The sequence below is a fragment of the Antechinus flavipes genome, chromosome 3 (genome assembly GCF_016432865.1).
Source record: "Antechinus flavipes isolate AdamAnt ecotype Samford, QLD, Australia chromosome 3, AdamAnt_v2, whole genome shotgun sequence".
Taxonomy (NCBI): domain Eukaryota; kingdom Metazoa; phylum Chordata; class Mammalia; order Dasyuromorphia; family Dasyuridae; genus Antechinus; species Antechinus flavipes.
Window position 1 is genome coordinate 594,812,378 of NC_067400.1, and position 72,089 is coordinate 594,884,466.

Genomic DNA, 72,089 nt, shown 5'->3' on the forward strand with positions numbered 1-72,089 from the left:
GAGAGAAGGAAGGTTGTGGAGATTCTGCTTCCATCCAATTCAATCTACCTCTAAAGACCAAGGAATTTTGCTTATCCTGACTCCGGCTGATTCTAAGGTATCCAGGGTACTAACACGGTCATCATAATCTTGGGCAAACTACTTCCTTGGGCCTCATCTCAAAAAAGTAAGGCAGTTGAACTAGATGGATACTGAGGTCCTTTACAACTCTCAACCTACAATTATTATTCTGAAATGCCGATCCAGAAGATCCAAATTCAAATCTCACCACAGACACATGTATGAGCCTTGTTTTTCCCCATCTGCCAAATTTAACTTTAGGTTGTGTGAAATTGATAATCTTCTGCACAAATAAAATTAATGCAACTAATATAAGGAAGCAGGCAAATAAAGATTAGGTTGTGTGTGTATTTACATACATACTTATATTTATATACTTTATCTCTACACACACACATACACATTTTTACTGGCTGTTTCCCTCTGCCTAGAATACTCTTTTCATTTCTTGCCTCCTGGCACATTTAGCTTCCTTCAAGTTCCACCAAAAACCTCACTTTTTGAAAAGAAGCCTTTTTTGGTTCCTAACAACAACAACAACAACAACAATTACTTCTACTACTACTACTACTACAACCACCACTACTACTGCTACTACTACTATTACTACTGTGACTACAACTATGTCTACAACTACTATTACTATAATAACAATGATAAAAATTTTCCAAAAATCTTACACATATAATATTTTTTGGTTTACAAAGTACAAATATTATCTCATTTGATTCTCATAACAACCCTGGTAAATATGTGAATTATTTTTTTTTTTATGAAAGTAAAATTAGAGGGGCAGATAAGTGGTGCAATGGATAGAAAACTAGCCCTGAAGTCAGGAGGACCTGAGTTCAAATCTGGCCTCAGACACTTAACACTTCCTAGCTGTGTGACCCGGGGCAAGTCACTTAACCCCAATTGCCTCAGCAAAAAAAAAAAAAAAAAAAAAAAAAAAGTAAGATTGAATGCATTCAGACTTTATCAGTTCTTTCTCTGGAGGTTAAGAATATTTTTTGTCATAAGTCTTTCAGAATTGTCTTAGTTCAGTGTATTGCTGAGAATAGCTAAATCATTCACAGCCAATTATTGTATAGTATTGTTACTGCCTACAATGATCTCCTGGTTCTGCTCATTTCATTTGTATCAGTTCATTTAAGTGTTTCCAGGTTCTTTTCAAACCATCCTACTCATTATTTCTTATAGCACAATAGTATTCTGTTCTAATCATATACAACAACTTATTCAGACATTTCCCAGTTGATGAGCATCCCTTCAGTTTCCAATTCTTTGCACCAGTAAAAGAGCTGCTATGAATATTTTTGTACAAATATGTCCTTCCCCCCACTTTTAAAAAAATCTCTTTGGAATACAGATCTAGTGATGAGGTACAGCTCGTAGGGGGAAACAGAGCAGTGATGGGGTCCCCTGAACATAGAATGTTTATGCTCTAACAATGTATCAAATTCTAAAGTCTTCTGGCCTCAGGATTGTCCCACAAACCAAATTCCTTAGACAATAGTAAATAGACCACTCCTTAATGCCACCACTAGAGCATTAGCATATCAGTGATATAAAGCACCTGATCTCTCTGAGACTTTTTCCTATAAAATTAATTATCTTCTTGCTCCTGGTTCTTTCCTTTTTTTTTTCTTTTTTGTATCTCCTATTTCTTTCTTTTTCTTTTTTTAAATAGCTTTTTATTTACAAGTTATATGCATGGGTAATTTTACACATTGACAATTGCCAAACCTTTTGTTCCAATTTTTCCCCTCCTTCCCCCCCATCCCCTCCTCTAGATGGCAGGATGACCAATACATATTAAATATATTGAAGTATAAATTAAATACAAAATAAGTATACATGACCAAACCGTTGTTTTGCTGTACAAAAAAAAAAAAATCGGACTCTGAAATATTGTACAATTAGCCTGTGAAGGAAATCAAAAATGCAGGCAGGCAAAAATATAGGGATTGGGAATTCAATGTAATGGTTCTTAGTCATCTCCCAGAGTTCTTTCAATGGACGTAGCTGGTTCAGTTCATTACTGCTCCATTGGAACGGATTTGGTTCATCTCATCGCTGAAGATGGCCAGGTCCATCAGAATTGATCATCATATAGTATTGTTGTTGAAGTATATAGTGATCTCCTGGCCCTGCTCATTTCATTGAGCATCAGTTCATGTAAGTCTCTCCAGGCCTTTCTGAAATCATCCTGTTGGTCATTTCTTATAGAGCAATAATATTCCATAATATTCATGTACCACAATTTACTCAGCCATTCTCCAAATGCTGGGCATCCACTCAGTTTCCAGTTCCTTCCCACTACAAAAAGCGCTGCCACAAACATTCTTGCACATACAGGTCCCTTTCCCTTCTTTAGTATCTCTTTGGGGTATAAGCCCAGTAGAAACACTGCTGGATCAAAGGGTATGCACAGTTTGATAACTTTTTGAGCATAGTTCCAAATCGCTCTCCAGAATGGCTGGATGTGTTCACAATTCCACCAACAATGTATCAGTGTTCCAATTTTCCCACATCCCCTCCAACATTCCGCATTATCTTTCCCTGTCATTCTAGCCAATCAGACAAGTGTGTAGTGGTATCTCAGAGTTGTCTGAATTTGTATTTCTCTGATTAATAATGACTTGGAGCATCTTTTCATATGGCTAGAAATAGTTTCAATTTCTTCATCTGATATTTGTCTGTTCATATCCTTTGACCACTTATTAATTGGAGAATGGTTTGATTTCTTATAAATTAGGCCTGGTTCTTTCCTAATCTCTTTTGGAATTGGATAAATTCCAATGGCTATCCTCATCATAATCTTTGCCTCTTAACTTGGAGACAAATTGAGTCTGTGAATTCTTTTGACACTGACTTGGGAACCCCTAAACATTGTTGGGGTGCTTTATCCCTCACCACTAGTAATGGTATACCTGAGTCCATAAGGTATACACAAATTTTGTAGCCTTCTAGGCAAAGTTCCAAAATGTTTTCCAGAATGGTTGGATCAGTTCACAACTCCATCAACAATGTATTAGTGTCCCACTTTTCCCACATTGATCCCAACATTTGTCATTTTCTTTTTTTCTCATAACCCAATCTGATAGTTATTTTTATTTGCATTTTCCTAATCAATTGTGACTTAGAGCATTTTTTCATATAAATATAGACAGCCTTGGTTTCTTCTGAAAGCTACTAGTTCATATCCTTTAATCATTTATCAATTGGAGAATAATTTATAAATTTGACTCGATTCTCTATAAGTTTGAGAAATGAGACCTTTATCAGAGAACCTTTCTGTAAAAATGCACAAAAAATAGATCCAATGACCCAACAGTATAAATGGAAAGAACATATGGATGTTGCAAGATTTCAAAGAACAAGCCTGGTCCCAAAGAAGAGAGATGAGAAGACATCTTCTTCTGTATCTTTGCAGAGGTAAAAAGATTTATGAGGATGGACCATTGTATATATGATCAGATTTTTTCAATGTACTTATTGATATTGCTTTTTTTTCCCTTAAAAATGTTTTTAAAGGGGCAGCTGGGTGGTACAGTGGATAGATAACTGGTCCTGAAGTCAGAATCTGAGTTTAAATATGGCCTCAGATACTTAACACTTCCTAGCTTTGTGACCCTGGGCAAGTCACTTAATCCCAATTGCCTCAGCAAAAATAAAAAAAATTAAAAATTTTTAAAATAATTTTTTTTTAAATATTAGAATGATTCTCTGAGAGTGAGTAGGAAGAGAAATACAGGGGAAATATAGGCAATGTGAAAACAAAAGATGATTAAATAATAAGTAATAGTTTAAACCTCACAGGGTTTTGTTGGGGAAAGGGACTGGACCTATGATTTTGTGGGTAGAGGGAACTATCTGAAGTATTCTATCTGAATAGTACAACACTTTCTCTGCCACTCAGTCTCAGAGTTAGTTGCCTAGAGCACTGAGAGATTAAGTTAGTCTTGCCTAGGGTCACCCCACCAGGATTGGTCAGAAGTAAGAGTTCAACCTGGATTTTTGTGGTTTGGAAGTCTACTGTCTTTCTCCCCTAGTGACCCTTCCTCTTGTAGGGTTGCTCTGAAGAGCCAATGAAATAATATAAGTGAATTGTATTACAAAATTTAAAGCCAAAATAAGTAAAAGATAAATTTGAAAACCAAGGAAAATAACATTAGTAATGTACTTATACAGTACTTAATATAGTAGGTGTTGATAAATGCTAGTTCCCTTCCTCCCTGAAATGCCAGCTACCTGGCACAAAAGGCTTAATGTCTGGGCTGCAGTTCTTGCATTAGTAAAATCAGGGTTGGGGGAGGATTAGTTTAATATCAAGGGTTCATAACCTGATTTTTTATGAAAAATATGGAAATTTTAAAACTATGTATAACTATTTCAATGTGATTGATTTTCTGTGTAATCCCATGTGTTTTACAAAGCATTTAAAACATGACCAGACATAATTAAAAGGTCTAGGACACAAAAAAGGTTAAGAACCCCTACTCCAGATGGCCTCTAAGGTTCTTTCCAGCTCTAAATTCAACATTGCTTTTCATCTACTATCTTCCCCCGCCTTGGAAATAAGAGTTAAGGTGACGTACTATAAATTTCCAAAATTTAAGAAATAATATGGAAGAGAAAGGCGTGGGAGTAAGGTGGGGGAGTGGGTTGTTTTTTGTTTCTGCCTTTGTTGGTGATGTGCCAGAGGGTCTGTCTGATGTAGCTCATGGAGAGTCAAGAATAAACACTTCTCTGTCTTTGATTCTTCTCCAAAAGAGTCAGATTCCTGCCAGGAAGTGAAGAAGCAGGTTGGCCATTCCGTTCTTCTCAGAGAAAGGAAATACCAGGCTAGAATTATATCTAATTACTCCTTTACATATCATTAGTCTAGAGAATGTAATTTTTAAGTTCAAGCTACATCTCCTGCTTGCTATTTTTTTTTTAATTGTTGTTCATTTTTCCCCTCAGGCAATTGGGGTTAAGTGACTTGCCCAGGGTCACACAGCTAGGAAGTGTTAGGTGTCTGAGGTCAGATTTGAACTCAGGTCCTCCTGACTTCAGGTCTGGGGCTCTATCACTGTGCCACCTAGCTGCCCCTTGCTAATTTTTTAATGGAAAAAGAATGCCCTGAGTTCTTATCTAAAACTTGATCCACCCACATTCCCACTAGATTTCGGTTCCAAAAGGATGATAGAGCAGAGCAAGTATACTAGGAGAATATATACACCCGACAATACATTGGGAAAACAACTCAACTGAGAGAGAGAGTTCCAGTTCTAACCCAAGGGGAAAATTCTTCCAAAATCTCTAGTGCAGCAAGCTGGTAATAAGGACACGATCCAAGTTTTACATGTTGGTTTCTTTGCAGAGTCTTTCTCTCCCTTTAGCAATTGAAGAGAGGTTAGAATGGAGTAGTTTCTCTCAGAAGAACATGAATCTCATTTCTCCAGTTCTCACAAAATCCACCAGTATGAGTCATTGAATAATCAATCTCCATCAATGAGAGTATACAAATGGCCCTTTGAGCCAAGGGTTACAAATAATAATAGCTAGTAATTAAATAATGCTTTACAATTTGCAAATTGTTTTGCAATTATCTCACTTTGATCTTCACAGCAAGCTTGGGAGGTAGGTTTTTTTTTTTTAACTTATCCCCAATTTGACATAAAAGGAAACTGAGGCAGAGGTTAAAAGATCACACAGTCAGTAAGTATCTGACCCTGTGTTTGAATTTAGGTCTTCTTAACTCCAGCTTCAGAACTCTATCCATTTCATCATCACCACGTGTCTGATGTAGAAGAGAGAATGCTGGATTTAGTTAATGAGATCTGGGCTCCTATTGCTTAATTATAACGAGCAATGTTGGACCTGGAGGAAAGATAGCAAAGAGAACCTCCCTCCCTTCTTCACAGAGGTGGGGAACAATGAGTGAGGGATGCTATATATGCTATTAGATATTGGCTGGTTTTGCAGAACTGCCTTTCTCATCTCTTCCCCTCACACTTTTTTATTCAATTACTAGGCATTTCTCTCTGGGAGGAACATGGGAAAGTGATTTATTCTGACATAAAGAAGGGGTGTAAAAATAAAATGTCATTAAAATTATGTATGTGTCAAAAAAGGAGATAGGTCTGAGTTCACAGCACACCCCTGACACATCAGCTATGTCACTTTGGGCAAGTGACTAAATTGTGGCTCACCTGTAAAATAAGGACAATCATATCTGTAGTATCTGTCACACAGAGTCACTGTGAGGAGACCCACATCGGATCCCGTGGGCAGAATGGTATGGAAGCTCTAAAGCATAATAGATGTATTCACTTGGGATGAAGACTATTAATTTAATTCTATAACTAACCCTCCCAGAGAGTAGGTAGCATTTAAACCCAGGTCTTCTGATTCCACATTCAAAGCTTCTTCCCTCCTCCATCCAGGGTCACTGATCGAGAGTACCCTTAGGGAACCTCATCTTCTGCTCCATCTCTCTCTCCCACTTGGAGCCTCTTTGGTCCAGGTCAGCAAAGAAGCATTTATTAAGCACCTACTGTATGCCAGGCTCTGCACTAAGCATTAGAGATACAAAGATAGACTAAAGACAGTCAATGCCCTCAAGGATGGGGGAGAAAACACAGGATGTATATGATGTGGATGGAAGGTAGTCTAAGAAGAGGAGGCACTAGCAGCTGGGGAAGACCAGAAAAGACCTCCTATGGGAGATGGGATTTGAAATAAGTCTTTTGAAAGGAGGCTAACAAAGCCAGAAGTCATCAAGGAGGAAGACTATTCCATGGATGCTGTCCTTCGTTCTTGGAGAGGATCAAAAATGACATCACTATGTTAGAGTGAGTTTCAGTGTGTCCAACCGTGGCCAATCAGACCAATACGAGCTCAGACTGCTCTGCCACAGGTTGGACACAAAGAGTCCCTATGAACATTTGAGGGGCTTCTCCAACTTTGCGCATCTTGCGCTTCTTCTGAGCTGATTCATTCTGCCTTTCTCATAGAGCTCAGCCCCTTCTCTGAAGAGGGCACGCCCGGCTGGGATGTCCCGTGCCTGTGTCTCCCGTGTCATACAATCGATTCTAAAGTTCTTAAGAGAGACCTTGGCAGTGTCCTTGTATCGCTTCTTCTGGACCATCATGAGAGTCCTGCCCTGTGTGAGTTCTCCCTAAAACAGAATGGCAGACTATTCCAGGCAGGAGGAGGAGTGAGGGAACAATGCAGTCGGGAGATGGATGTGAGCATCCTCGAGTACTTGGAAGGGAGTACAGTGTGAGACTAGAAGGGAGGAGAGGACAGGCTATAAAGAGGATGTTATATTTGGCTCTGAGCATGACAGGGAGTCCCTGGAGTTTATTGGGTAAGGGGAGTGGCGCGCTCAGTCATGATGTACAGGGAGATGCTTTGGCAGTTGAGTAAGTGACAGACGGGATAGAGACCAAGCAGAAAGTATTGCAGTGTCCAGGTGAGAGGGGGCGAGGATCTGCGTCGGAGGGAGACTGTTGGACGGACAGAAGGGGATACAGACATGGCAGGGATTAGCAACCGATATGGGGGTGAGAGAAGGGAGAGGGAGGAATTAAGGGTGACAGGGCAGAAACCTGGTCTTTTGCAGAGAGGAATAGTGGGTTCAGTTTGGGACACGATGAGTTGGAGATGTTAGGGGAAGTGTCCATGAGGCAACTGGTGTTAAAGGGAGAATAAAGATAGATTATAGACCTGGGAATCATCTACATAGAAGGATAATGAACCCAGGGAACTGAGGAAGTCACCGAGTGAGATAATATGGAGGGATCCAAGCCAGAGCCTTCGAAGACACTCTGGTCAGTGGCTATGACCTGGAGGAGACTGGCCAGGGAGGTGGGAACCTTTGGCGTCAGCAGGGACTCAGCAGTGCGGGGGCTGGGGTCGGTCTCCCTCTGCTCACGGGGCCTTTGGACAGTTTGCTTCTTCTCTGAAGGCCTCCACCCCACCCCGCTCCGTTGCTTTGTGCCACACTGGAGGGAAGAGGATCCTTTCATCCCTGGCTCCCTCCCTGCCTGAGTACTCAGGAGGTGGGAAGCGAAGTGGGCAGCTGTTTGGGACCCAGGAATGGACAAGGAGAAATTCGGTAACTCCTGTTCGGGCTGGATTCCCAGAAACCCTGGGTCAGGGAAGGGGTGGGGATAGACCTAGATAAACAGACCAAAGGTGAATGGAGCCTGCAGGCCGCTGAGTGAGCTCCAGCTAGGAGAAGGGGACATGGACTTCCTGAGGTGAGTGGGACGAGGGGGATACCGCACTCCCCATAGGAAGGACGTGAAATTTCCACCTTCCAAGAGGAAGGAATCATTCCGCTGAGCCAGGTCTCCTGGCCCAAGTCCTTCCTTCAGCTTGTATCCCACACCCCGAACCTGAACTCTCCTCCGCTATCCTTGCTTCCTGAGCCCTGGACCTCACCCCTACGTCTGACCCTTCTGTACCTCACACACCATAACAGCCTTTGGATTAGTAGCCCATGTCTGTCGAGATGGAAACTATGGCTGACTGACCCGTCTCTAGACCCCAACCCTGAGCCTTTAAGCCTCATTCCCAAGTCCTTCACTCTCCATGCTCCTGACTCACCTCTCCTATCCCAGTCTCTAACCTAATAATCGAAACCTGCTCTGTCCTCCTGGCCCTCCGGTCTCTGCTCCTTGTCCTGAATCTGAATGTCCTTACCTTGGACCCCCATCCCCTAAACTCTCTCCGCTCTGTGCTCTGGCTCCCCAGTCTCTGCCCCGTGTCCTTCATCTGAATCCCCTTGGCCTTGGACCCCCGTCCCCCAAACCCTCACCCCCGTCTTCTTCTCTCTCAGCGTCTCTGCCCCCCACTGCCCTCCTCATCCCGTCATCTCCCACCAGGCTGAGTCTCTTGCTGGCAACGGCCCTGCTGCAAGTGGGCGGAGACCCATGGCCGAAGGCCGTATTTGGGCGCCTCGCATCCCCCGGTTTCCCGGAAGTGTACCCCAACAACGAGGAGCAGAGCTGGAACCTGACGGCCCCCCCCGGCTACCGAATCCGGCTCTACTTTACCCACTTCGATCTGGAGCTGTCCTATCTCTGCGAATATGACTTTGTGAAGGTAGTGGAAGCACTTGGGTGTGTGGGGGACAAAAGGAGCATGGAAGGAGCCGAGCCCTGGGGGGTGAAGGGGACGCCGGCCCGCAGGCAGCCACAGATACCCCCCACCCCCAGGCTGAAAGGGAGCGGGCTGCCGCAGCGGCCCTGGCACGTAGGAACCGCTTCCAAATGCTGCTTTGCCAGTCTGGCCCAGGGTTAAAGGGCTTCTAGAACCTTTAGTTCTCCCTGCCATGATCTGCCTGGACCCACCCTATTCTCATTTGCAATCCCTGAGGCATAAGTGAAGGGATTTGTCCAGGGTCCTACAACTAGTGTCCGAGCCAGAATTCGAATCCAGGCTTTCCTGACTCCAGGTGCAGAGCTCTGTCCATTGTTCTGCCCACCCCACCTCAGGGAGACGCAGAGGGCTGCTCAGGGCTCCGCCAGCATAAGGGCTGGGAGACCCGGACTTTGGGGATCCTCGAAGGGGCCCCCAAGGAAGGCCTGGTCACCGATCGTTCCTCTCTCCCCGCCCTCCCCGGGAGGCAGCTCTACTCTGGGGACAAGCTGCTGGCCACCCTCTGCGGGCAGGAGAGCACGGACACGGAGCAGGCGCCCGGCAACCACACGTTTCACTCGGAGGGCAGCCGCCTCCGCGTCGCCTTCCGCTCCGACTATTCCAACGAGAAGGACTTCACCGGCTTTGAGGCCTTCTACGCGGCCGAGGGTGAGTTGTGTGGTCCGAGCGGTCACCGGCGTGGAAGCCCACAGGAGTGAGAGGCGGGAGGGGGACTGGCCTGAGCCCCACACACATCCTAGGACTCAGTTTCCCCGTCTGAGAAACTGCGCTCCTCTCACCTGTTTCCTGAAGAACTGGGACAGACTTAGGAGCTTAGAGCTGGAAGGAATCGCAGAGCCCCCTGCCCCTGTTTTACAGAGGAGGCAGCTGACTTTCCCAGCAGGATCTAAGAGCACACTAGGCGGTCAGTGGATGGTTGGATTGCTGACCCTCCTTTCTCCGTCTGGGCTGTGGAGCAGGGGGCCTGGCTCTGCCCTAACTCTCCCCTGGGCCCCAGCAGGCGGGGGGTCTGACATGTCGCCCCCTCCTCCTGCAGACATTGATGAATGCGGGGTGCCACCCGGAGCGGACCCCATCTGTGACCACCATTGCCACAATTACCTGGGCGGCTTCTCCTGCTCCTGCCGAGCCGGCTTCAAACTCCACAAAGACAAGCACACCTGCTCAGGTGAGAGGCTGCCCCGCAGCTTAGCTGCCCTGCTTTCCCTGCTCATCCTCCCTGACCTTTCTGGACACGATGCCTGCCCTTCCCTGCCCGCGGGCTGCCCCCCAGATCTGGGACTCGTGGCTAAGGAGAAGGCGTCTCCTCTGAGGGGGACAGGGCACAGGGCATGGGCCGGAGGGGGAAGGAAGGGCCGGGAAAAGGCCGACACGAGGCGTGACGGCGGCAAAGGCGCAAGCTCCGGGTTCCATCCGGCCCTTGAGGTTTCCTCCCCTCTGACTTCGGGGGAATCACCTCCTTTCTCTGGTCTCAGTTTCCTTCTCTGTAACATGAGGATGAAGGGGCCTCCGGGGTCCCTTCCAGCCACGGGGTCCATGAGCCCAGAACGGGGCAGCCTTGCAGTTTGCCTCCCTCCCATCCCGTCCTCCTCGCCTCGTCTCCCGCTCCCTCTAGCTCGCTTTTCCCAGCATCCTTTGGTGCTTGACTCCCTCCTTGGTCACGAACCCCAATCCCAGCCCCTTCCGGGGGATACAAACACACGGCACCCACTGGCGGCTCGGCTGGGGCAGATCTCAGCTCTGAGACGGATGGTCTGATGGAATCGCTGCAGGCTTCCTAGGAGATATCACTCTTGTTATTAACAATTATTAGTGGATCTTTCCTGCTCTCCTGTCTCTGTCTCCTTGGACAGTCTTCCCGGAGCCCCTCCCCTTGGCCCCCTAACCCCCTGTCCCTGTCTCAGGGTGAGAGCCGAGAGCCTTGCTCTTCAGGATAGCCTCTGATATCATTTCTTTCCTATCTTTATTTTCCAGCACAAGATAATTAACATCCCCTTAGCCAGGAAAGCCAGCGAGGGTCCTGGGGCCAGGGCCAGGCATGGGCCCTGCTGGATGAAGCATCAGTGCCAGGAGGCGGCTCTCCGCTGCCCACATCCAGACAATAAACCTGGCTTTCTCCCAGTGCTGCCCAGTGGCTGCCTCCAGGCGTGTCTTTGTGGGGGAGGGCAGCCCAGGGACCTAGAAGGCCATTGGGAAAAGTACTGTGGCCTTGGAGACCAGCCCCTTCTGCAGGGGAAGGGGGAGGTGGCTACCGGCCTATGGGGCTGAACAAGGGCATAAGGCTTGGCTTGTTTTCTCCTGTCTTTCTCCCTTTTCACAGAATTAGGGAATGCCCAGAGCTGGGAGGGCTTAGAACCCGGGATGTCAGAGCTGGGAGGGCCCTTAGAACCCAGGAGGTCAGAGCTGGGAGGGCCCTTAGAACCCAGGAGATCAGAGCTGGGAGGGCCCTTAGAACCCAGGATGTCAGAGCTGGGAGGTCTCTTAGAACCCAGGAGGTCAGAGCTGGGAGGGCCCTTAGAACCCAGGAGGTCAGAGCTGGGAGGGCCCTTAGAACCCAGGAGGTCAGAGCTGGGAGGGCCCTTAGAACCCAGGAGGTCAGAGCTGGGAGGTCTCTTAGAACCCAGGAGGTCAGAGCTGGGAGGGTCCTTAGAACCCAGGATGTCAGAGCTGGGAGGGCCCTTAGAACCCGGGATGTCAGAGCTGGGAGGGTCCTTAGAACCCAGGAGGTCAGAGGTGAGAGGATCTTTATTGACCAATCTCATTTAATGTATGAGAAAACTGAGTCCCCTAAATGAGAAGGTGACTTTTTCAGAGTCACACGTGCTAGTGGCAGAGCTGGGCCCAGATTCCAGGTCTTCACCTTGTTTGCACCACGTTTTTCCCCAAGGCTCCTGGTAGTTGTGCAAAGACGACCTCAGCCCAGCGGCCCCACAATCATCTACTTCCTATGGAGGCAACTCTTGGTTTCTGTCCCCGCCCTCCCTGAGGGACGGTTCTGATCCTTTCCATTTATCCCCAAGACTCCGGGTCCCCTTCCATCTCCCCCAGACCAGAATGCTCCTGCCCTCCCTCTGGTGGCTGCTGTGCTCATTGCATGGGAAGGCTCAGCAGCTGGTGTATCTGGGGCCCGGCCCAACCAGCTCCCCCGCTCCCAGCCCCCACTGCTCCGACTCCCCCAGTCTTGGCTCCATGTTGGTCCGCAAGAGAACTGAACGAGGTTCTGTCCCTCTCTAACTGCAGGAATGCTAAATGCCGGGGACGGAAGGGAGGGTCACTTCTCAAGCCTGTGCTCTCGGGTCACCGGGATCTGCACAGCGCTGGGGAAAGAATCCTGGGTTCGAATTCTGGTTCTGAGTCTCGCTAAGAGTGTAGCAAGTTGTTTGGGCTTCCGGTTGTTCATCTGTAAACTCCAGGGGCCAGAAGCAAGTCCCTTCTGACTCTCAGCTGACCACCCTGCGAGCTCTGCTGGGGCCCAGGGTAACCTTTCTCTGAGAGGGAGCCAAGGGGCATCACAGCCCCATCCACCAGGGAGACGGAGGCCGGCCGCCCTCTCCTTCCCCCAAAAAGCTGGATCCACCTCCTGCTCAATGGCCATCTCTTGAGATCATTAGGTTGGAGAACTGGAAGCTCTGGGTTCTAGCCTTGAATGCTGAGACAGAGACAGAGAAAGGCACAGAGAGAGAGAGACAGAAAGAGATACACAGAGAAAGAGAGAGAGAAAGAGAGAGAAAAAACAGAGAGAGACAGAGAATCAGAGAGACAGCAAAACAGAGACACAGAGACAGAAAGAGAGACAGAGAGAGACAGAGACAGAGAGAGAGAGAGACAGAGACAGAGAGAGAGACAGAGACAGAGAATCAGAGAGACAGAGACAGACAGAGAGAGAGACAGAGACAGAGAATCAGAGAGACAGCAAAACAGAGACACAGAGACAGAGAGAGAGACAGAGACAGAGAGAGAGAGAGACAGAGAGAGACAGAGACAGAGACAGAGAGAGAGACAGAGAGAGAGAGACAGAGACAGAAAGACAGAGAGAGACGGAGATAGAGAGAGAGAGAGAGAGAGAGAGAGAGAAAGAGAGAGAGAGAGAAGAGAGAGACAGAGAGACAGAGAGACAGAGACAGAGAGAGACAGAGATAGAGAGAGAGAGAGAGAGAGACAGAGAAAGAGAGAGAGAGATAGAGACAGAGACAGAGAGACAGAGAGACAGAGAGAGACAGAGAGAGAGAGACAGATTTTATTTCCAACCCACTTGGCGGGTGCATAGAGGCTTAGACTTACATACAGTGAGGTGGTCTCCGGGTTTAGATCCTGCCTCAGACACCAGCTGTATGATCTTGGATAAGTCATTTAATTGGGGCTCTCTGCCTCAGTTTTCCCATCTATAAAACGAAGGAGTTGAACTTCATGAGCTGTAAAGTCCCTTCTACCTCTAAATCTATGGTCCCCAAAGTCAGGAAGTTCATCTCTGCCACAGACACCAGTTATCTGACTGTGAGAAAGTCAGTATAACTACATGCCTCAGTTTCCTCATCTGTAGAATAAGGGTTTTGGGCTAAATGACTTTGAATCCTTCAAACGAGTATTTATCGAGTACTTACTATGCGCTGTGGGCCTGTGCTGAAGGCCGGAAATATAAAGGCCCAAATGGCACAGTCTCTGCCTCCGAGGACTTTACATTCTAATGGGGGAAGCGGCATGTGCAGGTTTGAGAACGGCTCAGAATCTGGGCCTCCGATATATATATATCAACAGAAGCTAGTTTGGGAGGGAGGCCCTCAGGGAGAGTCTCAAGGAAGTAGGACCTTGTGCCTGAGCCCCAACTTGGAGAACAGAGACCCCCGGCCTGAGGGGGGAGAGCTCCAGGTCTGGGGAGTTAGGGGAGCGTGTCCAGAAAATTGTCAGACCAATGTTGGCTTGGCTGGAAGAGTGCATGGAGGGAAATACTCTGAGAGACAATTGGAAAGGTGGGAAGGGGCCAGTCTGAGAAGAGATTTAAATAGCAAAGAGTATTTTATATTTGATTCCAAAGAGATTAAGGAACCGCTGGAGCTATTTTGAATAAGTGTCTACAATGAATATGGATTGGAGAGACACAAGGCCCTGAGACCAAATAAGGGCCAGACTGGGGATGATGAACCAGGATTGTGGCCGTGTGAGGGAGAGGAGGAGACTGTTGCAAAGACACTGGAGGGAGAAACGACAAGATGTGACAAGAGAGTGGATCTGTAGGGAAAGTAAGGGAGAGGAATCAGGGTGACATGGAGGGCGTGAGCCTGAGTGACTGGGAGGCTGATGGTGCTCTTGACATTAGGAAAGCCAGGAAGAAGGCGGGTTGGGGAAAGATAATAAGAGAAAAGAAAAATAATATAATAAATAGTATATATATATATGTGTGTGTATATAAATGTGTGTATAATACATATATAATAATACAAATATAATAGCATAGTATAATATAGAATAGTACAATACATATATAATAGAATAGAATAATATGTATAATACTGTTATAATATATAATAGTAGGATAATAGTATAGAACATATAGAATATAATAGTGTACATATATAATAACACATACATAAAAATGATATATGATAGTATAGAGTATATATATATAGAATATAATAGTATATACATATAAATATAATAGCATAGTATTATATATAGTAGTAGTATAATCGTATATGTATAATAGTATAGTATAACATATATAACAGTATAAGTGTGTGCATAAATAATATATATGTTATATATAGTATAGTACATATATAATGATATAATACATGTATAATACCATATATATCATATGCATACATAGTGCACATGTAGTATATATAGCATATATAGAATACATAGTATGTATAAATATATAATATAATACATATATAATATTACACATGTAATAATAGCATATGTATAATAGTATAATATAATATGTAAGAGTTTAATAGTGTATATATAACAGTATAGTATTATAACATATAATAGTACTATAATAATACAATATAGTAATATAGTATATATGTAATAGTATAGAGTATATATATAAAGAGAATATGATAGTGTATATATGTATAGTATATATATAATAGTAGTATAATAGCATAGATTATATATGTGTGTGTGTGTGTGTGTGTGAGAGAGAGAGAGAGAGAGAGAGAGAGAGAGAGGATATTTAATAATATAGAGAAAAAAGAAAAGAGGACCACACACCATTAGTGGGTGTGACGTGGAGGAGAAGTGAGCGAGGAATGTTGCGGGTGCCGTGATCAGCCAGGTTGCCCGGGTGGCAAGCCAGCACCCTTTGACTGTTCCACTTACCTCCCAGAGTGGCCGATGGGGGTTCCAGAGGCTCTCTGGACAACGGTCATTTGCAGGCAGATCTGAGTTTACCTGAGAAGTTTAGTCACCTGAAGACTTCTCTGGGCCGGCGAGTTGCCGACACTCTCAGTCAAGCCTCAACTCTCTGCAGACCAGGGAAACAGCCCCAAGGGCTGGACCTGGGACCCCTTGATAGCCGGGACCCAGCTTCCCAGCTTTGTGACTCAGGCTCCTTCCTAAGCAAGAAAGGGATATTCCAGCTCTGGGTCTGGAGTTGGGGAAGGTGGTCAGATGTAACCAAAGGTGATTTCTATGGTGAGAGGAGTGAGGGGGAGGTTGAAGGAGTCAGGTTCTCACTCTGGCTCTTGTCCGTTCTCTTGACAGCCCAGTGCTCAGGCCAGGTCTTCACCGAACGATCTGGAGTGATCACGAGCCCCGACTACCCCCAGGCCTACCCCAAACTCTCCAGCTGCAGCTACAGCATCCAGGTGGAAGATGGTTTCAACATCATCCTAGAATTTGAGGACTCCTTTGATGTTGAAACTCACCCAGAGACCTTGTGTCCCTATGACGTCCTGAAGGTGGGTTGCCCGGGATGTTTTCCAACAACGTGGCTCATGTGTTTAGACCAGCAGTTCCCACACTTCAGCCCACTATTTTGTTTCCTGCTCTTGGATTAGCTTCCTACACCCCGCTTCCGATAAACATGCAGATGGGAGTTTGGTGCTTCTGGACCATATTGCTGCTATTTACCCAGCATTCATTTCCTTTCACAGAATCAATCCCCAAAGCTCTCCTGCCCTTTTTAGCCTCAAATAAATTTCCAAGCCCGCTTGAGGTGTCTATGCAGAGAAGTGAGGGACCTCGCTAGGTCGGGCATCCTCTGTCAATAACTGCCCTTATAATGAGGAATATTCTTTTTTTTCCCCTGAGGCAGTTGGGGCTAAATGACTTGCCCAGGGTCACACAGTCAGGAAGTGTAAAGTGTCTTGAGACCACATTTGAACTCAGGTCCTCCTGACTTCAGGGTTGGTGTTCTATATCCACTAGCTGCCCCATGTCCTTATAATGAGATAATAAACTAGTAGCATGACTTGAGTTTCCCCAAGGGGGTCTTGTTGTGCCCCCATATCCCTTCCTCTTCCCAGGAGTCATGGAGCTGGGAATTCTGGCATTACTGAGTCTTTCCTTTGGGGTTATTACTGTCTTCTCTCAGATATACACTCATGGCGCTAATAAATAACGGGAGAAACATTAGTTTCTTCATCAGAAAATGTTAGATGTGTAGGGAATCTTAGGGCATAGAATGTCAGAGCTAGCAAAGACATTAGAACATAAAATGTTAGAACCCAGGAGGTCAGAGCTGGGAAGGCCCTTAGAACTCAGGAGGTCAGAGCTGGGAGGGCCCTTAGAACCCGGGATATCAGAGCTGGGAGGGCCCCTAGAATAGACAATGTCAAAACTGAGAGACACCTTATAACAGAGGATATCAGAGCTAAGTGGGCCCTTGGAATATACATATAAAAAATTAGAAATAGAATGTCAGAAATAAAGATGTAGAAATCAGAAATATAGACTATGAAATGCCACAATATGGAATATCATGAAATGTTAGACCATAGAATGTAAAATCAGGAGGGATCTCAGAATGGAAAATGTCCAAACATTTCCCTTTAACAGTTGTCCATTGGGACCCAGACCATCTGGGAAAACTGGACCTGTGATGGTCAGATATGGGGGACGCACTCACTGCTCTCATTAGTTTCTTCCCTGTGCCATCATCACCATCCCCACCGTGGCTGTTGCCACCGAACCTTCACTGCTATTGTTCTTTTTGGCTTTCAATGTCATGCTGCCTCATCAATTCCTTGGGCCCCTCCTCCCGCTTCCATTTTGTCCGTAGAGATGTACCTACAACTTTGTGTGACTTTATCGTTTCAGATTAAAACAGACAAAGAAGAATACGGTCCATTCTGTGGACAGACCTTGCCCCCCAAAATTAACACTAAAAGCCACAGTGTGACCATCACCTTCATCACCGATGACTCAGGAGACCACACCGGATGGAAAATCCGATACGTGACCACAGGTAGGAGTCTCAGAACCTCATCAGAAGTCTCCGGTGTTACAGCTTTCAGCAGGCTTAGGAGTTTGTTAGGAGAGGAGGAAGTCACATCTTGGAGCCGTTACGGTGCTTCCTTTAGAGAGTGGCAAGGTTACTGACACTGGAACCAGAGGATCTGTATTCAAATCCTATCTCTGATACTACCTATGTGACAAAACAGTTTACAACCTCCCTGAACCTCAGTTTCATCATCAGTAAAATGAGAAAACTGGAGATGATTTCTAAAATCCCTTCCAGATCAGTGGATGAATTTGGCCAAAAACAATTGGCTGCCTTCTCTGATTTGAGCTGATGATACAGATGGTCTTGTGTTCCTTTTGGAGGGATGAGACTCTCCCTTCTTCAGCCCAAACGAATCTTCCAGTACTTTGAAATGTCACTATGAGAGATTCATTTCTTTGGGTGAAGGTTTAGGGCAGGTACTCTTTTGTGTGTGTGTGTTACACTGGGTACGCTTCTCAGAAAAAAAGTTTGTGGCCATTATTCATCATTGAAAGAAATAGTAAAGTTTTAATGTTTTTGTTTGTTTAATTGTTCCTGACTCTTTGTGACCCCATTTCCAAATGGGAGTTTTTTTGGCAGTGGCTTGCCATTTCCTTGTCCAGCATTTTACAGCTGAGGAAACTAAGGCAAACAGGATGGAGTGACTTGCCAGGGTCACGAAGCTAGGAAATGTCTGAGACTTGTTTTCCTGACTCTAGGCGTGGTACTTTACTCATTGCTCCATTTGGCTGCTCCAGTTTTCAGTAAGAGATCGGAGAAGATAAAGATACAATTTTTTCCCCATCCAAGTTCAGAGGCCCCACTGAAATCTATTCATGAATGACCCCTTGAGGGTCTAGGAACTCCAGAGACTAAGAATCCCTGGCTTGGAGAGTCTTTTTAATGAGAAATTCCTAAAAATAGTCCTGGCTAGAAGACATAGTAATTTAATCCCAGTTTTTGTTTCAATTTAACAAACATTAGGAAGTGCCAAGAATACAAAGAAGGAAGGGAATAAACACGAATATAGCAGTTATCACACACTAAGCATTGTTAACAAATCTTATCTAATTCAATTCACACAAAAATCCTGGAGGTATATGTTATTACTATTTTCATTTTACAGTTGAGGAAACTGAGGCAGAGATTAAGGATTGGAACTCTGTCCTCCTGACTCCAAGTCCAGTTTTAACTGCCTCTGAGACAAAAAGGAACAACTCCTCCTCTCAAGGTGTTTATGTTCTACTGGGTGAGGGTGAGATAACAGGCACACAGATACACAAAAATAAAGTGATTTGGGAGCAGTGGTATAGATGGCACAATGGATAGAGTACTGGTTCTGGAGTTAGAAGAGTTTAAATCCAGACTCAGATACTTAACACGTCCTAGTTGTGTGACCCTGGGCAAGTCATTTAACTCCATTGACTTGCTAAAAAAAAAAAAAAAAAAGTGATTTCAAAATGGAAGAATGGGGTGCTTCCACTGGAAGATTAGGAAAGGGTTTCAGGTAGCCTCTGACGTGTGCTCTGAAGGAGCCTGGGGATTGATTCTAAGAGATGGAAGTGAATAGGGAGAATATTCCAGGAGTAGGAGATAGCCAGGTGGGAGAAGGAATAACTTATTTGGGGAACAATCAGTGGGCCAATTTGACTGGAATGGAGAGTAGATGGGAAGAGCTCCCAAATAGGGAGTTCTCAGTGAGGAAATAACCTTTATTAATGCAAGTCAGCATCTCTAGGTCATTTACAGAGTTCCCTGGGGACACTGAAAAGGTGAAGGTCAAGACTAGATCCAAGTCTTGGGCTCTAACCATTACACACACACACACACACACACACACACACACACACATGATCAACTAGATCAAGTGGTCTAAAAGTTCCTGTGGGTCCCAGAACATCCAATTAAGAGAAGAGTTTGTATCAAACTGATAAAAGGAAAGAAAATGGGATTCTATATAGGGACAACCAAAAATAACTAACTTATAGAATGCCCCTGAATCCAGATCTGGGAAAAGGAGCTATGGCCCCTTAATCTGGGGTCACATAAAGGCAAGATGAGTTTAGTTGTTTCTCTTGAAGATCCTTTCCAGCTTTGGCAATCGAGTTTCTAAGTTTTAAGTGAGGCCTTTTCCCATGCTGGATTGGTAGTTTTCTAGGTTAGGTCCTGGGGAAGGCTTTTCTAAAGCCAAATACATTTCTGGAAAACTTTATTTGGCTTCATGTGGGGAGTTAGTTAAGCAGGGAGCAATGAGATCAGATCTGGATTTAAGGAAAATTATTTTGGCAGCTATGTGAGGGATGGTCCAGAACACTCAAAACACTTTCTGACAACAGAGACTCAGTCTTTCTTGAATCATTCAGCTAATACTCCAAAAACAGTGACAAATTCTACCTTGTACACCAAGCACAGGCTTTGTGATTTTTAAAAACATTTTTTTTCCAATTTGGGGAAAATGTTTTATTTTTATTTAATCATCCCTATTTTCATTGCCTTCATCACTTTCTGTAAAATAAAGCATATGGACTTGATGAATGAGACTCTGGACAAGATAATCTTTCAAATTCCAAATTCTAGGTTATAGAATCTCAAAATCATATTGTCCTCAAAAGGAGTCTTACCAGTTCTATAACAAAGGAATAAACAAATGAATAAATCAATGAAAAATCATTTATTAAGTACTCATAAGATGTAAAGCTGGCCAAGATTCTCCTTTACAGCTTCTTAATAGGATTCAGTTGATAAGTAAACATGCAATAGTATGAAAGAATTGGAAAGGCCCTGGACTTAGGTTCAAATCCTGACTTGGATCTTGGATAAAGGGGAAGGATAGAGACTGGACTAGAAATCCCTTTAGTACTATAGCTATGATTCAAGAATCGCCTTGAATATAAAGCATTCCCCTACAAGGAGATCTCTGAATCATAAAATATTAGCATTGGAAGGATCTCAGAGGCTGGCTGGTCTAACCCAAGTCTCTAGGTTTTTATTAATAAGAATCCCCTGTACTATGGATCTGACAAGTGGTCACTCAGCCTCTACTTGAAGAGCTGTGATGGTGGAAATCTCTCACTTTCTAAGGAGGTATATTCTACTTTTGGACATCTCTTTTTTATATTACGCTGAAATCTGCCTCTCAAATAATCAATCAGTTAATAAGTATTTAAGTGTGTATTATTAGAGACATCTCCATTCCAAATGTTCATGTGAACTCTTTGGGCCCGACCTCTAGTACAGCCTCTCGAGCCAATATTGGTCTGATCAGCCACAGTTGGACACATTGTACCTTGACTCCAACATGGTGACATAATTTTGGTCCTTTTTGAAAAAGAACAACCAATCATTACAAGGCTCTGGGGATATAAATACATAAAAAGAAATAATCCTTTCAAAGATCTTATATTTTCATGGAGAAGACAACAATTACACATGAAATATAAACTGAGAAATCACTAACATCTACAAATTAATTCAATACCAGATGGTTTGGAAAGGAGCAAGGGTGTTAGCAGTTGGTGAGATCAGAAAGAGCTTTATGTAGAAGATGGTGCTTGAACTGGGACTTGAAGTAAGGATTCTGTGAGATGGAGATGTGGAAGAAGGGCATTCCAGGCATAGGAGATAGCCAGAATAAAGGCTTGGAGATGCTAAATGGAGTGTATTGAGGAATAGCTAAATGACCACTATGGCTGTATTACAGAGTGTGGGAAGGAAAATAATGTCCTGAAAATAAAGGCTGGAAAAAGAAGGGCTAAATTGCTTAAGACTTTAATTTTTTTTATGGGCTAGCAAATTTATTGGAGTTTTGTCAAAATGACACTTGAGCAATCATGTGGATTAAAATAGTATTTTACTTTTCAAAATATATGTAAAGATAGTTTTCAAGATTCATTTTTGTAAAACTTTGTGTTCTATTGCACAGGTTTTTTTTTTTTTTTTAATAACAATAGTTTTCTAAAAAAAAATTTTAAATACATGCAAAAATAGTTTTCTACATTAACCCCTGCATAATCTTGTGTTTCAAGTTGTTTTTTTCCCCTCCCTTGAGGGGTAAGGGCAGGGAAGGAGAAAAATTTAAAACACAAAGTTTTTTTCTTCTTTAATAGTATTTTATTTTTCCAATTATATCAAAGACAGTTTTCAATATTCACTGTCGCAAAATTTGTGTTTCAAATTTTTCTCCCTCCCTTCCTTGACTCCTTCTTCCCCAAGACAGCAATCTGATATGGGTTAAAAATGTGCAATCCTTTTAAACATATTTCCACATTTGTCATATTGTGCAAGAAAAATCAGAGCAAAAGGGGAAAAAAAAAAAAAAAACACGAGAAAGAAAGAAACAAGCAAACAGAAAACACAGAAAGTGTTTTGAGAGTTCTGGACCATCCCTCACAAAGCTGCCAAAATAATTCCCCTTAAATCCAGATCTGATCTCATTGCTCCCTGCTTAATTAACTCCCCACATGAAGCCAAAGGCTTCAGAAAGGCTGTGATTGGCATTCTCCATCCGAATCCACGGGAATTATTAAGGTTTTAAAATTAAACAGAGGAATTTATATTTTATCACAGAGGCCAGCATTGGAGTTCTGTACTTTAGGAAAATCCTTTTGGCAGCTGCATGGAGGATGGACTAGAGTGGAGACAAATGGGAGGCAGGGAGACCATTTGGGAGGTTATTGCAATAAAATAGGTGAGAGGAAAGACTAGAGCCCAATCTAATTTAGCAGCTATGTGAGTAAAGGAAAGGAGTCAGACGAGAGCAGTTCTATGAAGTTATGGAAGGGCCAAGATTTGATGACTAGTTGGTACACAGTGAGGAGCAAAGTAAAAAGATCAAGATGAGGGAGCCACTTCATCTGAAAACGATCTGGGGTCTTTAGTGGACAACAAGCTCAGTTTAAGACAACAGTGTGATATTAGGCTGCTGAGAAAGCTTAGGCAATCTTAAGGCTATATCGAGAGAGTTATCTAGGATGAAGGAGGTGATCCTCCTGTTTCAATCTGCCCTGAAATTGTGTCTTCATTTCTGGGTGCCCCCGTTTAAAAAAGGTGAAGAACAAGCAGAAGAAAACAGCCAGAATGCTGAGGGTTATATTTGGGATCGTGCCATATGAAGCTAGATGACCGCTAAGATAGAATCTGGACTAATCAGTCTCTGAGGTCCCTTCTCTGGTTCTAGTAAAATCCAGTTCTTGGTTCATCATCATCAGGTGCTCTTCACCCCTTCCTTTCCTCCTTTACCCACTCTACTAGTCCTGTATACCCCACATCCATCCAGACAGCTTGACACATAGGTGGGATAAGACCAGAGTGAACACCCCCATTTCTTCCTGTAAGATGGAAGAATCATCAAGCCTATCCATATGTGACCTGCTGATGCAACCTGGGGACCCCTCTGCCGCCCCTTAGAACTTGGGGGCCGTTTGAATTGCCCTCCATCTAAAATATGCTGTCACTCCCATTAGAACGTGAGCTTTCTGGGGGCAGTTCTTTGGATTTTGTTTTTTTGTTTGGTCTTTTTGCTCAGCACAGTGCTTGATACATGGTAAGCCCCTTTTCATCCATTTATCCATTCCCTTTCACCAGATTTGGGGGAGAAAAAAGACGTACATTGAGACCTCTGCCGCTCCTTAGAACTTTGGGGGCTGTTTGAATTGCCCTCCATCTAAAACGGGCTGTTCCCCCCCCCCCCCCCCCATTAGAATGTGAGCTTTCTGGGGACAGGACTTTGGGGGCTTTTTTGTTTTGTTTTTTTTTGTGTGTGTGTTTTGGTCTTTTTGCTCAGCACGATGCTTGATACATAGTAAGCACTTAATACGCTCCTTTTCATCCATTTATCCATTCACTTTCACCAGGTTGGGGAGAGAAAAAAAAGTGGGACGTACATTGAAACATTATTTCTTCTACGACCAAGAGTTTAATCTTGTAACATTTCTTCTCCATCTGCTCAGCTCAACCGTGCCCTAATCCAATATCGCCACCTCATGGCCGCATCGCGCCAGTGCAGCCGAAATACATCTTGAAAGACCATTTCTCTCTCTCTTGTGAGACGGGATACGTCCTCTCCAAAGTAAGTCCTAGAGAGCCAGAGGGTCCTAGCCCGGAAGTCCCGACGCCTGGTATGTCTGCCCCCTTTCCTTTGGAGGCCGGGACAAAGGTTGGGGAGCAAGAGAGCCGGTTTCTGTCTGTGTGGGCCCCCGCATTTAGGACCCACGTGTGGACAAAGGCTGAGCCCAAAGGCGGGCAGGAGGATGAGTTACCTGTCCAGTGAACCACCTCTGCATTAAAAAGGAGGCAGGCAGTCCCCCTGGCCCAGAGATGACCTTCCTCGGCAACAACTCCTGGGCCCCCATGCACCAAAAAAATGAGATGCCAACAGGAATTCGTATATTCTGCAAAGTTATAAATAGTGATCACTGGTCAGGGAGAGGGAGTATAATTTTAAAAAATGCTTAGCAAGTTGCTTAAGTGGCCCAGGTAGGAGATTAACATGTCCTCTTTATGTTCTTCAAAATTGTCACTAAGTCCCTGTAGTAAAAAGTAATAATCCTGAAACGATAGCTAGGCAATCCACAGTCCTGCAGAGGGACAAAAGAGAAGAAGGTGAGACACTTTTCTCACCTTAGCAAAACTTCTAGTTCCCCTTTCCCATGATGCCTCGGCTAACACCGATGCCGGATTGTCGGGAAGCCCCGTTCCATGAGCCTTTGAGTCACAAGGCGGTCTCTCGGTCCAAGCTGCCTCCTTCCTTGTTGGAGGCTTGTTGCTGGTTTTCCTCCAGAGGGGAAGAACTTCGAGGTCACTTAGAATGGCAGACTTTTTTTAGGAAGGATTTTTAAAGATCTTCTCTTGTGCCCTCCGATATTTTTTAAAATGAAAGTGGAGGCCCAGTTGGGGGATGACTTGCTCATTCCTACAGTTACTAAACAGCAGAGACTGGATCCACACCAAGATTCTTGGATACCCCAACTAGGACTCTTTGTTATTTTAATGAATATTTTATTGTGGCTTCTTTTTGACATCAGACGCTCCCCTACACACACACACACACACACACACACCTCATAGAATCTTCCCAGGTAACAAAGGTCAGGGTAGCAAAGAAATCCAACCCATTGACCACATCTGACAACTTCCCCTTGTGCCGCTCCTGTAAACAATGGATCACACACAGATTGAGAGCCAGAAGAAACACAGGGTCCGTGAGCTCAGAGAGAGGTGGAGTGATTTTCCAAGAGTCGCTCAGCTAATAAATGTCAGATTTGAGCTGAGAGCTTCCTGACTCCAATCCCAGAGCTCTAGCCACTGTGACTTCTCTTCCAGGGAAGATACAACTTTTCTAGCCTTGCCTCCCCTTCTTTCTCCACCCCCTTTCCCACTGCCTCCCTCTTCCTCAATCTTCTTCTCTTCTTGAATTGAAAAATTAAATGAACAGTTATCTGACTCAGATAGTTCCTAGCTGTGTGACCCTGGGCAAGTCACTTCACCCTGTCTGCTTCAGGTTTCTCATCTGTAAAATGAGTCAGAGAAGGGAATAGCAAACCACTCCAGTATCTCTGCCAAGAAAACCCCAAAGGGAGTCACAAAGAGTGGGATACAACTGAAAATGACTGAACAACAACAAACATCATGCAGCTAATATTTCTCAAAGAACAAACTTAGACCTGGGTCTTTCTGAATTCAAGGTGGACCCTCCAGCTGCCCTGCCATATGATCTCCACATCATATGTGAGTACATGGTATCTGAAAAATAATACAGCAATTAAAGCTACATTATACAGTGAATCCAGAGCTGGACTAAAAGTCAGGAAGTCCCAGGCTTTAGTTCTTCCTCTGACATTAACTATCTGATAACTCCCTATACTGATATAGAAACGAATTCTCTTCTCTCAAGAGAAAAACAACATCTCTCCACCCTGGCATACAAAAACCCAAATACAGCTCAAAACACAGAGAGATAATCGATGATAGATAGATAGATAGATAGATAGATATAGATAGATAGACAGACTAATATACATATGGATGGATAGTATGGATAGATAGTAGATAGCTGGATGATAGATTGGATAGATGGACCAATAAATGGATGGATAAAAGGATAGATAGTAGATAGACAGATGGACCAACATATATATGGATGGATGGATGGATGGATGGATAGTAGGTAGTCAGATTGAATAGAGTAGATAGATGGATCAATAAATGGATGAATGAATAAAGGAATAGATAGGCAGGCAGATGGATCAATAGAAAGATAGAAAAATGGATGGATGAATGGATGGATAGATAGATAAACAGATGGACTAACATATATATGGATAAATAGATGGACAGGTGGATCGACCAGCATACATATGAATGGATGGATGGAAAAATAGAGGGCATTTATTAAACCCTTTTGGAAGAAACTATGCCAAGTGCTGGAAATTCAAATACAAGCAAAAAGAGACAGCCCTGACTTCAAGGAGCTTACCTGCTAATGGGGAAGATAGTATAATGAGAGCTGAACAATAGGAGGAGGATGCTACCTACAAGAAGGAACGAGATAAAAGTACAGTGGACTTACACACAAGCCTGAACAATTCCTAAAAGGAGGTTCCATGATGGATTCCTCAGTGGGAGGAGCGGGGTCCCAGGAGTGGAGGTATCTTCAGGCTGAGAGGCAGTTGTTAGCCAGGAGAGTCAGGAGCAGAGTGCAAGAGAACACTAAGAAAAAGTCAGTTTCTACATTGCCATTTTTTGTGATGTCACCAACTTAGAAAACTTTTAGAAACCAATGTTTTCTCTTTTTCTCCTCAGGATGAAAGGATTTTGAAGTCTTTTACTGCAGTCTGTCAGAAAGGCGGAACCTGGGACCAAGCAATGCCAAAATGCATCAGTAAGAGGCTGATTCAGACAGTAGGGATGATAATGGTTCTTTTATTTCGACAGAGCAAATCAGAAAATAGGGTATAAAACTAAGCTTCTAAACCACGGAAGGGATATTTAAGTCCCACAAAGTCACCGACTTGTAAATCATGCTTTCTTCACTTATTTTGATACCAAAAAATAGTAATAGTGATCAAAAATCAGAATACTCCAGAATGCCAGATTACAAAATAGGAGAAGCCCTTGACCATATCCTTTTTTATGTTTTTATTTAATGCAAAACAAAAAATATATGAGTACCGGGCATAAAGTCTATTGTAAACTATATAAATACGGTATTTAAATGACCATATTTCAGATACACTAAATAGTCGTTGAACATCTGCTGGATGCAGACGCCTTTTGGATCTGATTTAACTACCTTCAAGAGGCCTTTCCCAAGTAGTTAGTGCCCGTCAGGACCTCATATTATTGGTATGCTATTTTTGTATTTCTACCACTGTTTCTCTCAAGTCTTTCCTTGGCTGTAACTATTTCTCACTTCCTCTTCCTCTCCTGTCTCTGCCTCTTTTTTTCTCTTCCTCTCCCCATCCCTTCTTCCTCTATGTCTCCCCTCTTTTCTCCTCTGTCCCTCTGTCTCTGCTTCTTTTTCCTTGTTCCTCCTTCCCCTTTTCCTACTCTTATCTCTTCCCAAATATTTGCCTTGAGGCAGGGATTGTAACTTTTTTTTTTTTTTTTTTGGTTCTTGTCTTTGCATCCCAGCTACTTAATATAACACCTGGCACCTAGTAGGTGCTTTAAGAAAACCCTTGTTGAAGTTTATCATGTGCCTCTGCAATCACCATTCCACATCACCTATTCATTTATTTAGCAAATATGTATTAAGTATTGTTTAGAGCTTGAAGCTGAAGAAAGAAGAAAGTTTAGCTCCCATATGGTCCCGGTTCCCATGGAACGTGCAGTCCGACAAGGTTAGGGAAAAATGCAAATACAGAGAAATCCAACACACAATGATACCTGATCTGTTCATTAGAGAGGGGCAGAACAGAAAGCCAAACTTTTCCCTAATAAATGGAGCCGTAAAACTTAAAAATTCCACATTTTATGGCGCAGCCCAATGTTTTCTTATCTGACCATCTCCAGATGGTAAAGTGATACTTCTGAGGACAGTCACCTTGGTGCCGAGGTGAAAGTTTTTACATTCTCTTCACAGAAAAAAACCTAGTGATAGTGAAGAACTTAGAGGTCATGTAGCCCTTTTCCCGTGTGTAGTTTTTTCAAGGTCCTTTCTGTTCTAATGTCTCGCCAAGTTATAAATTGAACATTATCCTTGAAGCCAGGTAGACCGTGTCCAATTTTCTCCACCTTATCTCAATATTGGTTATCCCCCTTCAGCACTAGAATAAGATAGACAGGGGACTCTGGAAGTCCTTTGGAATCCCTTTTTCTTAGGAAGGAAAGAAAAAGGTGGACCTGGTGGATGAAATTGTACAGGAGAAGATAATTTAGAGAAAGAAGAAAGAGGATCCTGTAGATTAAAAATTGTAAAAGAATTGTCATTCCAGGAGACTGAGTGTTCTAAAGCGATGAATGTGGATGCACAGGGAACTCATTGAAAAAGCTAGTTTTAAAAGGCAGGCGCAGATGGTCAAGCAAGGACTGTTAAAGGAAGGCCAGAGCGACACATCTCTTTGAGAATTATGCCAGAAGCCCCTGAACTCAGGAGGAGCTGGGGCTGGCAAGAAAAGCTAAGGACAAGGAGGATTTTTAAAAACTTATCTTGGGGCAGCTGAGTGGTGCAGTGGATAAAGCACCAATCCTGAAGTCAGGAGGACCTCAGTTCAAATCTGACTTCAGACACTTAACACTTCCCAGCTATGTGATCCTGGGCAAGTCACTTAACCCCAATTGCCTGGGGAGAAAAAAAAAGGAAAAAAGAAAAGCTTATCTTGGAGAAAAGAGGATTGTCAGAAATGATAGAACTACTGTTAGGGATAGATAGAACTACTGTTAGGGATAGATGAGGTGACAGTAACGAGTATGGAGAACTAGGGGTATGCAATTCCAGTTGTGTTTCTGGATTGGTTTTGCTATTTACCAGCTAAGAATTATCTTTAAAGTAGAAGGGGGAGCGGGGGAGAAGAAATGCCGACGAGGGTGTTGTTTCCTTTCAGTAATAGTAAGAGGACACCTAGCTCTGTTTCATAGGTTCAAATGACCAGATTGTCATTCATTTTTGGTCATGTCTCTTTATGACTCCAATTGTGGTTTTCTTGGCAAAGATACTGGTTTGTCATTTTCTTCTCCAGCTCGTTTTACAGATGAGAAAACTGAGGCAAAGAGGGTGAAATGACCTGCTCAGTGTCACACAACTAGTAATAATTGTCTGAGGCCAGATTTGAACTCGGGAAGATGAGTTTTGACCCCAGCTCTGGCATTCTATGCACTATGGAACCCCTGAGTCCACTTGATGAATTGTACTGGTAGATGAGACCTTTTGGCCACAGTCAGCAGTTATGGGGAGACAGTGGAAATGGGGGGGGGAAGAATTGAGAAACTGGAGAAAAGCAGCACTGTGAACTTTCAAAGGAAAGAAGAAATCTGAGGAAAGGCTTAAACATGGGATCAAAACTCCCCAACTTCCCCGGGGCTAGGGAAGGCTCAGCTAGGCAGTAATTTATCTGAAAAAGATAAAAGGTTAGTTGACTGTAATCTTGACTTGCGTCATTAGTGGCAGCCAAGTAGTAGACTGTCATCTGAGATTAGATTGAGGAGAGATCTAGGCAGATGGCAGTTGCTGCCGCTCGAGCCTATCAGACCGCATCTAGGGTACTGTGCTGAGTTTCAGGGTCCATATTTTGAGAGGGACTCTGTTAAGGTTCTTGTGATTAAGTCAACAAACATTTATTAAGTGCCTACCATATATCAGGTGGAGCCAGCTGGATAGTGTTGAGTTCAAACCTGGTCTCAGACACTTCCTAGCTGTGTGACCCTGGGCAAATCACCTCACTCTGTCTGCCTCAGTTTCCTCTTCTATAAAATGAGATGATGAAAGAAGTAGCAAACTACTCCAGTATCACTGCCATGAAAATCCAAAATGGGGTCATGAAGAATTGGACACAATTGAAAAAATGACTGAACTGAACCCATAGTTAACACTGCCATTGTTCCTGGAATGGACGGATGTCTCAATCTACTTTTATACAGCTCCATTCCCTCTTCTGTATCTGTATCCCTACTGCTCAGCACATAACCCCTTAAAGGATACTTATTTATTCATTCAATCCATATAGAAGGGATTGTTGTTTTGCCCCAAGAGCCAGAACTGGGATCACGGGGCAAAAATCACAAAAACATAACTTTCCATAGAAGGGAACTATACCAAAGTAGAATTGACTGCCCCAGAAGATAGTGAGCTCCTTCTCACCAGAGACCTTGAGTGAGGGCTGAGTGTCCACCAGTCAGGAATACTGCAGGAATCCCTTCCAGGAATGGGAGGCCATGTGGTCTCTTAAGGTGCCCCAATTTTGCAAGGCAACCTGTCCCTTCCTTCAGGAAGGGCACCGTCAAAGCCTAACATGCCATGCCAGAAATGGTAATTCGCTTATCTGTGGCCTTTTATGTATTAAATGCTTCGCTTCTTAATTTATAACAAAAGTTCAGAGAGGTTAGGTGTCTTTCTCATGATCACACAGCTAAGTATTGGACTAGCACTTGAACTCTGATCATCAGACTTTAAACACAGGCCTTTTTCCATCTTAAGGCAGCCAGGTGGTGCCATGGATAGTGCCAGGCCTGGATAAAATTCCTCTTCCCGAGTTAAAATCTAGCCTCAAACACCAGCTGTGTTCCTGGACACATGCTGTTTGTCTCAGTTTCCTCATTTGTCAAATGAGCTCAAGAAAATGGCAAACGACTCCAGTGTCTCTGCCAAGAAAACCCCAAAATTGAGTTGGACCAACTGAAAACGACTAAACAAATTGCATCTTAAGGATGCAGGTGATGTTTTGAAGTCGCTCCACAGAAGAAATTAAGCGATGCCCATGGTGTGCAGGCTAACGACATTGCTCGGGGATAGATGGCTCCACGCTGCCATGCGTCTGTATGAATTGCTTACAGGCTCTCTAGCCCATTTTCATCTTGGTACATAAAATATTTTACTTCATTTGCTTTTCCCTCCTCCTCTCCTCCCCCATCTTTATTAGTTGTTGACTGTGGCCCGCCTGATGATCTATTCAATGGCCAAGTGACATACATCACAGATAGTGAAGTGACCACGTATGAAGCCGTGATTCAATATAGCTGCAAAGGCCCCTTCTACACTATGAAAATGAATAATGATGGTAAGATAATTCTTTTTCGGCACTGGGGATGGACGATGTTGGGAACACATACACTCAAGGCCTGAAAATAAACTTTAACCAACATTTTTGGCCAACGCTAGAAGAAAGATTAAAAGGCACTTTTCCCATTGCTAAGTGAAATATTATAGCTCAAGTGACATTTAATGTCAATTTGCTAGAATTCGAAAACAGATCTTATCCAGTAAATGACTACTCCAAACACACAATATATTCCAAATGGTTTAATTTAACAAGCCAAAAACCGTATCATTAAGCACTTGAGATCTTGATACATATTCAAGTTACACATCTAAAAGGTTTCCACTTTGCAAGCAAACATGGTAATGCAGAGACCTCCTGTTTATGAAATCATGTAAAATGGTTATTCAGACACCTCTATTTCCCACTGATGCTCAAGAGTCAACATCCTTCAAGGTGGTATTCAGACAAATGACAACCATCTTATATATGCAGTTAATTTAAGCTTTTTTTTTTTTTTTTTTTTTTTTTTGCCTTTTCAATGATTTGCAGGTAAATATCAGTGTGGGGCTGATGGCTTCTGGAAGAACTCCAAAGGAGAAAATTCACTCCCAGTCTGTGAGCCTGGTAATGGATATACTTATATAAGAAATTTATAATTGATGGAGGGCAGAAGAACTTGGTATTAGAATATAACTAGGGCTTTTAGCTGTAGTAGGCAAAATCTGACTCCAGCGACTGGCCCTTAAACCCAGTTACTAGTGCCAGCTAACAAATTCTCATTACTCCCTTTCCATATGGAGCAGTTGTTAGGTGGCAGCTACATTAGCCATTTGATTGTGGTTGACCTTTTAACTAGGCAAGCATAAAAAGTTAAATGATTTTTTTAAACTACTATCTTTATCCATTTGTAAATATGTTCTTCCACTGAGTTACTTTCCTTCTATGTAAAAATGCTATTAAAACCCAGAGCTAATAACTTGTTGATTATTTCCCTAAGCTGCAGCTTTCGAGGGCATCTCATTTTTAAACATTAATGCAATTTGCCTTTAATAGTACTTTAATTTAAAATTTTACCAGAATTGGCTCTCAAGAAATATTTGAGCAAAGTGATTAAAGCCGAAGAACGTGAGGGTAATAAGTGTGTTATTACCTTCCTGCTTTTTTTTCCTTTTACTTAGATTCTATCATATAACACTTGTAAATTGTTGTTTTTATAAGTATCCTGCCACAATGGGAAGTTGAGAGATGTTGTAATAATCGGAGTTTAGTTAGCAATAAAGACCTCAAGTAAAATGTAATACTCATAAAAGCCAGCCAGGGAATAATAATTTCTGGACTGTAAATGCCCCAGCAACAACAGTAACCAATGTGGGTGTCCTATTTTTATACATTAAAACACAGCAAACTGAATGGTCCAAGTTGAAAGCACTTTGCTAATCTTGACATCCTAATCACAACAGCACCTGTTGTACTAGGATGGCAGGATGGCAGATTGCCCCATTTCTAAAGATGGGGAAAACTGAGGTTATGCAGGGTTTTATTCTTAGATACTCCAGCATGATTCTTTTATGAACTAGTCTAGGCATCTTATTCTTTATGGCCATCATCCTATAAGTTAATTTGTTTCTATCATGTTTATGGTCACAAAATGATTTTCAGAATCTTCAAAATTAGGAGCTATATAGCAGCTGGGTAGTGCAATGGACAAGCCAGTTAGAGATGGAGTAATAAAGCTTTGAGTTCAAGCACGACCTCAGCTATTTCCTAGCTGTGTGATGTTGGAGGCAACTGTTAAATTTTCACCATTACCACTTACACCTCCGAAATCAAAAGCTACAAATTAGGCCTTGATTTAACTTTGTAAACCTGAGGGGACACAATGTTAATGCAGGTTAAAATTGTGTCATGTACACTTTGGGGGAGGGGTGGGAAAAGCTGGTTATTAAAACATTTTACTGGTATACCCTGTGTAAAACTCTGGACAGGTCACATCCTCTGCCTCAGTTTCCTTATCTATGAAACAGTGATAATAGCACTTACCTCCCAGTTGTTTAAATGAGGTAAAGTGCTACATATCCTTATAGGGTGAAATTTCTGGCAGTCCATAAAAGTATAAAAGCTCTCCCTTGAGCACCTATCAGCAGGATTCTCTTAATGCTGCTCAATTCTTAGTGCTTCAGGGAGAAGTGAAAGCTAATAAGGTATGCCATATCCCTAGGATCTGCATCTTTTAAAACCATCATCTTATCCAAACAATCTGAAAATGAATTTCTGCTATCCTCTTTACATGCTCCAAGTTTTCCTTGGCTTTGCAGTTATCTCCTAACACAACTATCTGTCCTCCCAACAGTTTGTGGTGTGGCATCTCAGAGACTGGAGCGAGTACTTGGAGGGAGGAAGGCCAAGCTTGGCGAGTTTCCCTGGCAAGTCATGCTCCTCGGGGATGCTCTTGCTGGAGGTGTGCTTCTGCATGACAACTGGGTGCTTACAGCTGCTCATGCAATCCATGAGCAGAGAGACCTAGCATCTCTGGAAATCAAGATGGGGCTTCTGAAGCGATCCTCACCTCACTATACAGAGGGCTGGGCAGACAAAGTCTTTATACATGAGGGTTACACCTATGATGAGGTCAACTTTGACAATGATATCGCCCTGATTAAGCTGAAGAATCACATACAAATTAACAGTAATGTCACGCCAATCTGCTTGCCAAGAAAAAATGGAACCCGTGTGAAAGCAAATGATTTGGGAACAGTATCTGGCTGGGGAAGGACTGAAAAAGGTTTCAGAGCTCACAGTCTCATGTATGTTGAACTACCAGTTGTTGACCAGCAAACGTGCCGAGCAGCATTAGAAAACAAGAAGTCCCCAGGAGGCAAACCTCTCATCCTAACTGACAACATGATATGTGCTGGTTTTCAAAGTGGTGGCAAGGATTCTTGTTCTGGGGACAGTGGAGGGCCCTTTGCATTTCAAGACCACAAAACCAAAAAATGGTTTGTAGGCGGGATTGTGTCCTGGGGTTTGGGATGTGGTGAGGCAAATCAGTATGGAATGTACACCAATGTCATTAACTATATTCCTTGGATTGAGAATATAATTTTGAATAACCCTTAAATTACAGACACTTCCATTATCTTCTCCCTTAATAAAAATTATTTTTCCAGCAATCTGTATTGTAAACTTCTAACAAAGAAAACTGAATTTAGAACACTAACACGAAATTCAAAACAAAATAACCCCAAACATTCTAAGATGAGGTTTCTGAAAACACACAAGAGTACATTTTTAACAGCCCAGGTTAACCTTTCTACAAACAGGAAACATCTGCTCTGAAGAAGAACTATAGTTGGAATTGCTTCTTACTAATAAGCAGGATTCCCTTCTATCTACTCTTCAGCTAATCCCCCTTGTGACCAATGGGTAGAGTATTGCATTGCAGACCAATCATTATAGATCACTTTTGTGTATCTCTGCCATCATTTTGTAAAATGGGAAGTGTATAATTGATACTATTGCTTCCAAAACCAAAATGAAACTGTGAAGCTTTTTTGTTTGCAATATACTAAATAAATGTAAATGGTAAATGCCAAGGTACAACAGTCTGGGAAGGATTATCATACTGAGCATTCATAAAGTAGAACTAAGTTCCTCAGAATTTAAATGGCAACAATTGACAAGAGCAGCAGAAAAACTGTTCCATGTAGTATGATACACCTTGGCTTGAATATCTTCATTGAAACTCACTAGATATAAGTTCTTCACTCATACCTGGGATGCATAGGATCAAAAATGTACCAACTAAAGCTATTATGCAACCATCAAACTTCCCATCAGTTCCCAGCATACACTTAAGATAATATCTACAGGACAGTGCACTTAAAAAATGCTTTGGTTCAATCTTCTAATCTCTTTGATATTTAATAAGTCTATATCCCTAAAATATCATGAAACCTCTTCATTTCAGCTGCTCTAAGAAAAGCTCTACCATCATTAAGCTTCACTGTGGGGCTCAGTAACTATATACTTTTATGTATGAGGCACTTGCTACAGATGACTGTCTTCCAGTTTCCTAGGTACAAACAGAAGAAAAACAAACCAATAAAAAACCACCATGCTTTTTTTTTTCCATTAAGACTCCAGACACAATTATGATGGCAACAATAACTTTTATTCAATTAGTTTAAAAATATTTAGAATAAATGCATTTAGAGAAGACCAAATAATTTTAAAACAGTTCTACACCAAATAGTTTAAAAAATATATTTTTGCATATTTTTTTCTGAGGGCAAACTAATATCCCACCATAGCTGTTTAGTCCCATAAATAGATTTTAATAGGAGACTACTCAACACTGTACGCATTCTATAATTTGATTCTGGACTTATACAAGTGTAAATAAGGGATTAAAACCATGCCATTGACAAGTTAACTTACCATTGGGTTCCTTGAAGGCTTGCCCGTTTAGTCTTTGGAGGTTCCCGAATACCATTTTAAGTGTTACCATGTTACTGCTGCTGAGTAATAGTGCAAGGGCTAAAATGCAAAATTCAGATGGTACAGGATTTGGACATCATGCAGCTTTAGATGCAGAAAAAAATTAAAACAACTCAAGATCCTTTTACAGAGGAAAATGAATAATGAAACAATTTGGGGATTACTTAAAAAGCTAAAGGAAATCATGACTTCATTGTTTGAAACAGCTTGCAAAATGACAAACCTATTTATTGTAACCCAACTAGATAAGGGCATTAAAGGCAGTAACAACACAAGAACTCTAATGCTCTTACATGAAATACAATAATAAAGAATGAACATATTATTGCTTTCACATACTTAACAACGCAGCACAAGAGCCTAATCTGAGGTTTGCAAATAATTTTATTTACCATTACTATACTTCCACTTCAAAAGGGGAAGAGAGGGGAGGGATTGAGGGAGAGGATAAGGACAGAAACTCCTAACGGTTCTCTCCCCCCCCCTCCCCCCAGTAAAATAAGAAACCAACCCTATCTATTAATTCATAAGCTGTCACGTTTCCTAAATGATTATTTTAGGCACAAGATAAACTTTGTGGTTTCTTCAACCTTATCCCCATTACAATTAACTTCACTTTTCCCTCTTATATCCATCAGGTAAGGTGTCTGTATAACCATTTTTTAAAAAAAGCTTATCTGCTTTGCTACAAAGCATAAGAGAAGAACAATCTTTTAAACATTAACTGCTCTACCCAATTCCCCCAAATCAAAACATTCTAAAAGGTAGACATGATTTCCCCAAATGGAAATTCATATAAACTGTGTAATAAGAATTATCACCTAATGTGCAGAGGCACTAAGGAAAGTTGGAGGGTACTGCTTACCATTTTAGGTGAGGTCACCCAGACTCATTAAAAACTAGATTAAAAAAAAAATACAAAAAACAAAACTTATTTTGGACAATGCAAGAACAAATAGCAATTAAGTCTGGGTATCAGGTGTCAATGCATGACAGGTGATGAATCCATTTGACTTGAGACAACTTTTCAAACATGTTTATTTGAAGCAAAATGAACTATTGCCAAGAAACTTATGAAAGTTCCATCTCAAAAGGGCCAAAAAAGGGGAATTAACTGCTATGAATTCTTTGCATTCAGGGCTGCAAAACAAAGACACATATTATTTAAATCAGTTTTATTTAAGAATTTCCAACAGTGACAAATCTTCTAAAAAGCATCCAAGCACAGAACACAGAACTGCAGCAAACAGCATTCTTAGGGGTATCTTACAGACATTAGAACTTCCACCCTTCTTTGAGACACACCCTGAGCTCACTGGTGGACTCTGCTTCAAAGAAACCCTGCAAAGCACACCACAAGCTCAGTCAATGTTCCCAGTCACAGCCCCCATCATCTTCAGGTCACAGTACCACACTTACATATCATTAACAGAAAAGAACACACACCATACAGCATTCACAGCAGTTGACATAAGGGAAAAAATACAAATAATTCATTTCACTTAACACATTCAACTAGTTGAACTAGGAAGAGAACTCACTTAAAAGTCTTCCAACACATGTGGATGTCCTTTGAATGCAAGAAACATTCGTACATTACTGGCTATCATTGCTCTCTGCACACTCTCTCACCAAAGCCACAGGATCGAGAGACACATCTCGCCAAGTTCAATGCACCACCAAGTCTCTGCACGCGCTCTCTCCTGTTTCTCGCTCATACCATCCTCTCATGCCTCGGCACCACCATCAATCCCACACAAGGTTTCAGAAGTTCAAACAGCCTTCTGGTTCCATATCACAGCCTTGCGTTCATAGCGTTGATACGACTCCATGAAATAAAGAGTAGCGGATAAAAATGGGACACCCACCGTCAAAGACGCAGCATGTGCAGGGTGAGGAAGTATTCTTGAATGAGAAAGCATGTAGACAGAAGTATTCCTATGGCGGAATATTTACAGCACTACTTTCAATGAAGTGCTTCTTCCATAAACATTTGAAATGAGATGAACTGCAGAGATTAAATGAAGCCTTCATATCGTACTTTAGTATATGAGGAGAGACAGTGTTAAAAAACAAAACAAAAACCAAACGAAACAAAAATACCAACATCATGACACCATGTACTCCAGATCGGAGGTTTTTCTAAGGAAAAATCTGTATGGTGGGGATCAAATTAAAACAAGGAAAATGTAAGTTCTGACTAATGGTTTCCATTTTGAACATGCAAAGAAATTCACTTGACGAGAAGTCCAGGGATAAAATATCACAGGAGAAATCTTTTTTTTATAATCAATTGTAGTGTGTTAGTTTACCCATCAGGCAAATAGCAGTTCACTTTCAACCATTCAGTATTTCAACCCTTTATGTAATAAAACTTATAAAATTCCTTTATTTTTTTTTCCTCTTTTCCTAAAGAAAAATGTCAAAAATACTGCTGAATATACTGCACACGGAACAAACTGATTCTGAAAATTTTAGTACATATGTATTTTACAATATACTTACCATGAGTTTAGAAAAATTTAATTCCCACCATAGTATCAGAACTGTCTACATTCCCCAACCTGACGATTTGGAATCCATGCTTGAACCAAAGCCTCCATTAAATCCACTGCCTGAGCCTGCATTTGATGCTGAACCCCAACCAATAGCTGCACCAGAGTTAGAGCCACTATATGAGTTATTTCCAGAACCAAAAGCCTGGTTGGGTTCCCTCTGCATATTGCCTTGACTTTGGTTGTTGCCTGATGGGCCTGACTGATTCTGTTGACTGGCCAACATGCCCATCATCCCCCAGCTGCTCTGCAGGGCTGCCTGGGCCGCTGCCATCATGGCAGGGTTGATGCTGAAAGCTCCAAAATTCATCCCTCCACCCATATTACTACCTTGGTTGTTTCCCAAACCAGCTCCACCCCCTCTACTGTTACCAAACCCACCCTGATTTCCAAAGCCGCCTGGATTACCACCAAATCTTCCACTTCTTTCTAACTGCCTATTGCTATTGTGCTTAGGTTCAGCATTGGATATATGTACGCTGATTCCTTTAATGATCAAGTCCTCTCCACAAAGAGACTGGGCAACCTACAAGAAATAAGGGATGCAAATAAATGAGGTTAAACTATGGTTTAGGATGGTTAGAAAAGAACACTATTAACATCAAGATTAAAATCAGTATTTAAGAAAAGTTCCCCCAAGTTGATTGTATTAAAAAAATAAAGACTACCCTTTTTAACTCGGGTAAAATCAGCAGGGATTTTCAGCTAATTTGTTTTCAGAAAACAATACTACCATCAGTTGAAATGCATGTATTTACAGAAATTGATCATTCATAACATAGTGGTGTATTTCCACAAATAATCAACAAATACTTAAAAAAGTATACATATGTCCAATATCCAGCACCCCACATTCCAAGTTTTATATAAAGGCCAAGAGAATTTGATAAACATCTGAACAGCTGGAAGGGTAAAACTTATGGAAAAATTACCTAAATAGCAGGGACTAAAATTTTAAAATTAAAAAGAAAAAGATACCTGATCATCTGCAAATGTAACAAAGGCAAAAGCCCTGAATGGTTTGGGAATGAAGACATCTACCACTTCTCCATACTGGCAAAAAAACTGTCGCAATTCATCAGCTGTCATGTCCTCTGTACAGCGCCCAACAAACACCTTTCTGCTTCTCAAAGGCTCATCTGGGCTTTGCTAAGTCAAATCACATAGAAGAAAAGAGCAAATGAAAAACTGCAGATGACACAATAAATGTACTTTACAAAATTCACGGCTTGGAGATAAAAGGTCTGCTGAGAACTCTTATCTATAATGATGAAGACTCCGTGTTCCTAACAACAAGAGGTTTCTATGAAGAATCAAACTTGGGATTTTGGAAACATCGCTAGATTCTAGTAAGACTTATTATTAGTAACATACATTATGTCCTGGCAGAAAGTAGCAGTCGACTCAAATGGGCAAAGGTAGGTCTTTCTAATGAAATATATTCTAATTGTCACCAAGTACAGATTTTCCAATTTAAGAGATGACTAATTAAGCCAATTAGGCTAAGCCAGGAATAAACCAAATACAAGTGAATAAAAATTGGTGAAGATGTTATTTCCAGTTCTACTATGCAGTGCAAGGGCACAATAACCTAAAACCATGATTCTGGAGCCCCATCAAAAAAAAAAAAAAAAAAAAAAAAAAGTTTTTTAAATGCAAAACTTTTGTCATATTTTTCTTCAATGAATTGAATTTTTTTTTAAAGTCCAAAGTCCAAAGTTTAAAGTACAAAGAAAATAATAGAGGAAAATACCTTGGAATTAGGAAGTTTACAATCACACCACCGTCCATCTATCATATGGCGCTGTGACATCACTTTCACTTGCGTTTCATACTCCGTGAAACGTACAAAACCAAATCCTTTTGAATGGCCAGTTTTTATGTCTTTCTTGACCTGAAAAAAGTTTTTGAAGTCACAACAACAAAATTACAGGCAAAATATCAATTATATCTAGTCATAAAAGCTGAATGGGGCCATAAGCAATATTGTCATGAAACACAAGGCAAGACTACACTGACAGAACCTCAAAACAATCAAGCTCCTAACCTTTATTTAAACAGAAGCTGGCTTTTTTTGGCAAAAGGAAAAATCATGAAATCAAGATGGTGTAAAGTGATATTTGAGAATTTGTATTTAAGTTTTAGTTATTTAATTCATTTTTACAGGAGCTGACACTATTTTTGTCTTCTATAATTACCTAAATGAAAACTAATCCACTTCCCCCGTGTCTCCAAATAAAATGTTCAAGGTAAATGACTTTTATAAGACCCGTTTTTACAGCATGACTTGATACTTGACCAACCCCCTCAGTAGTAATGGGATTTGACTTTACCAAAAGCATTACTATATGTATCTAAAGCAAAAAATAGAGAGAGCTGCGAAGTCTCTTTAGATTCTTTTGTATAAGATGTAACATAGGAAGTATATTCTGTTGAGCATGAAGGATAATTACTCAAATAATGCTGGGGGAAAAGCCAAAGATACCATTCACTAGAGAAAAATAGAGGGGAAAATGTAGGGACAGCAAAAATTTTGAGTCAGCAAAAGCAAGGCTTACCTGCACCATAAGGACTTCTCCAAAAGTGCTGAAATATTCTTTTAAATCCTGCTCAGTTGTTTTCCAAGGAAGACCTAAGACTATTAAATCAGAGGTCTTCTGCACAGCTCTTTTCACTTTTACTGCTGATGAGGCATCTGTTTCATCCATTTTCCTTTTGTTATCTGAACAAATTGAGCAAGAAATCTTTTTAAAACATTTATTTTGAAACTAATTAGAATATATACACATACTATCTCCTGAGCTTTGGAGATAGAGAAGGTACCTCTTTTGAGGGTACTATTAATCCACTAAAAACACTATATTGAGGTTTGTCCTGAGCTTACTTGGTGCTAATCATTACAAGTTCTGGTTTTGCAACACCCAAGAACACTTAAATCTTGGGGGACTCTGGAGATAAACCTATAATCAAGATAAATCAAAACATGTTCCACATAACAGCATAGAAAGGAGAATGTTGTTTAAAAAAAAAAAAACACCAAAGAACCAAAAAACCAACAAATATACCAGCTGTAGCTGTTTAGCTAAGCACTAACTTTCTGGCTACTTCTTCAACACAAACTTTCTAGAGAGTGCCATTTAAACACTTTTCACATCCAGGCCAACTTTGGTATATCTAGAAAGATTAGAAAAGACATGCAAAGAGACAAGACAGTGAAAGTACTACTTAATGGAGTCACCAATCAATTTTAAGTAGCAACAACAACCTTCCTCAAATTTTTTTCTTACTTCTAGATTTAGCATGTAAACTGCAAAGGATAGAAGGAAGGAAGAATCAAACTAGTTTTTACCACTTTAAAACTTTGTCTGAACATATGCCAAACTTTGTCCTTGGGAATAAAGGTTTGCTTAAGTAAATTAATAGCACAAATAATTTACCAGAACAGAGTCAATCACCCAAGTTTTAAATACTTTAACAACATGACCCTACCAACAGTAAATTTACTATATTCCCAGGTTAACTAAGTTTCCTAAAGGTCTTCACTTAAAATTCACAGAATGTTAAGAAAGTGAGAAAACTGGATGTAGTCAGAAGACTCAGGTTTTCCCCATTTGGAGAATCTGAAGTCACTTTCATTATAAAATGGAGACGACAACACCAAATACTGCCACACTTTTCCTGAATTGTTATTAAATGAAATTATCTATGCAAAATATTTCTATCACTTTGTTGCTTTGTAAATGTTGCTATTATTAGAGCTGGATAGCTTTATTCAAACAGCTATGTTGAAATCAAAAATCACTGTTTTAATAATGTGACATTTTACTGATACATCTTTTAAAACAGTTGCCTAGATAAGAGCTCACAACTATCTGTAATGACAGAGGCCTATCTCAAATGATTTTGCCTTAAGGGGTTCTAGCTTAATACCATCAATGACACAAAAATTACCAGGACACAAACCTTTTGGATAGTTGACAACATATACCAGATTTCCCCAGCCAGCATCAGGAGCATGCAGAATTCCTTCTACAAGCCGTACACCCCTCATACACTGGGACACTGGATTCCTGTAGCGGAGTCCACACGCCCCTGGGAACTGGGCAGTGACCGTGGACAGCAGTACTGTCCCATCATCTTCTGAGGGAATTTCAATGGGTTCATCATTCTCATCTTCAGTTACCCGAATGTATTCAGACATCTTTACTTAAAGTTCCTAATAAAGGAGATGTGAATAAATACTTTTCAATCACAATTTTACTTTTATCAAAGTAACAACCAAATAATTGGAGTCAAGGAGTCTTACACTAAGTTGATGTTTTCATAGTTCCAATATTATTAAGACCTACAAAAAATAGGGGAGGGCGGGTGAAGGGTCAGGGTTAAAGGCCCTCACCAGGCTTAGAATGAGATGATTTGTGTTCAGACACTAGCTCAGACACCGCCCATGCCCTTTCTAGTCTCGGGATGGGGAGATGGGGCAATCTGGCTGGGCCTTCCCGGTTGGGGTCTCGGTTTCCACCTGTCATAGGAGGATAGCCGGCTCAGACGGGAGAGAACCTGGCCAGCACGTCTTCACACTCCTCCTAGGGCAAGCGGTAAAGTTTGGGAACTTCATTCTCATATTCATTAGGCGGCCGAAGTATGACGACATGCTGGCTCTGCCCCGCCCCCTTCCCCCCCAACCCCAGGAGGATCCCCAACCAAGGTATCCCTCCTTTTGGAGCCCTGGCGAAAGGAGACGGCTGCCTCTCACTCCTCCCTTCCTTGGGGGAGCGTGAAGAGGACCCCGCCCTTCGTCTTTTTCTTTGTCTCAGTCTCTCCCCGGGCTGAGCACCGGCCCGGAGAAATGTTTGCCGAATGAATAACGGACTGAGTCTAGGCTCGGTTGCTTCCATTTCCCTGTCCGTTCCTGGAGGTCAGGCCTACCTCCCGGCCTTGATAACAGCCCCCCGCCAAGTCAGAGCCTCGGTGATCGGGGTGTCAAGCGAGCACAAACTGATCCTCCGGCCGGGCCTCTGCGCAGGCCGAGGCCCGCGGGCTGCACGCGGCCGGAGCCGGCCGGTAACCATGGCCACGGGCACAGCGGGCGGGGCGGCGGGGGGGAGGGGAAGGCCGGAAGGGGGGGCAGCGTCACCGGCACGTGGCCTTGGCCCGGCCTTACCACCACTTACCCCACGGTGGGGGGAGGGAGGGCGGACCTGCGCCTCCCCCCTCCCCCGGCTCGCGCCCCAACTCCGGCCCCACCGTCCCCCTCCCCCAGGCCTGGCCCGAGCTGGAGAGGCCCTGACAGGACGAGGTCCGGGCCAGGCCCTGCTCTCCCCCCGCTGCCTCCGGGCCAGTCCGGCGCTGCACCGGGAGGAGGGGGGCAGGGACTCACCCGCGCGGCCACCTCTGGGCCCCGGACAGGCGAGCGAGTGGAACACAGGCTGGCCTGGCACCGACGCCGACACCGCCACCGCTGCGCTCCGACAAAATGGCGCTCGAGCCGCCTCCTCCCCTCGCCGGACGTCGGGCCGGCCCACCGGAGCCACGCGCGCGGGGGAGGTGGGCCGGCCGCGGGATTTTTCGGCCCCGTCCCAAGCCCCGCAACCATCACCTTGGCGAAAGACGCAGCTTAAAAAAGAAATGAACCGGACTTGGCGAGGGAACTTATGGCCTGGTGGAGGAGACCGACGAGGGACGGCCGCGGCAGATGAGCTCCCCCCACGCGCGGTCGCGTAGATGGTTCTTCCCGACCAACCGACGCTCGGGGTCGGGAGGGGAAGGAGGGAGCTCGCGCCCTTTCGGAGCACGCACGCGCGTGCGCGGGCTCTGCTGTGCCTTCTTGCAGTCGCGGCTCACGGTTTGCGTCCGGAGCCGGCAGGTGCACTAGAGGTGCAGCCCCAGTGCCCACGTGACGGACCTTGCTGCTGGCAACCTCTGGGCTTTTGCTTGTGCGGTGCCCGTCTCCTGCAGGGCGCTCCTTCCCTTTCTCCCTCAGAAATCTTCAGCCTGGTTCTGAACTAAACTCGGGCCGCCTCCTACAGGAAGCCTTCCTTGTAGTCCACGTTGTTAGTATTCTTTATAACAATAATAACCAGCAATCATCTAGTGTTTTCTATTTTTTTTTTATCACATAGCGCTTTGAGTCAGAAAGTGCTTTACAAACGTGTTTAATTCTCTATAGAACACAATATTGGTCGATGCTGTTTCCATTGTACAGATGGGGAAACAGAGGTAGAAGACTTTCGCTGTCGGAGGCGGGATTTCTGCACTATAAAACGTCACTTAACTGCCTCCAATTACTTGCTGCTTGCCAGTTACGTAAGCCCTGGCAAGCGGCTGAGAAGCAGGTGTGTTAGGGGATGTGCCCCTGCCAAGGGAAGGTGAGCTGCCATTATCCCTGCGGCAGAGAACGGGTGTGTAATTAGCTCTCTGCACTCATCTGTGGCTACTGGCGTGTAGTAGGTGCTTAATAAATGTCTATTGACTGTGACCCCCAATTTATGGTTAAGCAAACTGAGACAAACAGGATGGAGGTGATGGGGAACTCTGAAGCTGTCCTTCTTGACCTTTGGGGAGAGCCCTGAAATTCTGACAGGGACCCACCTTGGGGCAGTCTAAGTGGTTCCATTAAGATTGGCCCAGGACCACTCCCTACTTAGCTCAAACTTAAGTGGTCTCATTTAGCTGGAGATCTAGATTTGATATTTCTGTGGAGTTCTATTGAGCTAAAAATTGGCTCCGGACCACTCCCAGTAAGTGGTCTCATTCAACCGGAAATCTTGGCCTGGGGGCAATGACAACAAACAATCTCATTCAATTGAAACTTCAGTTTCAGATTTCCTATTTTTTTTTTTTTTAATAATTATAACTTTTTATTGACAGAACCCGTGCCAGGGTAATTTTTTTACAGCATTATCCCTTGCACTCGCTTCTGTTCCGATTTTTCCCCTCCCTCCCTTCACCCCTTTCCCCAGATGGCAAGCAGTCCTTTACATGTTGGATATGTTGCAGTATATCCTAGATACAATATATGTGTGTAGAACCGAACAGTTCTCTTGTTGCACAGGGAGAATTGGATTCAGAAGGTAAAAATAACCCGGGAAGAAAAACAAAAATGCAAGCAGTTTACATTCATTTCCCAGTGTTCTTTCTCTGGGTGTAGCTGCTTCTGTCCATTACTGATCAATTGACACTGAGTTAGATCTTCTCTTTATCGAAGAGATCCACTTCCATCAAAATACATCCTCAAACAGTATCATTATTGAGGTATATTATGATCTCCTGGTTCTGCTCATTTCACTTTGCATCAGTTCATGTAAGTCTCTCCAAGCCTCTGTATTCATCCTGCTGGTCATTTCTTACAGAACAATAATATTCCATAACATTCATATACCACAGTTTACCCAGCCATTCTCCAGTTGATGGGCATCCATTCATTTTCCAGTTTCTAGCCACTACAAACTGCCACAAACATTTTGGCACCTACAGGTCCCTTTCCCTTCTTTAGTATCTCTTTGGGATATAAGCCCAGTAGAAACACTGCTGGATCAAAGGGTATGCACAGTTTGATAACTTTTTGGGCATAATTCCAGATTGCTCTCCAGAATGGTTGGATTCGTTCACAACTCCACCAACAAGGCATCAGTGTCCATTTTTCCCACATTCCCTCCAACATTCATCATTATTTTTTCCTGTCATCTTAGCTAATCAGATTTCCTATTTAAAGGGCAATTTGGGGGCTCCTTTCTTTGCAGAGGCCCAAAAGCAGGACCATGCCTTGTCAAGGAACCCCTCTCTCTCCTTGGCATAGCTGCCTGCCAAGACCCTGCCTGCTGAAAAGGCAACCCTCTTCTCAGTGTTAACCCCCCTCTTTATCTCTCTCTCTGCCAGGATTTCTCTGCTAGACCTTTACTTCTCTGTCAGGATCTTGCCACTGAGGAAAGTAACCACCTAGCAAAAACTGACTTCTCAGTGTCAATAAACTTCTTTTTGCCAGTCTAACTTTTCGGGTTCATGAATTCTTTCATATTGGATCTGTACCGACCAGAAGGATTTCCCACAATTCTCTGCCCTTCGCCAAGCCTCATCAGAGGGACTTGCCCAGGGTCATACAGGCAGTAAGCGTCTGAGGTGGGATTGGAACACTGCAAGATGAGTCCAGACCAGGCACCCTAGGCACCGTGGCAGGCCAGCTGCCCTCCATGAGTTCTCTCAGTGTACCCTAATTTCCAAGTGTAAGATCAGAGATGGATGGTTCTTATGCTTATACATTTTAATATGAGACATTTAAGAGACAAATTGCTGCCAAGATTCCTACTCACCCCTCTTTCATTTTGTTTATACAAAAACTTTAGGACTTAAAATCAAAATTTCCCCATTTTGTCTTCTGTGATCTTCATATTTGGTGACGGACTCTTTCTCTATCCATAGATCTGACAGGTCATTTTTTCCTTGGTCCTCTAATCTATTTTTGATATTATCCTTCATGTCTAATTTAGATACCCATTTTGAGCTTATGTTGGTATATGGTGTGAGATGTTGGTCTATACTTAATTTCTGCCAGCCTACTTTCCAGTTTTCCCAGAACTTTCTGTCAAATAGAGAATCTTTACTCTAGTAAGTGAATTGAGTTGGCCAAACACTGACCTGCTGTATTCATTTGCTTCTGTATATTGTTTTTATTTGCTGTAAAATGTTTTTACACAGTTAGGATTACTGTATATTTCCTTCCTATTTCTGCCATTTATCCTCTTTTTCTCCTTTCCCAAAAATATTTTACTTCTGAATTCCCCAGTCTGCCATCCTTTTTATCAGCATGTCACTCTCTTATCCCCTTCCTTGTAAAGCAAGATAGATATTTCTACACCCAAATGTTTATTTTATTTCCTCTTTGAGTCAATTCTGATGAAAGTAAGGTTTATATGTTGTTCCCACCCTACTGCTTTTCCCTCCACTGTAAAAGCTCTTTCATATCTCTTTTACGTAAGATCATTTACCCTGTATCTCTCCCTTCTTCCTTCTCCCTACCACTGTCTTTCTCACCTCTTAATTTTTAAAAAAATATCATCCTGTCATATCAACTGTATCTATGTATCCTCCCAACTGCCCTAATAATGAGAAAGTTCTTAGGAGTTACAAGTATCATTTCCCACATAGGAATGTAAACAATTTAACTTTATTGAATTACTTAAGACTTATCTTTCCTTTTTACCTTTTTACCTCTCTTGAGTTTAATATTTGAAAGTCAGTTTTTCTATTCTGCTCTGGTGTTTTCATTAGGAATGTTTAAAAGCCCTCTCCTCCCAATTTTTCCTCGAAAAGGATTACATTCAGTTTTGCTGGTTAAGTGATTTTTGATTATAATTGTAGCTCCTTTGACTGGAATATTTTCTCACTGATCTGGAAATTCTGGAATTTGGAATTTTAATTTTGGGATTTCTTTCAGGAAGTGAGTGGTTAATTCTTTCAAATTCTATTGATAGTCTAGTTCTAGACTATCTGGGAAGTTTTCCTTGATAATTTCTTGGAAGATGATGTCTGCTCTCTCTATTTCTCTCTGTTTCTCTGTCTCTCTTAATCTTGGCTTTCAGGCAGTTCAATAATTTTTAAATTATCTCTTCTGGATCTATTTTATAACTCTGTTGTTTTTCCAGAAGGATATTTCACATTTTCTTTTTTCTTTTGTTTGATTTTGTTTTATTGTTTCTTAATGTGTCATGGAATCATTAGCTTCCACTTGTACAATTCTAATTTTTAAGGAATTCTTTTCTGCAGTAAGCTTTTGCCCTCTTTTTTCTATTAGACCAATTCTATTTTTTAAGTTCTTCTCTTCTTTGGATTTTTGTACCTCTTTTACTATTTGGCTTATTATTTTTTAAGGTGTTAGTTTCTTTAGTGTGTGTGTGTGTGTGTGCGCTTCCTTTACCAAACTGTTGACTCTTTTTCATGATTTTCTTGCATCACTCTCATTTATTTCCCCAATTTTCCTCTGCCCACCCTTATTTGATTTTTTAAAAAATTTTAAGCTTTTCCCAGGAATTCTTTTTGTCCCTGAAACCAATTCACATATTTCTTTGAGGCTTTCTGTATAGCTGTTTTTACTTTGTTGTCTACTTTGGAGTTTGTGTTTTGATCTTCCCTGTCACCATAGTAGCTTTCTATGATCAAGTTCTTTTGTTGTTGTTTTTTGCTCATTCTCCCAGCCTATTTCTTGACTTTATTTTATGCTAAAATTGGTGGAGCTGTGAACTGATCCAACCATTCTGAAGAGCAATTTGGAACTATGCCCAAAGGACCATAAAACTGTGCACAACCTTGACCTATCAATATCACTATTAGGTTTTTATCCCAAAGAGATCAAAGGAAAAGGAAAAGGATCTATATACACAAATAATATTATAGCAAAGTGGCAAAGAATTGCCCATCAATTGACTGAACAAGGTATAGAATAGGATTGTGATAAAATACTATTGTGTTATTAGAAATGATGAGCACTTTCCTAAGCTTCAGAGTTTTTGTTCTATTATTTTCAGAGCCAGTTCCAGGGGATTGTCAGTTTTCAGTTCTTCCAGGGTAGTATGATTTAAGGAAAGGTGTGGTCACTACTCTCCTAACCTGTGATGTAGTCTGTGAGTGACCACAAGCACTCTTTTCAGCCCTGGAACTGGGACCAGGGTCTTCACTCCCCTGTTGCCACAAGCTCTGGTGTGCTAATGCTTCTCCCTGTCCTTGAAGAGCAACTCAAGACTATGACCTGATTGGCTTGGCCAATGTAACAGAGTCTTGTACCTTGTGCCAGCCAAGGGACCCCTGTAATCTCCTTCTGATCATTTGTCCGACCTTTTCCTCCTTGCCCTCTATCCCTCCCCACCCCGATTCTTTACTGTTTGGACAGAGAACTCCAGGAGCCATCAGTGTGAATTCATCTTTCCCAAAGGGCTGCTGCTTACTTGCCTAGGTGCAGCCTATGCTGGACTGCGCTCTATCTACTCTCACCCTAGGGAGACAGACCTTTCCTGCCAACTTTCTAAAGTTGTCTTGGACTGGGAAATTGCTTTACCTTGTATTTTTTTATGGCTGCTGTCACTCCAGTGTTCATTTTGAGTCATGATTTTTAACATTGTTTAGAGGGGAACTTGGGAGAGCTTAGATGAATTCCTGACTTTATTCTGCCATCTTGGCCCCATTCTCTGTCTCTGAAATTTTGAAAAGACCTCTTATTTCTCTCCATTACACATAGTGATTGCTCTTAGTTTTAAATAGATATTATTTCCTTTACCATGGGCAATACTTTTGTAGTATTTTTAATATAAGTGGTTGTTAGATTTTGTAAAAAAAAAAAAAAAAAAAAAAAACTAACAAAAAAACTTTTACAGCATCTATTGATGTCATTCTACAGTTTTTATTTTTTTAAGTTATTATTATGTTTATGTGATTCTTCATATTGAATGTATATTCCTGGTATAACTCCATCTGGTTATAGTGTATATCTTTTTTTATTTTTTTATTTTTAATAGCTTTTTATTTACAAGTTACATGCATGGGTAATTTTACAGCATTGACAATTGCCAAATCTTTTGTTCCAATTTTTCCCCTCCTTCTCCCCACTCCCTCTCCTAAATGGCAGGATGACCAATACATGTTAAATATGTGTATATCTTTTTTGACATATGGCTAGTAAGTGTCAAGTTGTCTGCGGCCAGATCTGATTTAGCTTTCAATATCCTATTTGTAGTGAACAAGAGATTGGAAGGTAACCATCTTTTTGTTCTTTTCGCAAATTTATGTAATATTACAATCAATTCTTCTTTAAATAGAATTTACTTATATATGCATCTAGCCTTGGAGTTATTTTTTTCCATTTTTTTCTGATTTTGTTTATCCCTCTTTTTCCTTATAATCTCATTGACAAGGGGCTAGTTAAGTTCATCTGGGTCCAGAGACCCTATAGTCTCCCTGTTAACTAATCTTGCATAAATCAGGAAACTTTCCACTCCTGTATTTTCATCACCATCAACCAACTATTGTTATGAGACAGAACTTGAAACAAGGTATTAAGTCAATAGAATTAGTAGAAACAATGCTTGAGTTTACACTTTTGAGAATTCACATATTGGCTCATACATTGGAGTTCACAAGTATGGGAGATATACAAAACTTTGTAATTTTGTGATTTCACACCTCCCATAATCCCACTCTCAGAGGAGGAGTCAACCTTTGGGTTCACACCTTTAAGAGATCATATATAAGAAACTCTTAGAGCTTCAACCAGTCAGTCAGTTTGGAAGATTGCCAGGAGTTGGAGTTGGAGCTAGAGGCAGAAGCTGGAAGAGCAAAAAGACAAGCTGCAAGAGCTGTTGGAACCAAGGAGGGAGAGAGGCCTCTAAGAAAGCTAATCGGGCCCAAGGAAAGAGATAAGACTTGGAAGGAGAAAATAAGCATTTGGATTTTATCAGCTGGCTGCATTTGAAGTGATTATTACTTTGAACTGAAACTGAGGCTGCCTCCAGAAAATCTCCCCAAGAAACCTGCTCTCAGAGAATGACCATATTATACAAAAGAAGAGAACACCACAAACTACTGCACTCACAGATCTCAAAGTGTTTTTCTAGGAGCTGAGAATGCAGATAATACCTTACTTTATCAGTTATCATCCTGGAATCCCTGAAAACAAGGGGTAGCATCTCCAATACATGTCAGAAATACAACTTGCCATATACAAGAAGGAAAAGCTGGAAAGCCAGCATAGAAGTTTCCATACTTCCTGGTTGTCCTGGTCAGGATGCAGATTTGGATACCCACAGTAGTCCCTTCCTGTCTATGGTCACTTATAAAAGTTGTACCTTTTTTTGGTAGCTAAAGGACTTTTTCCTTTTCCTTCCATCTTTTTTGGATATTGGTCTTGCTGTGGTATAGCTGGGCCAAATAACTGTATAGTAACTTTTTGAGAAAAATTCCAAATTGCTCACCAGGATGGTTATACCTATTCCCATCTCACTATGATGTCTCCAATATTTATAATTTCTGTCCTTCCTTCCTTTCTTCCTTCCTTCCTTCCTTCTTTCCTTCCTTCCTTCCTTCCTTCCTTCCTTCCTTCCTTCCTCCTTCTCTTCTTCTCTCTTCTCTCCCTCCTTTCCTCCCTGCTTCTCTCTCTCCCCCTCCTTTCTTCCTTGTTTCTCTCTCTCTCTCTCTCTCTCTCTCTCTCTCTCTCTCTCTCTCTCTCTCTCTCTCTCTCTCTCTCTCTCTCTCTCTTCTTTGCTACTGTAATGTGTGTGTGAGGCAGAATCTCAGAATCAATGTTTAATGAGTTCTCTTCTTCTCCCAAATGTGGATGTGAGATCACCACATAATCTCTCATTTGGAAAGGAATTTGTCACCAAATGAAGGAATTACAATAGACAGTAGAAACCAATCACCTCTCCAATTCAGTGAGCCCTCATACCAATGGGAGTGACTCTTCCTACTCCCCCAAGTTTTCTACAACCCCAGTTCTTTCAAATGATCCTCAAATGTCACAAACTTTTCATCATCCTGGTTACCTCTCTGTAAATGCCTTTTAGTTTAGAAATGCCTTTCTTATACTGAATGAAACAGTCTGCTACAGATATTGTCTGACCAGGTCAGAGAATAGCCAGACTGTGGCTTCCCTAGTCTTGGACACTGCCTTTTTCAGGCAGCCTGAGGTTGTGTTATTTTTCTTGAGACTCATACTGAGCTTTCAGTCTCAGTTCCTTTTTGGATGAACGGTTACCATTTAATCCCACTTCTCCTATCTTGTATTTAGAAGGGAAACAACTGGGGGTGGTGATGGAGGGAAATATCTATTTAGCAAGTTTCTCTAATAAAGGTCTTATTTCCAAGATATAAACCACTGATTCAAATTTATAAGGATAAGAACTATTCCCCAGTTAATAAGTAGTCTAAACATTTGTATATATTAACAGGTTGTTCTGAAGGGAAGAAATTCAGGCTATCTATAGCCATTAAAAAATGCTCCAAATCACTATTAGTTAGAAAGTGCAAATTCAAGTGATTCTGAGATTCTGCTTCACACACATCATAGTCACAAAGATGACAAAAGAAGAAAATGATAAATGTTGGAGATGTGAGCCAAGGATGGTGGAGTTGAGAATGTATATAATCATTCTAAAGAGCAATTTGGAATTTTTCTCAAAAAGTTACTGTATTGTTCTTTGGCTCAGCTATACCACTGCAAGTCTATACCCAAAAGAGATTGAAGAAAAAGTAAAAAAGTCTTTTAGCTACAAAAATATTTATAGTAGCACTGATAGTGGTGGCAAAATTAAAAAAAAAAAAAAACTTGAGCAAACCAAAAAGGGTAGTTGAGTGGCACAGTAAATAAAGTACCAGGCCTGGAGTCAGGAAGACCTGAGTTCAAATCCAACTTCAGACATTTACTAGCTGTGTGACCCTGGGCAAGTCACTTCATCCTATTTATCTTAGTTTCCTCATCTGTAAAATGAGCTGGCGAAGGAAATGGCAAACCACTCCAGTATCACTGGATAACCCCTCAAGGAAGACATGACTGAAATGACTGAAGAGTTTTCCTTCCCTTCCACCAAAACTCAGAAACTCAGGGGTTACTCAACAATTGAGAATAGCAGAATAATTTGTGGTATATAAAATTAATAGAATACCATTGTGAGAAATGAGAAAATAGATCACTTCCAAAAAATCTGGAAAGATGTCTATGAACTGGTATGGAGGAAAGTAAGCAGAACTAAGAAATAATTTATAGCATGAGTTCATTATTATAAAAATAAACCATTTTAAAGCTTTTTAATAAACTGATGAAGAATTAAATTCAAGGAATGAGAATAATTTATACAAAAACAACCCTGTACAAAAGCAACAACCAGGAAAGTCGTAAACTGATCCCTGAAATGATCATCCACGATACCAGTAAACCAATAAGGAAACTTGCTGTTACAGGAAAGTGATCCTGAATTTAGGACATGTAATGAGACATCTTGATAATTGTGAATTTTGAGACATTTTAATTGATGATGTGGTTATAAATGATAAGTGGAGTCACTTACACTAAGTAGTCCTAATGTCCATAAACTTATAAGCAATGACAGACAATTTGTTCCTTTCCATTGTCCTGACTCATTTTGACCTTGGGTAAAACATGTCAATGATTGGTTTGAATTGGATTGTCTTCTGATTGGTTTGGGCTCTGGTAGACTACCATGACTCCTTGTAAGAACATTAGGACTACTTAGGGTCCCCATTATCAACTCAAATCCTTACCCAGTTTCTGGTCCCAATTAAGAAACTCTCCCATCCAATTCTGCTATTGATAAGTAGCCTGGGAAAATTCCCTGTTGCATATGGGTCTAATTAGGAATATTCCCTCCCATCCCTGGCATTGATTACCTGTTCTCAGCTAAGCCCATCACTAAAGTGTAAAATTGCCAGCTCACACCCCCACTCTGAGCATGTTTTCCCACCAAGGTCTTCACAACAGTATAAATCTCCTGGTACATGCCTGTCTGCCTCACGTGGGCAACCCTGGTCCTGTGTGTGGGCAAACCTCTATTTCTCTGTATTGTCATATAGACTATGAGCTTATGTATGCTTTGTTTTTGTTCACTTGCCGTATCACACAGTAATAAAGCTCTTGCTTGTACTATCTTTCTGACTACCAATTTCTTCTGTATCCTTCAGCCTGGGTCTTTGCTTTATCCTGTGCCATGAGGCCAATAAAAACTGTTATATATATATGTGTATAAACACACAATATACAATGCATACATATATACATAAATATAGGTATGTATATAGATATACATACATGTATACATGTGTACACATATATACACATGTATATTTTGGCTTTTGTTCTCAAAAACAACTAAACATCAGGGAGATGATGCTGTGACGTGTGAGTGAATTGGATTTTTAAGTGAGGGAGGGCTGTGCAAAGTCACCTGCCTCACTTTCTCCTCCAGAACTATCCAGGTCCAGTGACTAGATATAGATCAGGATTGGAGAAGGCCCTGGATGCAATGGGGGACTTTGGCCCTTTTAAATTAATATCTTTAATAGATCTTCTCAACTCCTATTTTTCCTGTGTTTATTTCAAACTGAATCTTTGTTCAATCCTGTGCTATGAAGCCAATAAAAGATAAGTGTTTGTGTGTGTGTGTATGTGTGTGTGTATACACACATTAAAAACACATATGTATGCATATATATTTATGTATAAATATATGCACACCTGTGTATATGTCCTGTGAAAGTCTGTGTGTGTTTGTGTATATGTGTGCTGACTAGCAGAGGGAATATGATAAAACAAAAAACATGCTTTATCTGGAGATAGAGGCCCTGAGTTCCAATCTTGGATCAATCTTATCTGTATAATCTTTTGTGAATCTAATTCAGTACCCCGGCTCTCAGTTTCCTCATCTTTAAAATGAAAGAATTGGATCAGATCATCTTTAAGTTTCCTTTTAGCTCTGAATCTATGGTCTTAGATGATGTCACTGCTACCCTCATTCTCATGGAGGAGTGAAGAATTCACAATGCAGATTCAGACACAGATTTTTATATAGACATAGGCTAAAAGGGAATTAGTTTTGCTTGATAATGCATATTTGTTACACAGATTTCTGTGTGTGTGTAAGAGAGAGACAGATAGAAATACAGAGAGAGAGAGAAAGACAAACAAAAAGAGATAAAGAGACAAAGACAAAGGGAAAATAAATGCTTATTGGAAAAATAACCCAAAAATTATAATTAAGAAAAATAATCCTTTGATCCTCATTCCCATTCTTGGGGCTGTGATACCTAGGTTTCTATTATGCCTCAAGATCTTGTCTCTTGTCCTGTCATTTCTTCTCAGTCTCTTTTGCTGGTTCACCATCTATCCCTTGACTTTAAAGCTGGTCATTCCTCATGGTTCTCTCTTGGCCCTCTTTTTTTCCTCTGTCTCTTGATGATCTTATCCATTTCTGCTGCTTTCTTGTCATCAAAGCTTGCATGTGGGCCTCTTCTGTCTCCTAGCCCAGGGCCCTGAGCTCTGATTGGTTAACTCTCCCCAGGCCCACTCTCCAACTTGTGGGCTATCTCTAAACCATGTCATCTGTGCTGTGCTGGCATCTCCCATTCCCTCTTTCCAACCTCTAGATGTAGTATTTTATTCCAGTAGAATTTAAGCTTTTTGAAGTCAGACATGGTCTTGCTTGCTTGGGTGCTTAGCACTTCATTTTCACTTTTTCACTTCATTTTTAAATAAATTTTAATTAAAATCTCAATTTAAAACGATCCATCTTCATGGATTTAATAATCAACTCTACATAGATGCTTTCTCAATCTATCTTTCTAGGCTCCACCTATATCCTGGGCAATAATATGGTAAGACCAACTATCTGGTGGTCATCTCCTAGAAGTTCAAAGATATCTCAAACTCACCATTCTCCCAGTCACCTTTTTATAACCTTGGAGTCATCCTTGATGCTTTCCTCAGGTATCCAATCAGTTACAGAGATCCACTGCTGTATAGCTCTTACAGTGCCTTCATTCCATTCTAATCCTATAGCTATAAACAGCCCTTATTACTTGTCATTTAGACTGTTGTAATAGCTCCAATCTATTCTGCATAGTGTCCAAAATACCTTATTTAAAAGCACAAATCTGATCATTCTCTCTTCCCCTGCTCCAATATCTTCAATGACTATTGCCTCTAGGAAAAAATGGGAATTTTTTAGTCTGTTATTTGGCATAATTTGACTCCAGTGTATTCTTCCATTCTTATGTTGCATCATTCCCCTTACACTCTAATCTTCCAACCAAACCAAATTTTTGGAATTATAGCTGTTCCCTGAACATGACATTCTATCTCTTGCATCTGTGCATTTGTAAAAGTCATCCTTCATGGCTCATCTCTGAAAAAAGGCTTCCTCCTCTAGGAGACTGTTCTAATAACTCCAAGCTTCCTCTTCACACAATATGTTTACTTTTTGTGGACATGCTGTTAATCCCCTCAGTAGAAAGCAAGCTTCTTGAGTAAAGAGATTGTTTGGACCTCACTGCCATGAATCTATCCCAAAGATTTCTATGGATCTAGAATCTTATCAATGTAGATCTACAAAATCTCTGCTTCCTTTTCTGGTCATCCATTTTCTAGAGGGCTGGAGTTAGTAAGGAGATCAGGAAAGGAAGCATGTATTTGTTAAGCACCTACTCTGTGTGAGGCAAGTTACTAAGCACTTTACAGATATTGCCTCATTTGATTTTGGGATCACTAGGTGCTAATCTTAGCACCTCATTTTACAATTGAGGAAACTGATAGGCTAAGGTGAAGTGATTTGCCCACGGTCATACAGTTAGTGAGGGCAGCTAAGTGGTACAATGCATAGAGTGCTAGGCTAGGAGTTAGGAAAACTCAAATTCAAAACCAGCCTCAGAAAGTTTTTAGCTGTGTGATCTTGGACAAATCACTTAACCTTTGGTAAACTATATCCTCCAATATCTTTGCCAAGAAAACCCTATGTTCAGAGGTCCACGGGCTCACAAAAATCTGAACTCAGGCCTTCCTGACTCCATGTTACGGGGTCTACCCACTAGATATACAATGTATGTCAGACTGAAAATTTATTGCAGTCTATTTACTTCCATTGTCTTTCTATTGTCCTTAGGCTCACCTATAAGGTTTGACTCTTCAGAAATTGTGGTGTTCCATGATTCACAATTATACAGTCCATTGACAGAACATTTGTACTTTTAAAAGACAGGTCTTTGGATTGAGGAGCAGCTCAGGATCATTAAAAACACTGTAGCATTGCCCCCAAATAATCTAACCTGTTCTTTTCTTCCCATTTGTTTTTGGGCCCAACTCACTCTATATTTTAAGTATCTGTCCTAGATTTATGTACTGATAAATTAATTGGCTTGCCAATCCAGACAGGAAAGATAAAGTGGATGAAAAAATCGCCCTGCATGTAATCAGTGAACATTTGCATACATTAGTGCCTAATAATTGTTAGCCAAAATGAATTCTAGTGTTTTAATCTGCAAAATGTCCTTAATCATGATGAATCTCCTAGAGATTAGCTAATTGAAAATGCTTTGGGAACTTGACCTTTGATCTCACAATATGAAAAGAAGCCAATGAGTGGGTCTATAGTTTCTGCTTTTAAGAGTGGGCGGAAAATAGTTCAGCACACAAAATAACATCTAGTTTAAAAAGGATTTTGCAAGTTCTTATTTGAAAGAGAGGGAGGGTATTAATAAACCCATGATGAAAACCTAGTGTGGGTGTGATAATATACATATATAGCCAACACCCAATGATTTACATCTATTGTGTAAAAACAGCTGAAAAATAATTTTCAACTTGACTAAACAGAGAGAAAGAAAGAGACAAAAGTTGTACTCAACAATGCAATATGGGATTCTATCTGATGAAGCACAAGAACCAAGGACTTGAGTTCAAATTCTTCTATCACTGTGTGTGGTTTTATGCAAGGTCCTTAGGCTCCTTAGGGATCAGTTTCCTCATCTGTAAAATGAGAGGTCTTTTAGCTCACATAGAGGATCAAAAGCTGATACTGCTATTGTATTTTAGAAAGTTCATGTACCTTATCACATTCAAACCATAGAGGTATTATTAGCTCCATAAGCAAACTGACATTTTTGGTCATCAGTAAGTATAGTTGGTAGCAAAACTTACAGTTTTGGGGAAAATGTTGATGGAGTAGTAAATTAGAGGAGGTGATAGGATGCAGTGGAAATTGTAAATTTAGAGTTAGATGTCTTGCCACGAACCACCTGTATGAACTTGGGCAAAACACTCCACCAATCTCTGAGCCTCTGCTTTTTCCTCTGTAAAATGAAGGGCTTGGACTGAGACTAGAAAACCTGTTTTGTCTATTTCTTGTCTGTTTTTTCTTTTGCAGTTTAGGGACATTGGGGCAGGGGTGGGTAACCTTAGCATTTCTGTGTGAGGCTTGGTGGGAAGGGGCGAAATGTCCAGTGGTCCTTTTTAAAGGCAGGGGCTCAAGGATTTCTAAGGAGCCCCTCTGAGTTCTCACCCAGTGAAGGATCACTTTCCTATTTGTTTCTCTCTGGCCTGGCAGGGGGCCCCACATCTGACATATCCTGGTGATTCGTGACCAGCAGACCTTACCCGCATCCATAAATGTCACATCGAGTCTTCATTGGCATTTCCCAGTAAACCAGTAAATGTTTGAGTGTTGCCTGGGAGAAGGAGGATTAAAGAAAGAACTCATTGGCATTAGAGTGGTGAGGTGGGGGGAGAACTTCAGAGCTTTAATGTGCCTGGTGACCATTCCAACAGGAAAAAACAAAACAAAACAAAACAAAACAGCGGACCACTAACAAAACGAGTGCCTGAATTCATTACATTTCAGTCTGTGGGAGAGAAAAGTGAGGAGATACTGAAGCCTCCCTAATCTTTTTATGAAAGATTATTAAACTTCAATACTACTAGTTAAACTTGCTTTGTAACTGTGAATTTAAATACATTTCAACATAGAACATGTCATAACTTTTCAGTCACTACAAGTCTGGTTCTGCCTGCTTCAAGTCTTTCCCCACTCCAGTCCAGCTTCCATTCAGCCACCAAAGAGATTTTACTAAATTGCAGATCTGACCATGTCAACCCCTACTTCCCACTCTATAAACTTCAGTTGCTCCCTATCACCCTCCAGGATCAAATACAAAATCCTCTGATGTTTGAGCCAGTGTCACTGAACAAAACCCTCCATCTCTCCTCTCTAGACATTCTCGTAAACTCTTTCTCCATGTCTGGAATGTTCTGTTTTCCCTTCTCCCACCTCCCCAGCTTTCTTTAAGTCTTTACTAATATTCTACTTTCTGTTGGAAGCCTTCCTTAGCCCCTCTTAATTTTAGTGCCTTCTTTTTCATAATATCTATATACAGCTTGTTTGCTTGCTTGTTGTCTCTTCCATTAGATTATAAGCTCTTTGAAGGGCAGGGGCTGTTTTTTGCCTCTTTTTGTAACATTGGTGCTTAGTTCAGGGGATCACAGTAGATGCTTACTAAATGTTTATTGACTGACTGCATCATGAGCCCTTGTTTATTCATTCTTTCCTTCTTTTATGTGATTCCAATCAGTATCCATCTGCCCCATTCTTCAACTTTTGCCTTTTTTTTAAACTTTCATTATTTCATATAGTTCTCTCAGATTTTCTGCATTTTTCATACTTGTAGATTTTAATTGCCATTACATTAATATGCCATAATCTAATTTAACCATTTCCTTAGTGTTGGACATTTAGTTTGCTTTCATTTGTTTCTTTACAACTGGATTTTGCTTCTATGAAAAATTTTTGAATAGCTCCTTTGTTTTTGAAAGTGCTCATCTAGAGAGAGTCCAACAATAGAATTAATGAGTCAAAAGATATGACTATTTTTTGTAGCTTTCATTGCATGCTGCTGGAATATTTTTTTAAAAATTTAAAAAGTTTGCAATTCCACCAACAATGAATGAGTATATCTGTTTCTCTATAGCCTGCCCCTGTCACATCATTGAGTTTAATTGGATTCAGTTATCTTCATTAATTTGATGAGTGTAATCTCAAGAGGTTGAGGCCAGAGTTTGGTTATTCCATTTTTCTCAGAAAGAGAGGGTAACAGGCTAGATTTATATCTTTTTGCTCCCCTAAATATTATTAGCTCAAAGGATATTCTTTAAATATTCACACTATACTCTCTAATCAAAGAGGGAGGAAAGGAAGGGGAGAGAGACAGAAAAACAGAGAGAGGGGAGAGGTGGAGAGAGAAAGGGGGGAGGCAGAGAGGGAGGGAAGGAGGAGGGAAGGAGACCCCACTTCCCATAGGGAAATTCCCTGAAGTCTCTAATACAGCAAGCTGGATATAGGAATATGATAGAGCTCCTCTTTTGTTGATTTCTTCCTGGAGTCTTTCTCTCCTTTCAGCAATCTGGAGAGAAGTTGGAATGGCCACCTTCTCTCTCAAAACTGGAAGTCAAAAGAACCTACGATCTCTCTCCTTTTTCTTTTCTCCTTTCCTATCTTTCCAATTCCAGTCCTAACCCATGGTCACAGAAGAGTAAGAACTGTTTTTGTACTTTTAGGGCAGAGTTCTTGAAGCTTTGTCCCAGGATCTCTTGGAGCCCCCAGGACCTTTTTAAGGGGTCTGTGATGTCAAAACTATTTTCATTTTAATATCAAAGCATTTTTTTTGTGTATTAAAATCATCCTCTTTTTTCCAACTACATATTTGTGTAAGTTTAGGTTTTCTTCATAGATTTCAAGTAAAACAAGATAGCACAACAGATTAAATGCAGAGAGAGAAAATCTAGTTATTTTCTGTTAATCAAGAAATTAAAGAGATAGAGCAGCTAGATGGCACAGTGGATAAAGCACTGGATCTGTAACGAAAAAAACATCTTCCTGAGTTCAAATCTGGCCTCAGAGACTTATTATTAGCTGTGTGATGCTAGGGCAAGTCACTTCATACTTTTTTGCTTCACTTCTCTCATCTATAAAAAGAACTGGAAAAGGAAAGGAAAAATTTACAAAAAAGAAATAACAAACAGCATGATACCAAATGGGGTAATAAAGAGTTGAACATGACTGAACAACAAAACAAAACAAAAAGAAAAAAGATTTGGCAAAATGTGTAAAACAATGCCACTCTTCTCACCAAGTTGTTTTTATTTTGAAAAACAGTTTCTTCATAAAAATTATATTTATGTCAACATATATATATATAAATCTATTACTAAATGTTCTAAAATGAATAAATATTTTGAAAATTTATGTTTTGTTTCTAATGTGGTAAATATTGAAAGATATGATTCACATAAACAAAAGCTCTTGGGGTCCTCCATAATTTTTTAAAATGTAAAGGGGTCTTGAGACCAAAAAAAAAATGTTAACAACCTTTGCCCTAGAGCTAAGCAGGCATCTAACAAATATTTATCAAATTGAATTGAGGTGGGATTTGAACCCAAGTCTCAACTTGTGATATGTTAGGGCTCTTGCTACTGTATCACATTATCTTTGTAGAAGAGCATTGATAAGATTGCTGGACAGGGATGCTATTTGCCCATTAACATTATAATTTAACAATGGTAACAGGGGATCACTGTTCTGTTCTAAGTACCAAGCAAAAGTTTCAAAGAAGAAAAATTTGGCTAGATGCAAGAGAATCTTTAGCAATTAGAGGTAGCCCCAGAGTGGAATAGACCAGTGGTTCTCAAAATCTTTATACTATTAAAACTTCTTGAGAATCTGTCCAAAGAGGTTTTTTTTTTAAATATGGGTTGTATTTATAGATATTTATCATATTAGAAGTATAAGTTAATTTTGAATTAATAGACCCTCCAAAGGCTTTCAGAGGCCCTCCAGTATTCTCTGGACCATACTTTGAGAACCTTTGGAATAGACTGCCATGGGGGAGGAGAGTTGCTGGTCTTTCAAGTTGCTGGTCTTGTTCAAACAAAGGTTAGATTTGTTTGAATCTATCTAATGGCCTCTTATTAGAAGTTCTATAGAAAGGAGTCTTGTTCAGGCAGGGATCCTTCTAGTCCAGGGATTGTGAATTTTGTCTGTACTATGGATCCCTTAGGCAGTCTGATAAAGCCTATGAATTCCAAAACAATCATGTTTTTAAATGAATAAAATAAAATACAGTGTATTACAAAAAGAACCAGTTATAAAGATGCCATTTTTCTCCATCCAAGTTCATCCCTTTTCCTTCCCTCCCCCTGGAAATCTGTGCATGGACCCATAGGTCCATGGACTCCTTCATCTACAAGATGGCCACCCAGGCCTTGATATGATATTAAAATTAAAACTTTTTTTCTTGTAAGTGGGAACAATTCAGATATAAGAGCTCTGAGGAATTACTTTATTATCATCTTCCTCATTATTATTATCTCAAGTGCCCTTGAAGCTAAAGCCAGCAGTCTTACCAAAGTAAAATTGGTTTCTCTCCCTCCCTCCCTCTCTTTTTCTCTTTCCTTCCCTTCCTGCTTCTCTCTCTCTCTCTCTCTCTCTCTCTCTCTCTCTCTTCTCTCTCTCTCTCTTTCTCTCTCTTCCTCTCTATTTTTCTGTCCCTGTATCTCTCTGCCTCTCTCTTTTTCTCTCTCTATTTTATTCTTTTTTCTCTTTATTTCTCTGTTTCTGTTTCTGTCTGTCTGTTTGCCTATCTCTCTCTTTCTCTCTCCTTTCTGTGTTTTCCAACACCTAAATGACATTTTGAACTGAGGATTTTACCACCTGAGAATGCTTTGCAAATATGGGGTGAGGGGAGAGGTATTGAGTTTTCATTCAGCCTGTTGTTTCTACCCATAGCAACTGGATAAATTCTCCTCCTGAGCCTATATTGGGCAAGAGAAGAATAAGCAGAAAAATGAGGATGAAGGGTCCATCGGCTACAGTCTGGTAAGTGCCCCCTGACTTAGTGAAAAAAAGGAAGGAAAATACAGCTTTAGGATACTAAGACACAATCCTACTAAACCATAACCAGGAGAGTGGTTAGTCCATTTCTAAGAGCTTCAGCAAAGATTTAAGAAACCTTTGTTAAGCACCAATTAGTATGTTCCAAAACTGTGTGTTGAATGATGTGGTCCCTCCAGATTTTCAGTGGGTCTTAGATCATTGTGGACATTCCCTCCAATGATACAGATTGCTACTCATTCATGTTATACCTGACCTACATCTATGTCCTCCCATAAATCCAATACAAGTGCTAGGGGGTACAATAAAAAAGGACATTGTATTGGTGGTGGTAATGTCACCTGTACATAGATAAGTATAATTTAAAGTAGGGAATGGTAAGGTTGAAAGAGAAATACAGACAAAATGCTCTAGGAAAATTGGAGGAGGGAGAAGACTTTTATCTGGGTAAATTAGAGAAGGCTTCATGATGGTAGTGGCACTTGAATGGAAATTTATAAAAAGACAACACTTAAAATTTTTTAATAAATACTTATTATTTTTGAATAATTTTTTTCCAAAATGACTTTCAATTCTCTCCCTTCATCCTGTGCTTCCCCAATCCACTGAGAAGGCAAGCAATCAGTTATACATGTGAAATCATTCCATGTTAGTCCTATCACAAAAAAGCAAGAAAAATGAAGAAAGTAAGAAAATTATACTTTGTTTTACACTCCTAGTTCATCAGTTCTGTCTCTGGATGTGGATAGCATTTTTCATTATGACTTCTTTGGAATTTGCAGGCAATATTTTGGAATGACCAAGATTTAGCAAGCGATCCAAATCTCTTAACCCCAAATTAAAGAGAAGGAAATTGGGTTTGAAAGAAATGATATTAAATTAGGAACGATAGAAGTGATTTGAGGGTGAGATGATCTGATTATATATCAGTTATTGCCTGTTTCTTATGCTAGAAATGCTGTTCTATACCATCTGATAATTTAAGCACTTGTATAGGAGCTGAAGGCCCTGTTATTCACAGGTGTGGAAACATAGACATAAGATGTAATTACGTTCTCTTTTTAAAATTTCCAAAGTAAATTCTGAATGGAAATCATGATTCAAAGAGAGAATGCTTTTTTGGGGTAGTTTCCAAGATAGAACATGATCCATATGAGCCATTATCAGGATCCATGGACCATGAACCCCTCATATTTATTTTCAGAAGACTACAATTCTGTAGTTGGAAAATATGCCTGGAACCTAGATTCTAGATTCTCTGCTTTAGTAATGATGACTTATTCACTCCATATCACTATGTGACTCAGTTCTTTCCCTTGTCAAATTACCAGAATTGTGTTTACTCATGAAGTGCTTTAAAATTCTTTGGAGTTCATTCCTTTTGTGGGGGAAAAAATTACATATTGTTCTCCAGGAAAATACTTTCTGTTAGCCAAAAAGCTAATGATCTTGGGCTTCACTAAAAGAAACTGAGTGTCTAGGACTAGAGAGGTGAGAAACTTGCCTTTTACTCCAGTCAGAAACCATTTGGGATGTGGTGTGCTGTTGTGAACATAGTAGGAAGGATATTAATAAGCTGGAGGAGATTGTCCAGATGGCAAATGGCCTGGGCATCATGGCGTGTGGGGAGTTATCTGAAAGATCTGGGGGTCTTTAATGTAGTGAAGCCTTGGGTAGGGCCACTGTCTTCAAACATTTGAAGGTTTGACTCATGGAACAGGGACTGGAGTTGTTCTGTTAGAGACTGGAGTTGTTCTGTTAGACCTCAAACAGCAAAATCAGGAGCAATAGAGGATTGGAGAGCAGAATCTTGGCTTGATAGAAGGAAAAAAATTGCTAGCAATGAGTTATCCTAGAGTGGGATGAATTGTGCTGGGAAGTAGTGAGTTCCTCACTGTTAGAGACTTTCAAAGACTGGCTAACCACTTGGTGGGAATGTTGTACATGGAATTCTTGTTCATTTATAGGTTGGGTTAGCTGACCTCAGGAGTCTCTTTCAATCCTGAGATTCTGTGAGATGTTCTTCAAGGTGTCAGGTGTAACAAGGCGTGTTTGAATTTCACTGACTCTGCAAATAAACATAGTTTGTCCTTTCCCGGGGATTTTAGCACTAACAAAAAGAAAGGGACCAATGTCCTAGCTGACACTTTGTTAGTGCTTTTATTTTAAAGGATTTTTTTGTTGTTGTTATTTTGGTGTGGGGTTTATAACTGGGGATACAAAAAGGGCAGGGCGGTATCACCATCTGGCCTTGTTTAATCTGGATTGAATGTAATGGTAGGAAAAAGATCCTCCCCCCCTTTGGGACCTGGTACTAGCATCAGCCTACCCAACTTCCCTTTTTCCTTAGTTAATTCTCTTCCTCTATAATTTCAGATTTACTCTCCCTCAGAGAACCTTTCTTCAAGTCCAATTGCACTGGCCAGGTCTTTGTTTTGTGAATTAATCAAATAATAATAACCTATTCTCCCGCTGGGTGCTGAATGAAGGCGGAGGGTTCCAGGCCTCTGACTAATGGGGTGACCAAGGTAGGAGGGCGTATTAGGAGAAAGCTCATTGTTCCCTCCCATTGAAATAGAATATAAAGCGTCTAAATTGTGTGGTGCTCTCTCCTCTTGGCTTGGCAGTTTCCTCTGCTTTGGGAAGGATTTTTGTCTTCCCCATAAATGAGTCGGAGGATAGCTGTGGGACATCATTAGGTAAAGGTTTGGCTGATTTGACAACTGCTGTGTTAGTTTCCTGGCTGGTGGTGATTTCTACCTTATGTCCTGAGACTGCTCAGTTCCTGTTAGATCTCTGCAGAGAACCAAGGCCATGCATATGGATGCTGTTGAAACTCATTTCCCTATGCCATCTAAAACCAGTGAAGATCTAATGAGGGTGGGGCAAGTGGAGCTTGTTTCCAGGCTTCTGAAATTTAGAGGGAACTGACCACATTTTCAGGAGTGTTGCAGTGCAGAAATGACTAAAGTAATAAATTAAAATATTTAGTTAAACGTGAAGTTGCTAGATAGATAGCCCACTTCTTTCCCTCTCCCCTTGCTTCCTTTCAAAGAGAGCAACACACTTAAGCTTTTCCCTGGCCCAGCATAGAAGACTTGAGGTATACTCCTGGGATCCCTCTTCTCCTTCCATTGTAGTTATTTTTAAGTTCATTTGAAAGCTGTTTCTGGGCTGCTTGCCCTAGGTACAAAAATGGCTAGTTACAACTAGAAAGTCCAAGGGAAATATGAAATAATGAAGATGTTTAGCTGGTGGGCTAGGGGCTGAGGTTAGATCCTCACTCCAGGTAAGTGGGCACTTTCTTCCTGGTCAGATTGTAGCCTCCTCTCTGTTCCACTGAGCAGGAAACGGGGACTGCCTTGCAGATGCTCTGCTCCAAACCTTCTGCCTGTTGTTTAGCCTGCAATGCTCCCTTAGGAGCTGTCCAGTCAATCACAGAGTATGCTGGAGGGCGCCCTCAGCGCCTTGGCTTTCAGTATTACATCACACACTCCTACAATGTGCAGCGAATGCCTGAGAGGTGGTGTGGTGGAAAAGAAGGAACTGGATCTGGAGCCAGAAGCCCTGGGTTCAAATTTCAGCTTTGCTGCTTCCTGCTTGTATGATTTCAGGCAATTCTTTAATTTTTTGGTACTTCAGTTTCCTCATCTGTAGAAACAAGAAGCTGGACTTAATGGCCATTGGGTACCTTCCCATCCCCATTCTATAATCATATGCCACATGCAGCAGTTTTGCCTTTTAGAAATTCTCTGCTAACTCGCAATGACCTCAGGTGGCCAATGCCAGTTTTACCACATAGCTGTGCCTCCTTCCCTTTTCTTCTTCCATTGCAGGGTCATTTGTCTGACATGTGTTCTTCCAGGAGTTCTCCCTGTCAAGTCAAAGGAGGACAGGCCAGACCAAGTGGTTGAAATTTCAACAGGTAAATAAATCATCCTTTTGACGTCTTGGGAGGCATCAGCAGCCCCTGATGTCCAAGAGATTTCTTTGCTGAGCAGAGTAACAATCTTAAATTATTGGAGGGACTTCTAAGGAAGGGAATGTTCAGTGAATGTTCAACCATTTTGGGGAAATCCCAGAACTTTAGAACTGAGAGGATCTTTAGATATAGCAGCAATTGCTTTATTTCTAGAAACATCCTTTTTTAATTCATTTTTTAAATAGTATTTTATTTTTCCAAATACATGTAAAGGGAACTTTCAACATTCATTGTCAACATTCATTGTTGTAGAACTTTGTGTTACAAATTTTTCTCCCTCCCTCCTCCTCTTCCCGCACCCCACTGATGAGAATAATATAACATAGGTTAAATATGTACAACTCCATATTTGTCGTATTGTACAAGAAAAAACAGACCAAAAGGGAAAAAACGCAAGAAAGAAAACAAACAAACAAAAAGGTGAAAATACTATGCTTCAATCCACATTCAGTCTTTATAGTCCTCTCACTGGATGCAACGGCACTTCCCATCCCAAGTCTGTTGGAATTGCCTTGAATCATCTTATTGTTGAAAAGAGCCAAGGCCATACTTGATCATCACAGAGTCTTGCTGCTACTGTGCACCATATTCTCTTGGTTCTACTCATTTCATTCAGCATCAGTTCATTTAAGTCTCTCCAGGCTTTTTTGAAATCAGCCTGCTCATCCTTTCTTACAGAACAATAATATTCCATAACATTCACATCCCATAATTTATTCAACCATTCCCCAACTGATGGGCATCCACTCAGTTTCCAGCTCTTTGCCACCACAAAAAGGGCTGCCACAAACATTTTTGCACATGTAGGTCCTTTCCCCTTTTTATATGTTCTCTTTGAAATACAGACCAAATAGACATTCCTGGATCAAAGGTCATACAGTTTTATAGCCCTATGGGCAGTTCCAAATTCTTCTGATATTTAATTCAATCTGGGGAAGTTAAGGCTTGAAGAGGGCAGCTAGGTGATAGAGTCAGCTTAGAGTTAGGAACACCCGAGTTCAAATCCAACTTCAGACCTATGTGACACTGGGCAAGTTACTTATCCCTATGTGTCTCAATTTCTTCCTTCTCTAAAATGAGAAGGAAATGGCCAACCACATCAGGATTTCTGTCAAGAAAACCCCAAATGAGATCATGAAGAGTCAGACAAGACTAGAAAACTACTGAACAACAAAAGGCTTGAAGAAAATGTTTATTCCTTCATCTTGTTGACACAGAAGTCTGTAAAGGTTCTTAGACAACATCTTATCTGATCTCTTCATTTTATTTCATGAGGCAATCACAGGACATGAGCTCTCACATCTGCTGCCTCAGTTCTTAATCTGTAAAATGGAGGGTTTGGAATAAATGGATTCTTCTGAATCTCAGATCCTATAATTTGAAGTCAAAGACTCCTGGTTTGAATCCCATCTCTAACACTTTACTTAGGTGACTGTAGGGAAGTCATTAGCCTTCTTCTTGTCTCCAATCACCTCCTTAATAAAATGCAGGCGTTAGTCTAGACCAGCACTTCTTGAACTTTTTCCACTCATGACCCCTTTTTGCCCAAGAAATTTTTACATGACCCTGGATATATAGATTTATAAAATGGGTATATAAGTCAAACATTTACTGATAGCAAATCATAATTTCATGACCCCCACATTCAGTTACAAGACCCCATGGGGGTCACAACCCACAGTTTAAGAAGCTGAGCTCTAGATGACCTTTAAGGTCCTTCCTAGCTCTCCATCTATGATATATTTGACTTTTATTGACTATTTCCATCACAGATCTTTCATTAATAAGAAAGCACTCCTGTTTCATTTGCCAAACCTTTCTCAGAGAAAGGATTATGTAAATGCATATTTCATCGAATCACAGCCCTCAAGGGGACTCTAGAAATCATTTCATCCAACCCTGTCACTTTACATGGGGAGGAGACCAAAGTCTAGAGAGAGAGGTGGAACAACTATGCCCCAGGTTATGAAAGTCAGTAATTGAGCTAGTAATGGAACCAGTGACAGAGGCAAAGATAGAGTCAGTGATTGAACTACTGCTGGAGCCAATGACAGAGGCAAGTGATAGAGCCAGAGGGATAGACCTGGCTTCAGAAAGACCTAAGTTCAACTCTAGCCTTGGTCACTTATTAGCTATGTGATTCTAGACTCACTGTCTGCCTCAGTTTTTCTCATTTCTAAAATGGGGATAGTAATAGCACCCACCCACCTCCCAGAGTTGTTGTGAAGATCAAATCAGGTATCTGTAAAGCACTATGGAAATACTATCTTAATTCACATCACATCACATCACATGCTTTACTATATTTTCGAGCACTTTACATACATCATCCCATTCAGTCTTCACAATAACTCTATGAGATGGGTACTATGGGTATTATTACCTCTCTTTAACGGATGGGGAAACTGAGGCTCAGAAAGATACACAAGCCTATCAGAGTTGGAACTGGAACCCAGTCCTCTCTCTGACTTCAAGTCTAGTACTCCTTCTTCTCTACTGTGCTGTGTCATGTCAGATGGAACAAAGGCCCTCCCTCAGTCTCCCACTTGGCAAGTTACATTTTTTGGTGTTGAGACCAAGCATGTCATAGCAGATGGTGTCCAGAAGTAGGAGTCAAGAAGACCGAGGTTGAAATCCCATCTCTCACATTAACCAGTCATGTGACTAGCAAGTCCGAAAAACGGGCTAATAACACAAAAGAACCGATTTCATTGGGATATCCTGAGGCTCAAATGAGACAATAGAAATAAAGTGCTTTGTCAATCTGAAGTCACTATATAGGCATTAAATATTACTGTCATTTCAACAAGTTCTATTATCCAGACTTCAAGCCACTGGACAGCTTTAAAAAAAAAAAAAAAAGAAAGAAAGAAAGAAAAAAAAGAAAAGAAAAGAAAAAAAAAAGGAATTTGTTCTAAGCATTCAATGACAAGGGAACAAGTTAATACCAGGGACTAATTTTTAAAAGGGACTATCCAAACCCAAACCCAACTTCTTCTACCTCCTAAATTTATTGTCCTAGACAATATGAATCTGCATTCTAAAAGTTGCTCCTGAGATCCTGGGATGTGCCTTCTGAATCATCAATTTAAAAAATGAAATAATACTCAGCCAGTGTTTTTTATAGTATTCTAATTCTTTAGATTATTCAAAACCCAAGAATTAACGAATATTTACTGATCATCAATTATATGTCAAGCACTGTGCTAGGGAGGCATTAGGGGTAAAAGACAAAAGAATAATAGATCCTATCCTCAAAGAGCTTACATTCTATCAGGGTAGACAATGGGTGCCTAATATAAGTATATGAAAAATAAATGCACTATATACAAGGTGGTACAGGCTTGGGGAGGGGCACTAGCAACTGAACTGGGAAAATCAGCAAAGGTTTCATGTAGGAGCTGAGATCCAGAAATCTAAGAGACAGAAGGGAAGAGGGAATGCATTTGGGGTAGGGGCACAGCCTGGAAAAAGTCTCAGAGATGGGAAATGGAGATCTGTGTATGAGGAACAAGAAGTCCAGTTTGATAATCAAAAGAACATTGAACTAAGAATCTGGATAAGAAAACTGAGTCCTAGGGAAGGACAACTAGAAGTGTTAGAATTTGAATCTAGATTCTTTCTCATAAAATCTAATAGTTGGATGACCTAGGACGAGTGGATGATGGGTTTAGTTTCCTCTTTCTTCTGGCTAGATTCCAGACTCCAAGTTCTCCATAAGCCTTGAAATTCTATGATCTACGATCTCTGGTATATGTGCTTTCTCTTAGTCTTCCCCAGCTCTTCTGGACAAACAAGAGTTTACTGCCTCACTGCTCACTGGTCAGTGCTCAGCACCAAGAAGCTTTTTTTTCTCCTTGATGTTTTTGCCTTTGATAGATGACATTGAATGCTTCTCAGATTATATGGCATTGTGGATCCCTAAGAGCCATGTCCATGGCCTGAAGCAATGGCTGTCCAGGACCCTGCACATACCAGGTAAGGCGATACTTTTACATTTCTGATGTCAGAGGGCTGATGATGAAGGATGCTTTTCATTTCTAAGCAAAAAGATGGTGGACTGTGGGTACAGAGTGAGACATATGTTTTCCCATATGGCATTGGGTTAATTTGTATTATATTTCTTTGATACAAGAAAGGGTTCCATGAGAGTGAGACTGGGAAGAATCTTGGAGAAGTGACAATAATGTAGAAAAAAGAAAAACATCAATAAAAATGAAAATTTAGAATAAAAAAGAAGGCATCGCTACCTGGAGAAGGGGCCGACAATAATTATCTCTGACATTTATGTAATACTTCTCGGATATTCACTGGAATCTTACAATCATCCTGGTTGATGATGATGGATGGTTATTATGGCCCCCATTTTTCAAGGGAGGAATCTGAGCTACAGAGAAGTTAGATGATATGACCATTGTCACACAGCTATTCTCCCTGGCAGATTTGAACCCAGCTTTTCCTTATTTTCCAATCTAGACTTCTTCTTACAGAAAGCTCTAGATCGGGAATGGGGATTATTTGGTAAAGCAACTGCAGGTGATGATGAATTGAAAGCTGCATATAATAGCGTCCCATTGCTTGAGTTCTTTAAGTTGGTAATTTTGTATAGTCCATGAATGATGTTATAAATATCCAAATGGCCCTTAGCAGAAAATAGGTCTCCCACCCCTGTCTAGAAAAGAATCCCCCATCCCTGCTGTAGATGGTCTTTTCCTAAGGAGAGAATTTTGATTCAGAAAGACATAAGTGATACTTCTAGAGCTCAGAAGGAAGCATTGTACATGGAATAGAGCTCCAAAGCCAAAAGATATGAATTCAAAGCCTACTTCTATCTCTGTGTGTCATTTTTACTTCTCTGATCCTGTTTCCTCATCTGTAAAATGGGATAGTTGGATCAGGTGGCCTCTGAGGGCCTTCTCAACTCTAGGTCTGTGATCCTATCATCTTGAAAAGCCCACTTGGTTGTCAAGGAGCTCAGAAATAAAAACCACTAGGGAGGAGAATGAATCAGTAGATGAAAGGGGGATCCCTGGCATCCCTGCATATCTAGAAGAGAAAGGTTTTCCATGCTTAGTAAGGAAAATACACTTCTAGAGTAGCAGTACTTGTAGGTGCCCATAACTATTTCACTCCCAGAAGCCCCCAACAGAGAAATGAGAATGGAATGAACTCAGAGTTGTTTGTATGGGAATACCTTGTTACAACAAGGGTGCTGGGACTGGGCAGAAACAAGATCAGGGAGAGAAGCCCGAAGGGATATACTGTCCTCCTTCTTCTCATAGTATACATATAAATATACATCTATATAGAAAGAGAGAGACAGAAATAGAGAAAAAGGAAAAGAAAGAGTGGAGTGAGAGGAGAGAGGGAGAGAAGGAGAAAGATGAGAAAAAGATGGGGATTGAGGAGATAGAGAGATAGGGGAGAGGGAGGGAGGAAGAGAGAAGGAGAGAGAGGAGAGAGTTTTTCAAAGTTCACAAACTTAAAAGGACAGCAGTTTTATTTATATCCTCTCATTTGAACCTTAAAAATAATCCTTTTTTGTCTTTCTTATTAAAGCTTTTTATTTACAAAGCATATGCATGGGTAATTTTTCCAACATTGACCCTTGCATAATCTTTTGTTGCAAATTTTTCCCTCTTTCCCCTCACCCCCTCTCCTAGCTGGCAAGTAGTCCAATACATGTTAAATATGTTAAAATGTATCTTACATCCAATATATGTATACATATTTATACAGTTACCTTAGTGCACAAGAAAAATTGGATCAAGAAGGAAAAAAAAT

At 41.2% G+C, this 72,089-nt stretch overlaps 2 protein-coding genes across 3 annotated transcripts; one reads left to right on the forward strand and one right to left on the reverse strand.

Annotated features, from left to right (window-relative positions):
• Positions 1-8,228: 8,228 nt before the first annotated feature.
• MASP2 (MBL associated serine protease 2) lies at positions 8,229-34,016 on the forward strand. 2 transcript variants are annotated; one of them, XM_051988581.1, is made up of 11 exons: positions 8,229-8,315; positions 8,943-9,162; positions 9,690-9,867; positions 10,256-10,387; positions 15,931-16,127; positions 17,488-17,635; positions 23,602-23,720; positions 26,453-26,531; positions 30,727-30,864; positions 31,396-31,470; positions 33,197-34,016. In XM_051988581.1, exons 1-11 carry the CDS (start codon positions 8,302-8,304, stop codon positions 33,961-33,963), a joined length of 2,067 nt encoding a protein of 688 aa, XP_051844541.1. In that variant the 5' UTR covers positions 8,229-8,301; the 3' UTR covers positions 33,964-34,016. The 2 variants fall into 2 exon arrangements, with proteins under 2 accessions (XP_051844541.1, XP_051844540.1); XM_051988580.1 differs by lacking the exons at positions 15,931-16,127; positions 17,488-17,635; positions 23,602-23,720; ... (2 more) ...; positions 31,396-31,470; positions 33,197-34,016 and adding an exon at positions 11,194-11,350 and having other exon boundaries at positions 8,239-8,315.
• A 2,487-nt stretch (positions 34,017-36,503) lies between these two features.
• Positions 36,504-43,998, reverse strand: TARDBP (TAR DNA binding protein). Its single transcript, XM_051988566.1, has 6 exons — positions 43,279-43,998; positions 41,862-42,114; positions 40,457-40,620; positions 39,652-39,792; positions 38,877-39,047; positions 36,504-38,424 (listed from the first exon to the last, which is right to left on the reverse strand). The coding sequence occupies exons 2-6, from the start codon at positions 42,097-42,099 to the stop codon at positions 37,894-37,896; spliced, it is 1,245 nt and encodes a 414-aa protein (XP_051844526.1). The 5' UTR covers positions 42,100-42,114; positions 43,279-43,998; the 3' UTR covers positions 36,504-37,893.
• Between the last annotated feature and the right edge of the window lie 28,091 nt (positions 43,999-72,089).

Coding starts and splice junctions, on each gene's coding strand:
- MASP2 (XM_051988581.1), top strand. Junction 10,388..15,930: donor AGACAAGCACACCTGCTCAG/GTGAGAGGCTGC, acceptor TTCTCTTGACAG/CCCAGTGCTCAGGCCAGGTC. Junction 30,865..31,395: donor TATGAAAATGAATAATGATG/GTAAGATAATTC, acceptor AATGATTTGCAG/GTAAATATCAGTGTGGGGCT.
- TARDBP (XM_051988566.1), bottom strand. CDS start 42,099: ATGTCTGAATACATTCGGGTAACTGAAGATGAGAATGATGAACCCATT. Junction 40,621..41,861: donor TGTTGTCAACTATCCAAAAG/GTTTGTGTCCTG, acceptor CAATTTGTTCAG/ATAACAAAAGGAAAATGGAT. Junction 39,048..39,651: donor GTAAACTTCCTAATTCCAAG/GTATTTTCCTCT, acceptor GATTTGACTTAG/CAAAGCCCAGATGAGCCTTT.